This window comes from Macaca nemestrina, chromosome 15 (genome assembly GCF_043159975.1).
Source record: "Macaca nemestrina isolate mMacNem1 chromosome 15, mMacNem.hap1, whole genome shotgun sequence".
NCBI classification, from domain to species: domain Eukaryota; kingdom Metazoa; phylum Chordata; class Mammalia; order Primates; family Cercopithecidae; genus Macaca; species Macaca nemestrina.
The window spans coordinates 58526164-58597553 of NC_092139.1; the positions used below are offsets into that span (position 1 = coordinate 58526164).

At 50.5% G+C, this 71390-nt stretch overlaps 2 protein-coding genes across 4 annotated transcripts in view; both read right to left on the reverse strand.

Annotated features, from left to right (window-relative positions):
* Window positions 1–5128: 5128 nt before the first annotated feature.
* Window positions 5129–59323, reverse strand: LOC105486733 (acyl-CoA synthetase short chain family member 1). Of its 3 annotated transcripts, XM_011749778.2 has the most exons (14): window positions 58875–59273; window positions 49267–49363; window positions 29740–29939; window positions 22377–22552; window positions 21851–22003; window positions 20332–20479; window positions 18958–19095; window positions 14047–14139; window positions 12865–12977; window positions 12453–12579; window positions 11616–11743; window positions 11405–11468; window positions 8100–8218; window positions 5129–6834 (listed from the first exon to the last, which is right to left on the reverse strand). In XM_011749778.2, exons 1-14 carry the CDS (start codon window positions 59203–59205, stop codon window positions 6655–6657), a joined length of 2067 nt encoding a protein of 688 aa, XP_011748080.2. In that variant the 5' UTR covers window positions 59206–59273; the 3' UTR covers window positions 5129–6654. The 3 variants fall into 3 exon arrangements, with proteins under 3 accessions (XP_011748080.2, XP_011748082.2, XP_011748081.2); XM_011749779.2 differs by lacking the exon at window positions 21851–22003 and having other exon boundaries at window positions 6104–6834; window positions 58875–59293; XM_011749780.2 differs by lacking the exons at window positions 8100–8218; window positions 11405–11468 and having other exon boundaries at window positions 5129–5824; window positions 11657–11743; window positions 58875–59323.
* Window positions 59324–64048: 4725 nt separating this feature from the next.
* The window catches only part of LOC105486732 (visual system homeobox 1), a 19631-nt gene continuing 12289 nt past the window's right edge, over window positions 64049–71390 (reverse strand). Inside the window, exon 4 of the mRNA XM_071079753.1 lies at window positions 64049–64431. Coding sequence (XP_070935854.1) covers window positions 64192–64431 — 240 coding nt within the window. The 3' untranslated portion in view covers window positions 64049–64191. The remainder of the gene's footprint in view (window positions 64432–71390) is intronic.

Below are 71390 nucleotides of genomic sequence, written 5' to 3' on the forward strand. Positions count from 1 at the left end.
AGATGCCAAGTAGTATTTCTTTCTTTCTTTCTTTGCATTTTTTTAAATTTAAGTTCTAGGGTACGTGTGCACAACGTGCAGGTTTGTTACATATGTATACATGTGCCATATTGGTGTGCTGTACCCATTAACTTGTCATTTACATTAGGTATATCTCCTAATGCTATCCCTCCCCTGACCCCATGACACGCCTTGGTGTATGATGTTCCCCTTCCTGTGTCCAAGTGTTCTCATTGTTCAGTTCCCACCTATGAGTGAGAACATGCAGTGTTTGGTTTTCTGTCTTTGCGATAGTTTGCTGAGAATGATGGTTTCCGGCTTCATCCAGGTCCCCACAAAAGACATGAACTCATCCTTTTTTATGGCTGCATAGTATTCCATGGTGTATATGTGCCAAATTTTCTTAATCCAGTCTATCATTGATGGGCATTTGGATTGGTTTGAAGTCTTTGTGAATAGTCCCGCAATAAACATACGTGTGCATGTGTCTTTATAGCAGCATGATTTATAATCTGTTGGATATATGCCCAGTAATAGGATGGCTGGGTCAAATGGTATTTCTAGTTCTAGATACTTGAGGAATCACCACACTGTCTTCCACAATGGTTGAACTAGTTTACAGTCCCACCAACAGTGTAAAAGTGTTCCTATTTCTCCACATCCTCTCCAGCGTCTGTTGTTTCCTGACTTTTTAATGCTTGCCATTCTAACTGATGTGAGATGGTATCTTATTGTGGTTTTGATTTGCATTTCTCTGATGGCGAGTGATGATGAGCATTTTTTCATGTGTCTGTTGGCTGCATAAATGTCTTCTTTTGAGAAGTGTCTGTTCATATCCTTCACCCACTTTTTGATGGGGTTCTTTGATTTTTTCTTGTAAATTTGTTTAAGTTATTTGTAGATTCTGGATATTAGCCCTTTGCCAGATGGGTAGTTTGTGAAAATTTTCTCCCTTTCTGTAGGTTGCCTGTTCACTTTGATGGTAGTTTCTTTTGCTGTGCAGAAGCTCTTTAGTTTAATTAGATCCCATTTGTCACTTTTGGCTCTTGTTGCCATTGCTTTTGGTGTTTTAGTCATGAAGTACTTGCCCATGCCTATGGCCTGAATGGTATTGCCTAGGTTTTCTTCTAGGGTTTTTATGGTTTTAGGTCTAACATTTAAGTCTTTAATCCCTCTTGAATTAATTTTTGTATAAGGTGTAAGGAAGGGATCCAGTTTCAGCTTTCTACGTATGGCTAGCCAGTTTTTCCAGCACCATTTATTAAATAGGGACTCCTTTCCCCATTGCTTGTTTTTGTCAGGTTTGTCAAAGATAAGATGGTTGTAGATGTGTGGTATTATTTCTGAGGGCTCTGTTCTGCTCCATTGGTCTATATCTCTGTTTTGGTACCAGTACCATGCTGTTTTGGTTACTGTAGCCCTGTAGTGTACCTTGAAGTCAGGTAGTGTGATGCCTCCAGTTTTGTGCCAAGCTGTATTTCTAACAGCTCATTGTGAGTGAGTGAGTTCAGGGACACATTTTGTAAGATTCCTCCTGAGTCCTGAGATGTAGTCCAAGTTGTCTGTCACACCAGCTGACTCAGTCAAATACTTGTATTGGTTCTTGCTCCTTCCCTGTTCTACACCGCTCATTCCTCACATTTGTTCCTAGAATCACATCCCTAAGTAACGTACCTGCATGTAAGCCTTTATATCAGGCTCTGCTTTCCAGGCAACCCAGGCTAAGGCAAGAGATACAGAAAATAGAATGCAAGAAATTTCATTGTATGGGAAGTTGGGGTCCTCAACAAAAGAAGAGAGAATAACAAAAATGATATTTAAAGAGATAATGGTTGAGATATTTCCAAAATGATGCAGACATCAATACAGATCTAAGAAGTCCAAAACTGATACAAACATCAATACAGATCTAATAAGTCCTGCAGAACCCAAGCAAGATTTAAAAAAAAGTCAAAAAATAAAACTGCAAAAACCAAAGACAAGGAGAAATATTAACAGCAGCCAAAGGAAAAGTGGTAGATTACCTTTAAATGACCATTCGTTAGTTTGACAGCCAACTTCTCAACAGAAGCATGGGAAAACAGATACCAATGGAAATGAGATCATTGTAGTGCTGAAAAAAATAATTACCAGGCTAGAGTTATATACCCAGTCAAAATATCCTTTAAGAGTGGTCATGAAATAAAATACTTCCAAGTAGACAAAAATTGAATGAATTTCTTATCAGCAGACCTTTATTAAAAGAAATGACAAAAGTCCTTTCAGGCAGAAGGTTAATTATTCCAAATGGAAGTTTGGAGGTATAGAAGAGATACCAAAAAATGATAAATATATGGGTAAATCTAAGTTAATATTGTCTATATAGAACAATAATAAGATGCATACAACTATAATAATACTGCCTTGTAGAATTAAAAGAGAGAGAAAACTAAAATGCATGATTTATAAGTTGGAAGAGAGGTTTATATGTTGTTAAAGTGAGTTCTTAAAGTCTTTGTATTCACTGGAAATAGGGTAAGGTACCAATTAATATTAAAGGCTGCAACTTGTAATCTAGGGTAACAATTAAAATAGTAAGAGTTTGTAACTTCAAGCTAATGGGGAGAAGGCAAAAATTAGAATAATAAAAAATAGTCACTCTAAAGGAAAGCAAAAAAACAGAACATAGAACAAACAGGGCAAATAAAAAGTACTGAGTTAGATGCTGGATTTAAACCCAAATATATAAATAGTTACATTAAATGTAAGTAGACTAAATGTATAATTTAAATGGCAAAGATTGCCAGAGTGGTTTAAAAAACCAAGGTGAAGCTATACGCTGTTTAAAAGAGACACATCAAAAACATAAGGCTACAATAAGATTAACATTAAAGGAATAATCCACTGGACACAGTGGTTTCCCCCTGTGTGCCAGCTACTTGGGAGGCTGGGGTGGGAGGATTGCTTGAGCCCAGGAGTTCGAGACCAGCTGGGCAACACAACAAGACCCTGTCTCAAAAAAAAAAAAAAAAAGAAAAGAAAAGAAAAAGAAAGAAAAGAAAAAGAAAGGGATGGAAAAAATATTCCATGCAAATATCAACAAAAAGAAAGCTGATGTGACTATACTAATATCAGACGAAATATAATTTACAGCCAAAAGAAAACATATTTAGAGATAAAGGGGGACGCCTCTTTTAGAGTCAATTCATCAGGAAGTTACAACAATTTTCAGCAGCACCTAATATACAACAAATAGATAAATACATAAATAATTGTGCTAGATAAATATATAAATAGATAAAGTTTCAAAATGTCCAAAGCAAAAACTGACAGAACTAGAGAAAAAGAGAAATTCACAGTGGAAGTGGAGACTTTTAACAAGTCTGTCTCAGTAAGGGATGAAACACGTGAGTAAAAGTGAGATGGGACATGGATTTGAACAACATGATCAGCAAACTTGACCCAGTGGATACGTAAACAGTCTTCTACCCAGTAATTACGGAATACTTCTTTTCCATCTCGAATGGGACCTTTCTGAAAATAGGCTGAGGCATGCAGCAGGCCTCAACAAACTTCAGAGCACTGAAGTCATAGGAGAGCATACTCTCTGAGCACAGTGCAAATAAGCTAAACACCAATAACAAAAACCATAAAATAACAAAAACCATAAAATAACAAAAACTAAATGTTTAGAAATTTTAGAAATAGGCTGGGCATGGTGGATCACACCTGTAATCCCAGCACTTTGGGAGGCCGAGGCGGGTGGATCACCTGAGATCAGGAGTTTGAGACCAGCCTGGCCAACATGGTAAAACCTCATCTCTACTAAAAATACTAAAATTAGCCAGGCATGATGGTGTGCACCTGTAGTCCCAGCTACTTGAGAGGCTGAGGCAGGAGAATAGCTTGACCCAGGGAGGTGGAGGTTGCAGTGAGCCGAGATCGTGCCACTACACTCCAAACTGGGTAACAGAGCAAGACTCCATCTTAAAAAAAAAAAAAAAAAATTAGAAATATTTTTCCAAACAATCCATGATGCAAAGAAGTCATAATGTCAAGTAGAAAAGCCAGAACTATACCCCCAAAGGGCAGGTACCTCTGCAGACCTGGCCCTGGCACAGGATATCTGGGAGCATGTTGGACAGCCAGTCTGTTTGCTCTGCAGCAATTTCTTTGTGGAATAGCAAAGGGGTATTGCAACGATGCTAAATAAACACAGAACAGGATCCTAGAAGCTGAAGGAGGAACCCTTGCCCAGAAGCCCTGGAGCAGCTCTGTTTGTTAATTATTTCTGTAGTAACCAAGGGAACATTGGTGAGCTCCCCACAGAGTAACCACAGGTCAGCATCAAAGTAGGCAAGTAGCTGGCCAGCAGTATTTCACAGCATCTTTGCTTTTCTTCCCGAATCTGCAGTTTGAGAGAGGCGGCTTGCCCTGGGAACTCTGCTGATAGGGCATCATGCAGCACAGTCCAGAATCCCTTTCTTTTTTGTCACACCCTCTGTACAATATGAAGTAGGAAAGTTGTATTCGTTTGTATTCGTTTACTGCTGTAACTAAATATCATAGGATGAGTGGCTTAAACCACAGAGATCTGTTTCTATGGAGGCCGGGAAGTATAAGATGAAGGGGCTGCCAGATGGGTGTCAGGAGCAGAACCAGACCACTGAGATTCCACTTCTGTGGCACTGATTCAGTGTGTCCAGATGAAGGACCAGCCCACCCTAGCAGAGGGATGACCCAGGGACTGGACCATGCTCCTCATGCATGCTACTCAGAGCCAGGTTTGCTCCCTCGCTCTTGCCTGTGCTCTAGCCCAGTGCCGCCCGTGGCCTCCAAGTGATGGTGGCAGTGTGCCTATCTGACCTGCTATGCATGGCCTCTGGGCACTTGCAATGCAGCTACTGCAGACTGGGAACCAAATTTCTACTGTTTAAGTTACAGCTAAATGGCCACGTATGGCTGATGCCTCAGTGCAGTCAGCCATCCTTGGTAAGGCACGTGAGCTCACCAAGGAGCAGTCAGCGCTGTAAGTGTGAACCCTCCAGGAGAAAAGGCCCCTTCCAATTTTGTCCATAGGATTATATTCAGGGAAGAAAAAAAAAAAGAGTAGCATTATTGGACCAAAAAAATCACCACAAACAGAAAATGAACAAAATAAAGCTTTATTTGAACTCCCTCCCCTACAGATCATTCAGATGCCCGGGACCATGTCCAGATTCCTCTCAGCAACATGGAAAGCTAAGCCATTTCACAAATGCACAGCCATAGCTACACTACAGCCCCCCATGCCCAGGGCACAGACCTTTGTTGCTAAGTCTGTAACAAAAGAGCACCACTCAGTATTTGTGCGCGCTGCAGCCAACACCACCTCCTGGGCATCACAGGCTCACTCGCCCAAGAGGCCAGCACCGCCATGACCGAGTGGGTACTCAGTAGCCCAGACACCCCCCCAACACCGGCACTGCCACAAGGCCCTCAGGGGTAGACTGTGCGGCAAAGAGGACACACTCTCCCTGACCTAAGGGACCCGGCTCACTGGGCCTCCTTCCCCTGCCAACCACCAGCTCCTGCGTGCCTAGCTGGGAGGTAAGCACCCACTGGTGGCATGATTTCCATTATCTTGCTAATGTTGACAGCACCTAAGTCACATTAAAACAGAGAGAGACCGGATTCAGATCTCCAAGTCTCATCAGTGGACCTCAGTGGTTCTCACCGCCCCAACCACAGAGCGAAAGTCAGGCAGCGTTTACCAGGACTTGGCTCTGACCAAGTTAGTGCTCTAACAAGTCACCTGAGTTTCTAATAGCTTCCCTGAAGAGCCCACCTATTTGGAGAGTGTTGCCTCTCCTATCAAGAGGCATCTGGGGGCACAAAAATCTTTCTGGATCACAGCTTGAAGAAACAGAACATGATTGGAGCAGCTTCAGAACTAAGGTGGCCACATTCACCCCATCACTTAGGAGTTAGCTCCGCTATACACAACCAAGCACAGGAGAAACAGTCACCAGGAAAGGATGCTGGAGGCTTGGAAGTTCTCAAGGGAGCTGTTTAGACAGAGGTACAAACATCTCCAATTCAGACTTCCAAATACACTAACAATAATTTAAAATGTGGCCTCTGATCCTCATGTTTCCCACCAGTAGAGGCAAAAAAGGAGATTTTCATAACTATATGTTAAAAAGAACATGTTCAAGTAAATCCACACACTACATGTGAGTGTTATATGCTGTTCTTCCACAATACAAAAGTATAAAAATACGATTTCTGCCCTTTGTATCTAGACATATCTGGAGAAAACATGGTTGCTACTAGCTAACTAGCTCTGTGTTATCTGAGCAGGCGCACTATCCAAGGGCCTCACCTTCCTGTGCTGGCTCAAGAGGGTAGAGAAATGGAGATGGCAATGCCTTTTCATTCCAGGAGACCAAACTCAGGATGACAGAGCCAACCCTAGCATGTTGCATAGCCTCTCCACGGGTGATACTCCTGGGACCTCCAATGGATGGGAGAAAGGGCTCTCAGCCCAGCTTCACGTGAGGGCGGTGTGGGTCATGTGTGGGGTGGGGGCTGCTTCTGGGACTTAAGAAGATGCCAACCTCAGGGGTACCCTCTGGGAAGGACAAGGCAGGGCCTGGGTGCCCGCCCTTCCTAAGAGCCCCTCAAAGCGCCAGCTCACTTAGCAGCAGCCTGCTTGTCCTTGCACTTCTGGTAGGCACTCAGGATCTCTGTGATGATGCTGGGGTCCTCCAGGGTGGTAGTGTCCCCCAGCTCCTGGGCCTCACTAGTGATGATCTTCCTCAGGAGCCGCCGCATGACCTTCCCAGACCTGGTTTTTGGAAGACGTTTCACCACCTGGCAAGGAACAGGCACGGTATTAGAGCGTGGATGATGCCCAGCCTCCGTGCTAGTATGGACTGCATTGAGATGAGGGCTCTGCTCAGGGGGGATGCCCTCCCGGGGATCCACAGTGGATGTCTAAGCCTCCACCCCCAGAGAATGGTGAGGCCTGAGGTCTTGGCTTTATCCTCCCACTATCTGGACCTAAGCTGAAACCCACCCCGATGCCCTCTGCCAGGCAGGGTCCACCCAGGCTGGGTTCACCCCATACTGCCGCCTGTCTGTCCTGCCACTGTGCCACGTGCAGGCACCCAGGTGGCAGCAGGTCCAAGCACCCACTGGGTGCCTCATCTCCATTCCCTGGCCTGGGACTTAGCGGGTTTTGTCTTATGTAAGAGGTGAGAACTACTTAAGAGAAAAATTTTTTCTTAGTGTCTGAAAAGCTAACATGGAGCATGCTCAAACAACTACAGCCCATTCACTGCAAATGGCAATACATTAAGAGCTGTTGTTTGGGATCTTTGACAGTCACTCTGTCTTTTGAAATAGTTCAGTTCACCTAGGGCGAGTCCGGGTCTCCTGAAACTCTGGTCACTTGGCCAAATGTGTCAACTCTCGTAATACCAAGTGGAGCCTGGCCCTGCTGCCTCCGAGGGCCACCAAACCCAGAGTCACTGCGTGCAATGTTCATAAAGGAGGGAATGAAAAACCGAGGGCTGAAGAGGCAGCCCAATCCTCCCCCGATTCTGACCCCCTGGGGTGGGGATCTGCGATCTCCCTCACTGCCACCAGGAAAAGTGCTCAGGAACCACACAGGGGCTGGAGAACCCTGGTACTGTCCCCATGTCTCTAATGAAAATCCCTACGATTCTTCACCAGCAGCCCCATTTCTGTGACTAGCCTGCACATGCCAACATACGAGAGCAGAAGCCTGCCTAGGTGACCTCCTGAACAGGTGAGCTGGCTGGGCATGGAACCCTAGGTGAACTCCTGAACAGGTGAGCTGGCTGGGCATGGAACCCTAGGTGAACTCCTGGACAGGTGAGCTGGCTGAGCTTTTGGAGCTGCTAAGCTCTTGGAGCTACATCTCCTGCCCTCTCCTCTCTCTCTATGACAACACAGCGACCCACCAGCCTCACCACCAGCCAGGAAAACCAAACAGCTAGTGTCAGTTTTGATGGTAATTGGAAAAGAGTAATATGCTCCTAAAAGATCATTGTCACTTAACAATTGTGGGAAGCACAGCAGCACAGCCCCACCTTTGTGGGAGGCCCACTCACCAGGATCTCATCAGGCACAGCATATTTGGCAATCTTGGTGGCCACCATGGACTTGAGCTCCTGCACCACCACATCTGAGTCACCTGCACTATCTTTCACCACAATGAAGGCAAAGGCAGCTGCAAATAAAGTCAAGTTTGGGGATGTATTAAATACTAGACAATGAGCCAACTCCCGAAGCAAGGTGCTATGCACAGACTGCCAGAAATCCAAAGGGCTTTTGAATTCTATGTTAGGGACATTGTAGCAGCTGGTTTCTTTAGTTGCAAACCCAAAGACGCACTTCAGTTTCACGAAAAGTGGCAGCAATTCTAACAGCTCCACAGATGTTCCAGGTGAGTGCACATGTGTGGCTAAGAGCTTGGCATCTCAACTCTAATGCTGACTAACTGTGTGTGACCTGGGACATGGGACCTCCCCTCTCTGTGTCCTCATCTGTGAAATAACCCATAATGTGGTTTGATAGAATGAAACTTCCAAGAGAAGGTGCACAGATGCACAGCAAGTGGGCACCAACAGCCTTTGGGGGCGTGTGTGCAACATGGTACCATGGGCCAGGGTGGCTATTTCAGTTCAATTAAATCAGCAGCTCCCCGCCTGCATGAGCCACACTTCAAATGCCATTCAGCACCATGCACAGCCAGAGGCTGCCACCCTGGACAACACAGACGTGGGGCAGCTGCGAGTTCTGCCGGGCAGCACTGGCCAGCCCACATTTTAGCATAAATACTAGGTTTCGTTTTTCAGTACCTGGCATGTTCCAGGAAGGATGTTCCAGGATGTGAAGAGGGATCTAATTTGATTGCTTTCCATATAAAGAGTCGCTTGTCCCAGCGCCATCCCTGACAGCCTGCCCGTCCCCACTGGCCTGTAAGGTGCTCTGTCTCTCCCACGAAGTTTCTATGTATGTGTGGCTCTCCTACTGCTCATCTGCCCCAGCGCCATGCCACCTTCACCCATTCTTCCCCTGGCATGTAGCACCTAATTAACTGTGTCGTTTCCTCAGTGATCATCTTTCTTGCTCTTTGTCTGTCTCTCTCCTCTACTCTCGACCCCTCCAGCATGCTAGCTCTATGGGGGCAGAGACCTTCTCACTCACTGCTGTGTCTGCAGCATCTAGAACCATGCCTGGAACACAGGAGGTGCTCAACACATGGTTGTTTAGTGCATGAATGGATGATTGGTTTTCTGAACAAGCTATGATCTGTAAAGACCTACAGCCTTTGCCTGAAAGCCCTTCCCATATTCATGTGGCAAACTCCTATTCATCCCTCAAGACGCAATTCGGCCACCTCCTGCTCTGTGAAGCCTTTACCCATGAATCTAGTTTATGGCACATGCTGTGCGGGAACAGCTCTCAGTCCCCCTGCTGCCACCCCACTAGGTTATTAGGTCTTTGAGGGAAAGAACACTGTTTTTCTCATCTTGGTCGTTGATATGGGATCAGAAGTGGGCCTGGGCTGTTGAGTTCTGAGGATGGTGCTGGAGGGAGGAAACCTTCCACATGGGTGGAGGAGCCAGTTAAGAGCCAGGAGGAGGCAGGCAAGGCTCAGGACACTGGAGACAAGAGAGACAAGAGCTTGGCCAGCAGCACCAGAGGCTTGCTGGGTCTACCAGGGGCTGCCCTTTTTCAGAGCTGGTTCAAAACCGAGAGAGTGGGGACAAATACACGATACTCACAGGCGGCTTTACAGCCAACCAAGAGCTGTTCGTCAGCTCTTCATAATTATAGAATCGATACTCAAATTCATTAGAAATCAGGAAAATCATCATACCCATGATACACAAATTCTCCCCACACATCTGGCAGACATTAAGAAGCCTGGCAACACCAGACTTGCAAACTCCACACATGCAGAACGTGCCCTGGGCAGCAGCGTCCACAGCAGACCATGCCCCAACACCACCCCAACAGACCTAAGGCTAAGCTGCCCTATGAAAGACGGTGATTGCGATGCCCAAACGTTTGTCTAAAGGTCACTTCCACTGTCCTTTCCTTGATCTTGCACTTACTTTATGGAGTTCAATACAGGGGCTTCTGAGCCCCCAGACACAGTGGACCATGCACGGACCCCTCTCAGTGTCCCCAGGGAGTACTGGCTCAGCCACTGGACTCAGACATAGATGGGGCTTTCCAATCCCAGGACACCCCAGTGCCCTGTGGATCCCCAGCCCAGAGACGTGAAATGCAGGAGTCCCCAGAGGAGGGGCCCAGGCTCCTGTCAGAGCGAGGTTTGAGGACTAAGTTATCCTAGACACACCTGAGAAACTGTCCTCATCTCCGTCCTCTCTGACCCTCCTGATCACATGTGGACATCACCGGGCAGGGGTCCCCACCAGCTCTCTCCCACATCCCAGCCTTACCAGCACAGTCTTTTCATGGCAACTGAAAATGCTGTTTGTAAAGCACTGAAACAAATTCTCAATCTTGCAATGGGTCAATTTAAAGAAAGCATTTAAGTAAATAATGGAACAATGGCACATAGAAGTACAGGGAGGCAGGTGACATCTGGGACACACTCTGACACAGGGTGGCCTCCCAGCGGGAGGGCAAGCCGGACCCCAGGCCACTGGGCAGGGCGGGAGAAGCCAGTCTGCCCAGCAGTGCACTGGCATTGGATCTGTGTGTGTCCAGGTCACGCCAGGCCAGACAGTGTGCCTGGATGGACCTGGCATTGCAACACCTGGTTGCTCCTGCCCCTTCCCAGACCCAGACACCGAGAAGCTGGCAGACTCGAAACAAAGCGTGGCCTTGGTAAAGAAGACCATTCTAGTCCCTCATTCTGCATTCCCCTGGCATGGCGCTGTGCAGTGGGAACCACAGGTCAGATTTGTCCAAAGAGTCCCAGGGCAGCACACAGCCTGCACGCTCCAGAGCACACTCCAGCACACACGCGTGGTGGCTGCAGAGCTGGCTTGAGTGCGATGACCAAGCCCGTGAGGACACATGAGGCTGGACATTTTCTCATAAACTCCCTGTAACAGGGCTGGGCGATGTCTCCACCAGATAAACCATGGACAGAGGGGGAAACCCCCGAAGCTTAGCCAAGCCCAAGTGGGTCACGGCCACTGTGGATGCGTGTCCTGGAAGGACAGCAGAACCAGGGCATTTCAGAAACCTGACCGAACACGAGTGCTGTTCAGGCCCCTCCCCTGCAGTTTCCACTTGAGAGAGAAGAACACCGGGAGCTTGGCCCACAGTATCCCCTATCACCCCACTCTCCAGAGTCTGCTCCTCGTACAGAGGTGGCCATAATGGGCATGGGGTCAGGAATCAGGGAGGAGCTCTTCTCCAGGACACTCACCTTCTCCTTTGATGTCGTGGGGGTAGCCAATGACAGCACTTTCCGGCACTGCAGGGTGGTCGGCCTGTGTACAACAGAGAACAAAATGACAAAATGTGGCAGCCCCTGGTGCTAGAAGTGACTCAGACCAGGGACTCCCACCCGGACTTGCAGGCCCATAGGGGCATCATGGAGGTGCAGGAGTGAAGGGGGAGGCCCAGCCTGTGCTCACGATGGCGTCCTCAATCTCTGCGGTCCCCAGCCGGTGGCCACTGATGTTGATGACATCATCCATCCGCCCTGTGATCTGGTAATAGCCGCCCTCAGTTCGGTGAGCCCCGTCTCCAGTGAAGTAATAGCCTACAACAGCAGAGAAATTCAGCACCAGGAACCCTGAGCCAGGACCCACGTCCCCACCTCACTAAGCATGAAGCTCTGTAGCCCAGCACACGGCTGCAGTCTCGCCCATCGGCCCTCCTTGCAACTCCGATGCTTCCCTATGTTCTAGAGCATGGGCAGGCGGCTCCAAGACATTGAGACTTCAGGGAGCAGAAGGTATACAAGCAGCACTTCCATGACGCTTCTCCAAAACACTGAGTCTTGTTTACAAGCTTGAGACTGAAAATGACTGGTTCCAACAAGACAGAGGAGATAGCACTCATATAAATTTCCAACCCAAGGACAAAAAGGGAAACTAGGAAAAAAGAAAAGTAAACTGGAAGAAAACTCCCAGCCTTGGTGACAGTCTTCCAAGGTACTTCTCCACCCTCCCTCCCCAGTAGCTAACAGGATCCTACCACGGGCCTGGCTGCAGGGCAGGACTTCACACCCACACCTAAGTAGCCCCAAGAAAGTCCCCGAGCAGGGAATCAAGCCCACTGTCAAGATAAGGAAAGCCAGGGAGGTACAGCAAAGGGAGAGGGGGTCGGAGTCAAACTCTGGCCTCGGGAGCGCCTGTTCCTGGCCACTGTGCTACGCTGCACTCAAATCCCATTAAAAATGTTTTCTGAGAATAAGATTCCAGCAGTCAGCTGAAAAGGAATGAGAGGGTCCCTGACAGCCTGCTCACCTGGGTAGGCCTTGAAGTAGGCGTCCACAAATCGCTGGTGGTCGCCATAGATAGTCCTGGCCATGCCTGGCCAGGCCTGAGAGATGCACAGGGCCCCGGAGACGTTGCTGCCCTCCACGACGCTGCCCTGTAGACCCCGGACATGCACGTGAGAGAGGGCAGGCTCTGGGTGACAAGTGTGCCCAAAAAATGACAAGCCCTGCCCTCAAGGGAGCTGTCCATAGCTCTCCCCTCTGCCCCGAGGAGGGTCCCAAGCCGCCTGTGTGGCCGCTAGCCAGTGCATGATACCAGTGCAGTGAATGCTGTGAGGTCAGCAGCCTCCTGCCAGGTACACAGGAGGGAGCTGGGCTGGGCAGGCAGGGATGAGGGAGGGCAAGCACATGGCCCCCATGCGGGGAAGGCCCATACACACCTTCTCATCCATGAGGACGGGGACGATGCCAAAGAAGGGCCTCATCGCCATGCCAGGGAGGATTTCCGCCCCTTCTTCCGAGGGCCGTGGTGCGATGCAGATGCCACCCGTTTCTGCAGGTATGACAAGGAAGAAATGCAAGATCGGCCCGGACCCAGGGATATGCGTATCCAGAGTGGGGGGTGGGTGGGACTGTCCCTATTGTGGGCAAGGAAATGCCTCAGGGGCACAACGATCTTTGAGGCAAACCAGATGTGAGTCTGGTGCCCTCCACGGCGGATATGAGAAGGAGCCCCAAGCTGGCCTCAGCCCCCGGAGCTCTGGCGTCCCACAGCCAGGTACAGGCCTCCTCGCCATGTCAGGGCCTTGCTTGAAGTAGGAAAGGGCAGAGCCCACGCACTTGCACATGAAGACGGGGAAAGAGAATTGCTTCTGGGCCCGCGCCTGTTCGACACGAACCCAGCAACGAAAAAAGATGCCCTCAAATCCTGCCGTCACATTATTTCTCTGGCACTCGCCTCTACCAGGGAAATGCCCCAGGGACTCAGCTAGAGAATCTCTGCCCCAGGTTTTCCCAAATGGATGGGACTGTCCCATGGGAACATCTCATTTTCTGGCTTGAGGATGAGCCCTCAGATAGTTACATTCATTACATCTGTGGTGGTCTCTCTCCCCAAGCATCCTAATAAATCAGATACCCAAGAGAAGGGGGACAAATCCAAACAAAATGTCACAGGAAAATTCCTTTTCTCACTAAAATTTAAATTTAGACTCACGCTTCCTTAGAAGATAGGGCCTGTCTCATTAGATGTTCCCCTGTTCAGAAAGGGGCACTTGGAAGGGACACGGCCCTTGAGCTCCTGCTGCACACCAGGCCTTGGGCAGCAAGCTGGGCTGTGTCGCCTCAGTTCACCCTCACCCGGGCCTGTGGGGGGCACCCCCACCTCACAAAGGAGGAAACCGAGGCTCAGAGAAGTTGTGACATGAGGTCCCATAGCTGGGAAACAGCAGCCAGGCGACCTCTGAGTTCCCTCACTCTAGGCCCCAGGGTTTCCGCAGTCTCGGGTGTTGACGTGTCTTCTATTGCACCTGCTGTTGAGAGCTCGGACCCCAGTCCCAGCCTCACACCCGACCCTGCAGACCCAGCACTTAGACTGGAACCTGTTCCCCAGGCCTCCTCACCTGTCTGCCACCAGGTGTCCACCAGCGTGCACCTGCTGTCCCCCACCACCCTGTGAAGCCACTCCCAGGCCTCACAGTTGATGGGCTCTCCCACTGAAACCACACAGGAAAGAAAAAGATGTTAACAGGCTGCAAATAAACCTGAAACCAAAAGTAAGTTTTGTGTTTTTTTTGTTTTTCTTTTTTTGTTTCATTTTGTTTTGTTTGGTTTGGTTTGGTTTTTGTTTTGTTTTGTTTTTTGAGACTGAGTCTCGCTCTGTCGCCCAGGATGGAGTAGAGTGGCATGATCTTGGCTCACTGCAACCTCCACCTCCCAGGTTCAAGCAATTCTCCTGCCTCAGCTTCCTGAGTAGCTGGGATTACAGGTGCCTGCCACCACACCCAGCTAATTTTTTGTATTTTTAGCAGAGATCGGGTTTCACCATGTTGGCCAGGCTGTTCTCGAACTCCTGACCTCAGGTAATCTGCCAGCCTTGGCCTCCCCAAAGTGCTGGGGTTACAGGTGTGAGCCGCCGTGCCCAGCCAAATAAAGAGATTTTTAAGGAGAAAACAGCTCTGTAATTTTTTTTTTTTTGAAGAACATACAAGGAGACCTGAAAATGCAGTGAGACATATCATATTTATGGTCATCAAAGAAATGCACATGACTGTGACGTATTTTTATCATTAGATGGTTGAAAATCAAAAAGCCAGCAAGAATGTGGGGAAAACAGAATTTCACAGACACCAATAGGAAGGTAGTGTGGTTCAGCAATTTTGGGGAGCAATCTGGATGTTTCTCTTAACATTTAAAACTCCATACATCCAATACAACTACTTTGAGCAACTGCTTGGGGCAGAATCTACTACGGCAGAACACCTCAAAACATGACCCCTGACGTACACCCCACAGAAATGACTGCAGATGCCACCAGAAGTGGCCATGTAAAGGGTGTCCTCAGCAGCTCTGCTCATGCCAGAAACCACACACATCCCTCAGGAGTAGGTGGCTAAATACAACATGGCATGCTCCTGCAGAGGAACGCCACACTGCAAAGAAGATGGCGAACCTCCACGACCCACGGCGGCATGGGTGAGTCTGAGGCACGATGCTGAGAAAGGGAGGGGTGTGCTGTGTGATCCCACCCAACTGAGGTTCAAGTGCAGCCACATCTGTCAGTGGTGATGCAGGCTACACTGTGATCACGGCTCAGGTAACTCCTGTGACTGGCAGGAGCCATAAGGGGGCCTCTGGGGACTGGGAATTTCTGTAGCACTTATACATGTAAACATCTCTCAAGTTGAACACTTAACATCTGTACCCTTTAGTATACATTATATCTCAATAGAAAGGAAAAAGATACACATACACCCTAGCATTCTCAGTGTCTATCTTATGACATTTCCACACCAGGCCAGCACTCAGCCAGAACTCTCCAGGCTAGACGCACTGTCACTAAAACACTGACATATTCTCGTGCTGGTGTTTGCCCCTTGCTCAGGACCACTCACAACCCACAGCCTATCCCAGCAGCGGCCCCCGCATCAGTGCTGCATGATCAGTGCTGGCCACATGGGCGGCTCGGTGTCTTATGTGTCACACCTGCACTCAGAACATCCACAAGGGGCAGGGAGATGCCCTGCAGCACTAGTGGAGACTGCGACAGCCTGCACCCAGCCACGGGGATGTGACCACACGAGCCAGGGCAATCCCCACAGCAGGGCAGATCCATGTGGAAAAAATGCAGATTCTACGATCTTAAAACAAACATTACAGCATAATAGCACAGTGTGGTGACTTTGGTGTTAAAGAAAACATCATTTAACAGAGCCGCAATCCACTACAGGAACTGAATTGCGGAGACGGGACCGAAGGCGCAGGAGCAACAACACCTGGAGCAGAGGTCAGGGAAAATCTTAGCTTTTTTTTTTTTTTTTTAGAGAGACAAGGATCTCGCTCTGTTGCCTGGACTGGAGTGCAGTGGCACAATCATGGCTCACTGCAATCTTGACCTCCGGGGCTCAAGGCTCCTCCCATCTCAGTCTCCCAAGTAGCCAGGACTACAGGCATGTACCCCCACACCCAGCTCCTAAGGACATCAGCTTTAAGTTCAATGCTCCAATTTCTTCTTTTCACAAGAGCTTATCCATGTATTACTTATGAAATTGAAAGTTTAAAAAAGCTTTGAGAAATATACTTCTAGGGGGAGGATCTTGAGTAAGTGGGATTCTGACGACTCAATGGATTAAATGTCATGAGGGCTGATCCTAGCTGCCTGGAATGGGTCTGGGCTCTGGAATTGCACTGACAAGTGTGCCAGCACAGTGCTGGCCCTGGCCAAGGTGTGGAACATACACTGACCCCCAGCACTGCTCCAAGGTGCTGGGAGCCTCAGGTGCAAGACATCACAGGACGCCGCGCTGCCTGCCAGCATTGTATACCAAGAACAGCACAACGAGGTGTGTGATTGGCACCTGGCCTCCCGCAGGGTTCTGCGGCTAGAACCGGTTATGCAACAGGAACAGGAATGTGCCTATTGACCAGCTAAATACACAAAACCCAGCTGAGCCTATGCTGGGGGCTGGCCCCCTGGCTCAGAGGTGTTCCAGGTCTGTGGGGACAGAGGCTGCTGGGATACACATCACACTCTAATGCAGCTGCCAGAGCACACCCCTTCCTGAAATGCACTTAGTGTGGTACCCCTTGTCACTGGACCCCGTGAATCTTCCTTCAGCAGACAAATCCCATGAGTGTATCTGGAAAACCAAATCTTGGCCTTCAGCCCTGTCCCCACCTAATGCCTAGGGCCCACTCATGTGGCCCTGCTGACAACACCTAGAGAATCTGGGAGAGTGTCTATGGCCCTGACCACCCCACTGTTTGTTCCCAGTTCCCAAGTACTGTATGGCCCAGAATCACACCGGCCTCTCAAGCCCAGCTCCAGCATGCCAAGAGAGACCACCCAAACTCACCACTTGCTGTGGTTTCAATGTTTGTCCCTTCCAAATCTCATGTTGAAATGTAATTGCCATTGTAACAGTATTAAGAGGTGGAACCTTTATGAGGTGATTATGCCAAGAGGCTTCTACCCTCATGAGTGGGATTGGTGCCATTATAAAAGGGTGAGTTCAACTTCCTCTTGCTCTCTCTCACCCTCTTTTTGCCCTTCCACCGTGGGACAATGCAGCAAGAAGGCCCTCACCAGATGCCAGCACCTTGATGTGGACTTCCCAGCCTCCAGAAACGTGAACCAATAAATCTCTGTTCATTATAAATCATCCAGTTTCAGGGTATTCTATTACAGCAGCACAAAGCAAACCAAGACACACCATCTGGAAAGGAGCTCCATGCTCTTTCTGAGAGGTGGAGGGACAGTATGGCAAGGGAAGCAGAGTGAGCCAGGACCCTAGGACCTGCTGAGGGTACAGGGTGGGTGCCTAGAGCCCATCAATCAGGTGGGGGGCAGAGTGAGTTTTACTGACTCTAGAACCAGGTACTGGGTTCAGCACAGGGTGCCCCACTTGCTGAGTGACCTTGGGCAGGTTCGCTGACCTCTCTGTGCCTCCTCTTCCTCCTCTGTAATGTGAAGCAATATCTGCTCTTTGCTCAAAGGATGTGAAGATAAAGGCATTTAATACATATTTGCTCTTATTAATAGTATTCAAACCCCTCCTGCTTTTTAATCTAGAAAGCTCTTTGAGAAAAGAAGGTTTTTACTGTTAAGGGGAAAATAAGGGAAAAGAGGAGGAGGAGTCATTGGATGCCTGCTATTCCTCAGGAGCTCTCCCCGTTAATCATCTCCATGCTAAACATTACACTAAGGCTCACATCTGACCCTCTGTGGCATCCTCACCACCCTGCAGGTAGGTCTCATCCCCATCTCACATTTGAGAACAAGTGGTGAACTCTGCAGGGCACAGCCCCAGCTGCAGTGCCTCTCAACCTGTGGCCCGGATGCCCGCATGGCCTCGTGGTCACCCAGCGGTAGCAGAATCACATGTTCACCGCACTCCCTTCCCACAGATGCATGTGGTAGAATGGGACACTCTTCCGTGGTCACTGCCCTGCATGCTTCCCCAGTGAAAAGCCACCAAGCAGGTGGCTGACCACATGTGACCACACATGTAAAGGCAGACATGAAATGTGGCAGGGACAGGAGAGGGAACAGCAGTCACCAGCACCCAGTCCCTCCCAGCACCAGCCCGAAAGACAGACACCGCCGATACTGTCGAAACCATGACACCGTCACCTTTCCAAAATATTTCCACGTGACTTGGCAATATCCATCAACATTACCAATAGGCCTAAGCTTTGAACTGTCTGCCTGGAAACATCTACAGTAGCAGCAGGGCAAAAGCGCAGGATGGTATCCACTCCACGGACTTGGAGACAATCAAAAGGTCTAACAACGGGGCAGTGTTTAGCAAACTGTAGTTATACTATTATTATTATTATTACTATTTAGAAGACTGAATCTCACTCTGTCACCAGGCTGGAGCGCAGTGGTGCAATCCTAGTTCACTGCAGCCTGAAACTCCTGGGCTCAAGCAATCCTCCCACCGCAGCCTTTGCCACCACACCCAGCTAAGTTACACAATTAAATCCCATGCAGCCACTAAAGAAATGACTTGGCCCTTAACTTATTGAGTGGCTAAGTATTCCTAATGAAGATTAAGCTACAGAAATTGGGCACAGAAACAATGGCACAGAAAATGTCTGGAATGTTTTTCCCCAGACTGGTAACTGCTGCCAGCTCTGGGGAGGGGCTTATAGGTGGGAAGAGGTGCTTTCTACCAGATCCAGTCTGGCGTTGCATGAATTCACACATACAAAGCCGGGCAGCTTCATGACTGAAGTCCTGCTGAAGCACGTATTGGCTCTGAGGGTCTAAGGCAAGTGCACCCTCTCCTGCTGCAGGGCAGGCCACTCACCTGACCCCAGGGTCCGCAGGGAGGAGCGATCGTACTTCTTCACCCAAGCATCGCCGTATTTCAGCAACAGCCGGACAGCCGTTGGAGCGCCATAGAACTGATTGATCTTCAACCTCTCTACTGTCTCCCAGTACCGACCTACAGAAAGGCCGAAATGCACTGTCAGCAGGAGAGCTGACATGATCTACTTTAAACTTAGAGATCAGCCAAGACTTCCTGAGTGCTGGGCATGTGCAGACGTGCATATGTCCATATAAAAAGGATCCCTCCCAACCCCCCCACCAGTGAAAGACAGAAAGAAGCCCCATAGGACAAGTCTCCAATGGCGGCTCTCCTCCCAGCACTCCCCAGATCCATGGGTGGCACATTCAGCAACAGTCTTCACCTGGCTTAGGGTGATGGCCTAGTTCAAGGCGATACTATGTGGATTTAATAACCCGTGGAGCATTAACACAGAGCTTTCACTCGGTCACACTTACATGGGCTCTAAAGTGGTGACTGGGGCTTCCCCTCGTGACAGCAGAGCTGCCACTGTGTGTGTCCCAGGGAGCAGGGCCATATGCCCAGCATGCACACCCCTGATTCCTGTAAACCCACCATCCACACCATCCCCTCCACATGGGACACTGAGCTTCCAGGGGCTGAAGTGGTGGCCTGAGACCAGCACCTGGGCCATGGCCCTGAATCCCTGGTCTTGCCCCTACAACTTCTTCCTTGAGCACACCCAGACCCCAAAGGCAGGGATGGAGCACTGGGAGGTGATAACACAGTTCGTGCACAGTTGTCAGCGCCATGGAACGCTGTGGCAGCAGCCTTTGGCCAGAGCCACCATGGCCTTCTTACATTAAAGCAAATATTTGAAGACACTGCTGTGTGGGAGGACGATGCCCAAGGGAGCCAGACTTCACCTTGTTTTCAAAGTGATCTCAATGTAATGGAGATGGTTCTAGGCCATGCATAACATGGTCTGAGGGATGGCCCTGAAGGTTCAAGGGGCAGGGCTTGGGAAACAGAAGAGGCAGGCTGCTGGTCCTAGCCTCGAGAAAGGGCTGGATCTGGGAGGCGGCCTAGAGGTGAGAAGGATACCAAAGTGATGGCCCGAGGCCGGCAGTTTAAGTCAGACGGCAGGACTACAGGAGCAGGAGCCTTGAGATGTCCTCCAGCGCCAAGTCAGACTCCCTGCTGCTGCCCATCAGATCTTTCTGAAGACCCAGTGCCTGGCCCCACCGGGCATCTCGACAGCAGGACCTGGAGAGCCACACCCTCACCAGAGCCCAGGTGTCCCCCTTCCATGAGCCTCTCCACAAGCCTCGAGCCTCAGGCTCTCTCCCCTGACACCAGCATGGGGTCCCAAACAGGGTTCACCATCCTTACCAGCATTGGGGTAAACTGGGGTGCTCTCAAAAAGGACACTGGTGGCTCCATTGCAAAGAGGCCCATACACCACGTAGCTGTGTCCTGTAATCCAGCCAATGTCAGCCACACAGCCGAAGATGTCACCTGGCCGGTGGTCAAACACAAGCTGCAGAGACAGGAAGGGAGCATCAGGAGCTTGTCCCCCCACTCCACCATGTTCACCAGGTCACTAGGAAATCGGCATGCATATGCTGCAGGCCACAGCTGTGAGAGGCAGCTGGCTCATCAAACGGCCTCCAGCAGCAGGACAGGTGGGAACACTGCAGAGTCCGTCTAGTTGTATGTTTAACACGTGGACACCTTTTTGCATTGCCTTACACCACGATTTTTTAAACCTCTTAAGAACTACAAAAAATAAAAGTCAAAAAGGCCAAGAACGGCATCAAGCATCATCAGCTTCGAGAAGCATGAGAGGACAGACATCTGAATCCCCTTTATTCTTCCACAGCAGCTCACTGGAGCCTGATCCCATCTCAGGATCCAACTGCCCATATGCAGGAAACACAGAGGGCAGAGGGACAACAGGCACAACCCAGACCAAAGGACACCAGAGAAAAATGGCTGGACACGACAATGGCCAAGTGTAAGGAAATGGGGGAGCATAGGCTTAAAAGGACTTAAAAGACATATCAACAATATTTTAGGCCGGGCTCAGTGGCTCACACCTATAATTCCAACACTTGGAGAGGCCAAGGCGGGTGGATCACTTGAGGTCAGGAGTTCGAGACCAGCCTGGCCAACATGGCAAAACACTGTCTCTACTAAAAATACAAAAAAAATTTAGCAGGGTGTGGTGGCAGGTGCCTGTAATTTCAGCTACTCAGAAAGCTGAGACAGGAGAGTCACTTGAACCCAGGAAATGAAGGTTGCAGTAAGCTGAGATCACAACACTGCACTCCAACCTGCACAACAGAGTGAGACTCCATGAAGAAAAAATACATATTTTAATGGGCAACAGTAAGCTACAGTGCCCATGGACACACATACGAGCCACAAAACTAGCAAAAGAAAAACACAGGGCAGGGGCGCAAGACGCATCAGGACCTGTTGGACGGGGCTGCAGCCACATGGGCCTGGAAGGGGCTTCTGAGAAACGGGTGGCCTTTCACCTCTTGACCAAAGTGGCATTTGCCTTATAGTAATTCATTAAGCCACACATTTAATTTGGGTGGTTTTCTGTATCTGTTCTAAAAAGAGTTTTAAAAAATCTTTGGGTGAGTGGCCCTTAGTGTCCTGCTGCCATGTTACATGGTCAGATTCTCTGGGAGTTTCTAGACAGTGCAGTGGGGGCTTGAGGCAGCCAGGGCCCTGAGGAGCTGTGGGGTGGGGAGACTCGAGGGGCCCTGCCCCAAATAGGCCAGGAAGAAACACTGACCTCTCACACCTACAGGCCTCGCTCTGCAGCAGGAGGACTTCTGGCCCTGCCCCTGCCTGGAGCCCTGCCGAGGGCCCAGCACCGCCCCGCACAGGCCTGTACCTTGTGGGTCAGGGCGGCATACAGCAGGTAGCCTGCCTGGGTATGGACAATGCCCTTGGGCATTCCAGTGCTCCCTGAGGTGTACAGCATGAAGAGCACGTCCTCGCTGCCCATGCTCTCTGGGGCGCATACAGGGTCCTCCTTGGCCATTTCCTGGAAGGGACAAGAAACAAAGAGCCCACCGAGGGCACTCAGCCTCTCTGAGAGCACCACTCCCCCTCCACAGCAGGACTCCGCACACGGGATTCAGAACTCACCTGCTCTGATCTGTCCAAGTTCAATTCCAAATGTGGAAAGGACACAAAACAAAAGGGTGGGTGCAATCATTTGTGTTACAGTAAGTGTTCCAATCTCCTTGTCGTATTGGAGTTTTATCTTCCCAGACAGTACTCAAGCTCACCAAATACCACAGAGGAATCCTGGGCACCTCTAGGGAACCCAAATTGAGAACTACAACCCAAGAAGTCTCAGAGCCAGCTAACTTGATAGGACCTCTCCTCAAACTGTGCAAAGTGAGGTAACCCACCTGCTCCAGCGGGATGTCCAGATCCCCCATGTGGACCTTGTTGTCTGTCCTGTGAGCCACCAGGACATGCTGCACGGTGGGGCAGTGCTTCACAGCCTCGTCCACTATTTTCTTCAGCTCCATCACGCGCCCACCCCGGAGTCCTTGGTTGAAGGTGATAACCACCTTGCACTTGGCTAACAGAGACAACACAGACATTTCTGATCAGTCTCCTCCCGACTTTGGCCCTCATACCTCTGACTCACATAGGACATCCAGGCCTAGGACTGTGAGAAACTCAGTCCAATCTTGAGTAAAAGACTCAATGGAAAAAGTGAGGGGCTGTCTGCTCTCCAGCCTTTGTGTGCCATGAAGAAGCACCAGGCCTTTGTGCAGTTCTGAGGCTAAGGGGAAGGAACCAGAGATAAATTACTTTGAAGCTCAACTCTTCCTCCTTGAGTCAGCAGCATAAAGACAATTTGCCAACCAGACTTCCACCTTTCTCTCCTGTCTGCCCAGGAGCAAACCCCAGGAAAGGGGCCATCATGCCACCTGCAGCAATCAAGGTGACAGAGAAACACCGAGAGGCAGAGACCAAGAAAGCTGGACAAACAGAGGCCAAGCCCAAAGGTGTCCCATGTGGCCAGGCCCTGTCTAGAGTGACGTGTGTGGGCCAAGAGGCTTCACTGTCCAGAGATCAGAAACTACACCCCAGTGGATGATTGGGAGCTAACTGCCCTCCTCACCTGCAGGAGAAGGCCCTCCTGATCCCACACCTGCTCTTCAATGACCAATGGTGCTCAGCCAGGCCCAGGGGGAAGCCAGGAGGACCCTAGCTTCCATGGTTAACCTAGGGGGAGGCCCAGAGCAGGGAAGAGGGGTGCACGCACAATGGGCCTCAAGACCCCAGGAAAAGGAGGTGTCTGCCATGCAGACACCTTCCCCAGTGCGGGATGACCCAGAGGGATCACAGCTGCAGAGGGTTACTACACAGCCCCTCAGGAAGAGCCTGGGACAAATGTCCAGCTGTGACCCTGACTGGCAGGGCCTCACCCACATCCCTCAGGCCTTTCAGTCATTTTGCACCAAAGGTCTCTTGCAGAGCTATGGACAGAAGTGCTTGGGAACCCTCGACCAATGACTCTCAATAGTTGGGGTACAAATCCTCGACCACCCTTTGGTGGGTACAACTCCCCACCCTTTGCATCGAGCCATTTGAGGCATGTGTGCCACATTCCTGTCCAGAGCCTCTCTGCAGATGAATCTCCGGTCACCCCCTGTGGCCTCACTCACCACTGCCCTACCACACTTCCAAGACAGACTCTGGTCTCAATGTTCCCTTTGGGAGAGTCCTACCTAAATAAATCTGAAAGCACTTTTGCACAACATGCCCACCCTTTCTCCTCCTGAGAGCCCTGGAGATGTCATGGCCATGAAGGTTCCCTGAGAATTCTGCAGCACACACAGGACCATCCAGGGATCAGAGAGATACTCTAGGCTGCCACCCCTGCCTGGCACCAAGAGCCATGGCTACACACATTCTTTGCCCTTCAAGCTTCAGCGATAGCTCACCTGGGGAAACCAAGTCAGTTGGGTGGAGCCTATCAGAGACTTTCCAGACCTACATCCCCGAGAAGGGGTTGGTCCAGGCGAGCCCCCTATGGGCGAGGAAGGGAGATAGTGCAACAGGAAGGAATGAACCTTTCTCAAGGGGATGGGAGACAAAGAAAGCTCACGGGGATGAGGATCTTTCATGAAACAGTGACCCCAACCCGTGCAACATGCTGAAACCACACTACACAGCAGGCAGTTCCTTCTCTGCCTCCCAAGGCACACACCTCGCTCCTGACTCGCACCTGTCCAGGGCCTCCCTGCCCAACAGGCTCTCCATGAGAGGCCTCCAGGAGGTACCCAGGAGCTTCTGAGCACCATAAGCATGTCTGGCCCACTGGTGCCCTCCAAGGCTGGGCCACAGCATGGGTGCTGGCAGGAACCACGTGTCACTCTGGGAGGATTTGACTTTCCCTCCCTGGATTTGAGCAGGCACCAGCATCTGCGTTCATTTTCTGCTGCTTCCATAAAAACTCAGTGGCTCGGAACACTCATTTTTAGCTCACAGTTCTGTTGTCTGGACAGGCTTGGCAGGGTTCTCTGCTTAGAGTCTCACAAGGCCAAAGTCAAGGACGGGGCTGGCTCCTATGTGGTGGCTCTGGGGAAACATCCACCTCCAGGCTCATTCAGTGGTTGGCAGAACTCAGTTCCACGTGACTGTGGGATTAAGGTCGCCCTTCCCTTGCTTACGGTCAGGCAGGGGTCATTCTCAGCGACTACAGCCACCACCTGCCCTGGTTCATGGCCCTGTTTATCTTCAAAGCCAACAATGGCGGGTAAAGTTGCTTTGAATCTCTCTGACCTCCCCTTCTGCTTCACTTCCTCTGCCTCTACTGGGAGCAAGTTCTGTGCATTTAAGGGCTACGGGATTAGATGGAGCCCACCTGGATATCCCATTGCCTTACATCTGCAAAGTCCTTTCACCATGCAAGTGACATGGCACAGCTTCCAGGGGATTACAGTGTGGCCATCTGAGTGGGTCATTATTCTGCCCCCACAGCCTCTCTCAAAGCCATTCTCCTGACCTCTATCCTCCCCTCCAACACTCTCTACTCCTCAAGCAGCCTAAAGCAAGAAGGAAGACAAATGAAGAGGGATGGTCCAAGCCTGGAAGTCAGGCCAGGGGACGGAACTCTGGAACTGCACCTGCTGACTGAGGTGGCTGCCCAGACATGTGATACCCTGGTGGTCAGACTCACAATATGCACCCACCTCCCAGCGACCAACTGAAGATGGCTGCACATTCTTTCACCTGCTCTTATAGAGAAGCCGGATCCAGGTCTCCTCCCCTTGAATCTGGAATGGCCACAGACTGGTTTGGCCAATCTAGTAAGGCAAGAGTGATGCCAGGCCTGTGCCAGCCTGGCCTGTAGGACACTGGCAGTTGCTATTTCCTTCCTCTTGGAGCCATGTGCTGCCATGTGACAAGCCTGACTGCTGAGGCTGCAAGGCTATGAGGAAGCCCAAGTCAGCCACGTGTAGAGGCCACATGGAGAGAAAGAGAGGCCCGCCAGTCCCCAACCCTTCAAGTCAACCTGACTAATGTCCCAGATGTCATGGAGCAGAGAACAGCCATTCCCCGTCCCCATCTGATTCCTGTTCCACAGACCCATGAAATAGAATAATAAAATTTATAGTTTTCAGTTGTTTTAAGCACTAAGTTTTGGAGTAGTTTGTGACACAGCAATAGAAAATCAAAACAGCCCCTCATTGACTCAAGAGGACACAGATACCCATCTTAATAGAATCTTGTCCCCAGGAACCTGGCACCTGCAGAGCTGCACAAGGAGGCTGAAGGATATCAGGGCAGAGTCCTCTTCAGAACAGACTCCTGGCCCCTGCCCTCTCATGCTTGGTTGTTTAGCAATTCTGAGGTTCTGGGAGCACCCCAGCATCCAGCTACTAAATCCCCATATGCTGAAGTCACCAAGAGTCAACTGCTATTGCTTGTTTCAAACAATCTTAACAGAAGCACTGGGTGACCATGGCCACACCAGCAAGAGACGAAAGGGGCAGCTTAGCATAATGCTGAAAGCATGAACTATGGCGGCAGAATGTCTGTGTTCAACTCCTGGCTCTGTCACTTACTAGGTATGTGACCTTAAATAAGTCACTTAAACTCTCTGCGTCTCAGTTTACTCATCTTTAGAAAGGGAACAGTAACCTCCCAACAAAGAAAAGACCAGAACCAAATGACTTCACTGGTGAAGTCTATCAAATATTTAAAGAATTAGCAACCAATCCTTCTCAAACTCTTCCAAAAAACTGAAGAGAAGGAGATACTTTCAAATTCATTTTATGAGGCCAGTATTGCCCTGATACTAAAGCCAAAGATTACTACAAAAAAAAGAAAACTAGAGACAAATATCTCATATAAACAATGATGCAAAACTCTTCCACCAAATGCTAGCAAACTGTACCCAGCAGCATATTAACAGAATACACCATGACCAATCAGGACTTACCCTAGGAAAGGTGGTTCAACATGCAGCAATCAATCACCGTAATACATCACACTACTCCAATGAAGGAAAAAACACACCTCAATTGACGCAGAACAAGCTTTTGACAAAATCCAATACCCTTAGATGATCAAAAACTTAAAACCAGGAATAGAAGGGAACTTCATTGATAAAGGGCATCTGAAAACCCACAGTTAACACCGGTAAAAGGCTGAAGCCTTCCCCCTAAGATCAGGAACAAAACAAGGATGCCCACTTTTTACCACTGCAATTCAACATTATAAAAGAAGCTGTTGCCAGAGTGATTAGGCCAAAAAAAAAAAAAAGAAAAAAGAAATAAAAGACATCCAAATTGGAAAGGAAAAAGTAAAACTATCTCTATTCACAGATGACATGATCTAATATGTATAAATCCTAATGAATCCACAAAAAAACTATTTATTAGAGCTAATCAGTAAATTTGCAAGATACAAGATCACTATGCAAAAATTAGCTGTATCTCTATATATTAACAATGAACAATACATAAAGGAAATTAGGAAAACAATTCCATTTATAAAAATTCATAAAAGAAAAAAATACTTAGGAATAGGTTTAGCCTAGGATATGCAAGACTTGGACACTGAATACTACAAAACACTGCTGAAAGAAATTTTAAAATACCTAAGTAAATGGAAAGATATTCCATGTTTGTGGATTAATATTGTTGACAAGGCAATACCCTCCAATTTTTCTACAGATTGAATGCAATTAAAATCCCAATATCTTTTTTTGCAGAAATGGAAAAGCTAATCCTAAAATTCCTATGAAAATACAAGAAACCCAGAAGAGCCAAAACGATCCTGAAAAAAGAAGAACAAAGTTGGGAGACACACTTCCTGGTTTCAAAACTTACAAAGCTACAGTGCCAAAACAGTTTGGTACTGAGATAACAATAGATAGATAATCATATGGATAAATGGAATAGAATAGAGAGCCCAGAAATAATCCCTCCCATATATGGTCAAATTATTTTCAACAAGAGTACCAAGTCCACTTAACAGGGAAAAGAATAGCCTCTTCAACAAACGGCACTGGGACCAATGGATAGCCATAGGACAAAGAATGAAACTGGACCCTTACCTCACACCCTGTACAAAAATCAGCTCAAAAGTAAAGACCTAAATGTAAAAAGGTAAAACTTACACTCTTTGAAGAAAACATATGAACAGGGAGGCCGAGGCGGGTGGATCACGAGGTTAAGAGATCGAGACCATCCTGGCCAACATGATGAAACCCCGTCTCTACTAAAACTACAAAAATTAGCTGAGTGCAGTGGCACACACCTGTAATCCCAGCTACTCGGGAGGCTGAGGCAGGAGAATCACTTGAACCCAGGAGGTGAGGTTGCAGTGAGCTGAGATCATGCCACTGCACTCCAGCCTGGCGACAGAGCGAGACTCCATCCCAAAAAAAAAAAAAGAAAGAAAAAGAAAACATAGGAAAAAATCTTCACAACATTGGATTTGGCTATGTTTTCTCAAATAATACAGCAAAGACACAAGCAGCAAAATAAAAAATAGATAAATTAGACTTCATTAAAATTTAGAACTTTTATACACCAAAGTTTACTACTGAGAAAGTGAAAAGACAACCCACAGAATGGGAGAATATTTGCAAATTATATATCTGATAGAGGTCTAATATTCATAATATATAAGTAACTTACATACTCAACAACAAAAGACAAACAAGCAATTAAAATATGGGCAAACAGCTTAAGTAGACTTTTTCCAATGAAAACATACAAATGGACAACAAGTACATAAAAGATGTTCAATATTATTCGTCATTAGGGAAATGCAAATCAAAACCACAATGAGATACCACTTCATTCTCACCACGACAGCTATAATTTTTTTAAGTGAAAAACAAGATGCAGAGAAACTGGAGCCCACATATACTATTGGTGGAATATGTGGTGGTGGAAATGTAAAATGGTACATCTCCTTAGCACAACAGTTTTGCAGTTCTTTGATAAGTTAAACATGGAATTACCACATGAGTCAGCAAGCCCACTCATAGGTACATACCCCCAAAATTAAAAGCAGGTGTTCCTATACATGAACATCCATAACAGCTCTCTTCACAATAGCCAAAAAATAGAAACAACCCAAATGGCCATCAATTAATGAATGGATATTACTCGCTTATTAAAAAAATGAAATACACGTGCCACAACATGGATGAATGGAGAATGTCTGCTTAATGGGTGTAAAGTGTACATTTTGAGTGATGAAAAACTTCAGGTATTAGTGATGATGATGACTGCATAACACTGTGAATGTACTTAATGTGACTGACTTGTACGCTTTAAGATGGTTACAACAGTAATTTTAGGAGAGGGGAATGATAATAGTGTTATTGCATAAAATACCTATGAAGACTAAGGTAAATTAAAGGACATAACCTTTGTAGAGTGCTTAGAACAGTGCCTGGTACACAGTTGGTATTACAGAGTTCTAGAGAGAGGAAGAAAAAGAGAAACAGGTGGCAGCATCAACCTTGAACGTGGGGGAGGAAACCCTGAAAGGAAGTGGAAGGGCTTCCTAGACTTTTACACAGAGGGAGGTCAACAGGGGTCTGAGAACTCTACCCACTAGTTCTATTTTCTATGAGACACAAGAGTTCTCAATGGCCCCTAGAACCTGGCACCTGCCTTGCAAAACCAGCTCAAAGGACTCCCTCCAGGAGATAGCAGGGAGCAGAGATCAGACTGCATGGACATAGGGCCACCATCCCGACACTCAGTCCTTTGACAACAGCAAAACAAGGAAGTTATTGTTCTGCACAGTGTCCAAAACACACTGACCCACATGCAGACAGAAAGACCCCCTTCACCTGACTCCAGATCCCCAAAGATGGTCCACCCCTTCGCTCCTCAGGATAGAAGGCTTCCAGTTGTTGACCTGCAGGACCTTCCCTGTGTGTCTCCAGCGTCATCCCACCTCCACACTTCCTTCCTGCTGCACTACACCCGCCTCCGCTAGGCGCTCATGCTGCGCTCCTCCTCCACTCAGCCTGTGCCTCTGCTGTTCCCTCCACCTGGAACTCTCCCTTTTTCACCTGGCTAAATTCAATGCACTCAGATCTCAGCCCACAGAACAAATTCTCATTTGGCCATGTGCCTGTCCCTAGTAGGATCTGTCATTTGTCTGTGTGACATTTTATTAATGTCTGCACTCTGATGGTCTCTACACTGATGGCCAGGCCCCCAGGAACAAGGATCAGGGAACTCCAGGATTCCTCCCTCCCCACGCCCACCTCCTCACCATCATTGATCCTCCCAGCCAAGGACGCCGCACTGAAGCCAGCAAAGATGACTGTGTGGACAGCTCCGATCCTGGCACAGGCCAGCATTGCTGCCACAGCCAGTGGGGACACGGGCATGTAGATGGCAACACAGTCCCCACGGCAGACTCCATGCCTCTTCAGCGTGTTGGCCAGGCGGCACGTGGTCTCCAGCAGTTCCCTGCAGCACAAGGAAGAGAAAGCCATCAGAGATTGAGGAGCGCCAAAACGCAGAGCAGTTTGGGGTGGAGCAATACTGCAAATGTTATGTCATATACACCCAGCCCAGTGCCAGGATAACAGGCACTTGAATACTTAATGCATGGAAAGTACTTTTCCAGAAAAAGAAAAGTTTTTAACATTTGTAGATTGCTATTGGCAGAGATTCACTGCCACATTGCTAGGGTGACAAGGCTATCCTTAAGTCCACTTATGGCAGGGTTTTGTTAAGGGAACAGGAGTGTAGGGGAGCATTTTAGAATCAATTCCATCTTAAAACTAGCAAGGCACATTCTTTGCCAGTCACGACCCACAGTCCTAAGATGTTTACAGCTGAGGAAGCAGCTTAATACCTGCAAAGGCAAACTCTTGCAACAACAGAATGTCCAGATGCCCCAATATTGCATAACATATGCTTTTAAGATGATTATAGGCATGCTTTGATGTACTTATGCACTAAAATGCCAAGGATAGCTTTCTTTCAATCAACAAAGTAATAAATGTCACTTTGTCAGCCTACCCGGAGGGAGACATAGCTTTGCTTTTACATAGATAAGACCCCTATATAAGAAATAAACAAAACAGAGGCATTCCTCCTCTTGCTGAGGAGGCCCTACTATGTAACTGAGAAGCTTTCAATAAACTATTTCTTTTCACTGAGCTCAGCCACTCGCCTTGTATTTCCTTCCTGGCAAAATCCAAGAACCTTCTCCTGGGATCTGGATGGGGACCCCTTTTTCCAGCAGCAGCTTCTCAGGGACCATAAGTGTCTGAGGCATAGATCATCATGGTTCCAAAACTTCTGAAAATGTTTGCCTCCAAAAGAAAGACTGATCTCATAAGACATTTAGTCGAGAAACGACAGGTCCCAGATTTCTGAATCAACACAGTCGAGGGGCACCAAACAATGCCCTCAGCGGACAGGCCCCCAGGCCCAGAGAGGGTGGACCCCAGCTCTGCAAAGCCACAGTGAGTCAGGAGTGAAGGCCGCACGCAGGGCAGCCACATCTCCCTGCTGCCCCGAGACAGCACGGGCAGGTAGAGCAAGCACCCTGCTTTCTCCTCAAGCTAGGGGACCATGGATGAGGGGAAGGGAAAGCACTGGGCACCCGCCCGGCCCCCATGTTGTCCCCCACATCGCCTACCTCCACGGGGTGTGCGTGCCCTTCCTCTGGCCACTCTGGGGCCTAGCACCAGGTTTACCCGCCAATCAGGGTGCAGCATCTCTCTGGGCAAGCTGATTGGTTCAGGGCTGACACGTGACCCAACCTGGTCCAGTCAGAGTCAACCATACTCAACTCTGGGAAAACCTGGAGCACGTGAGAGCTGCCCACTTGCCCGCCATGCAGCGGGAAGTGGAGGAAGTGGAAGCGATCCCAAGGTTGTCTTTCCTTTCCGGGCCTCCTCATCCCTCTGAATCTGGACCTGGCAATTGCATTAACCACTTTCCCACTCTTGCTGTACTGACTTTAATTAATTATTTGCAACAAAAAGAGCTAACACATAAGGAAGAATGAGAGGAAGCTAAGGCCCCTTCTCTCTAGGCGGGGCAGGCCACCAGCCCGCAACCTCTGCCCTCTGCAGAGGCCCAGAAAGCAGACCCTCCTCGGGCTTGCAAGGCCCCTCGCAGCGTGTTTGCATAGCTCTCCTCTGTTCAAAGGGTAGTCAAGGAAAGGGCTCCCGAGAACAGTGAAGCTCAGCGAGGCCAGCAGAATGAAATGAGCTCTCCGCATCACAGGCAGGGGCCTCAAGGAGGCCTTTGTTTCTTCCCAAGGCCATCTGCAGAGGGGACCACATGAGAACCAGCCCGCAGTTCTCCCCGCAGCCAGCACGCCTGCCCAGCCTGGCTCCAGCGGCCTCTTCTGTGGGATTTCATCGTTTTTCCTTCAGGCTTTCAGAAGGAGGACAAAGGCGCCATTCAGTGGCGCCCCACCCACCCCTTGCCAAGGTTTGTGATAAAAGACAGAACACTCCCCAGGAAAACCCCCAGCACCAAGCTCTACAGAATCTAGGGCTCAGCAACACTCCTGCTACTCCGGGGAGGAGGCTGGGGTGGCCTGTGACCGGCTGAAGAGGGAGCCGTGGTCAACAGCAGGGAAGAGTCACTCAACATCCTCGGCCAGATTCCGTTTTCATAGCTCTGAGAGCTTAAGCCTCACTGCTACGAGAGATGAAGGCTTGAATGCATGCTCAACAGTAAATGGCGATGAGATTCAGTCCCTGTTCTGCAGACGGAGGGCAGCAATCTGAAGCCAAGAAAGGACACCAGACTGTCCCAACAGAAAGGCCTGGGGTAGCTTTCTGTAGTCGCTGCCTAAGCATGGGAGCTTATCTTTCTGAGCTGCCATGTGACCATCTGAGAAACAGCAAGCACCCTCCACCTTGTACTGTCACAAGTATTAATAAGAAGCAAGACCGACTTGGAAGTCTGCCAGACATTCAGCAGGAATCGTCTTTCCCGTCAGATGGAAACTCTCAGAAATCTGTGTGTGAAATCATTTTCTAAAATGACAAAAATCAGCTAACTCACTTCAGTGAATTCCTAAGATGTTAAAAATCCCATTCTAGGCACCTTGGGAGTGAGTGGGGTGTTTGCATTGGAGAAAGAAATTGACAGGGAAAGTGTCCTCCAGGAGCACAGCTCCGATGGGGAAATGACGGCACATGTGAAGGTGTGCAGGGCACTGAGCAGCTCAGCTTGGTGGTATAGCCACTGGGGGTGGCAGGGAAGAGCAGCAGGGAGAGCTTTCTGGGTAGATAAGCTGTTGGGAGGAGGACTAGGGCAGAAAGAAGAGTGGATTTTCCCTATAGGGGCAGACGTCACCCAGTCATTGGAGCTGGACAGCTAAACGACAGCCTCCAGGGAGGGTCTAGAGACGAGGTTTCCCTGGAAGACTGAGGCCTCAACATGGGCCCAAGAGCTGAAGCAGGGTCTGGTGAGTCCCACACTCTTGCTGCTGAGTCCAGAGGAGAGGCTTCTGATAAAGGATTTGATCCAGGTAAATCTCAGATCTCTCTCCCTTCCTATTTTCTCTGGTAAGAGAAATACCTCGGCAGAGAAGTGGACAGGATCCTTGAAGTGGAAAGGATCCCTGGATGTCAGGCGGTGCAGCCTCCTTGGGGTTCTGAAATCTGGCAGCCACATTTTGGCCCACAGCAGCCCAGCCTCTGCTTAAACATCACACTGCCAGAGCTCACCTCATGGGACCACCTCTCTGTCACTTTGATAGGGAAACAGTCTACCAAAAATTGGACCAAGATTTGCAACTCTTCAAACTCTACCCCTTAGTCCTACCTCAGACCTTTAAAGCTTCCCAGAATAAATCTAATTTCTCAATGACAGCCTTTCAAATTCCTGAATACTCCCCACCCCTCATCCTCTTGGAAGCTTTTCCTCCCCCAGGTTCTCTGGTCCAGCCCTCCATGACGGCACTCAATCTCGGTAGACACCCCCAGACTTCCAAGTGAACCCCCACATTCTCATGGTGCCTGCCCAGAGCTGAATGTGGGTACCCAGACCCTTGACCTTGATTCTATATTTAACCATGTTTTTATTTTTTATTTTTTTTTTAAATTTTTCTGAGGTGGAGTTTCGCTCTTGTTGCCCAGGTTGGAGTGCAATGGCTTGATCTCAGCTCACCACAACCTCCACCTCCCAGGTTCAAACGATTCTCCCGCCTCAGCCTCTCGAGTAGTTGGGATTACAGGCACGCACCACCACACCCGGCTAATTTTGTATTTTTAATACAGATGTGGTTTCTCCATGTTGATCAGGCTGGTCTCAAACTCCCCACCTCGGCCTCCCAAAGTGCTGGGATTACAGGCATAAGCCACTATGCCAGGCTGACCATATGGATTTTTAAAATACCTGACAGGTGGCTCAAATTCAACATGAGATCACTAACCTGCACCCTCCCAACTCCTAATACATGTAGCAGATGCCCTTTAACTAGGGCTTTCTCATATTATGGCCATGGAAATGTTTTGTGTTTTTTTAAATTAGGTTTTCCATTTATCCCAATCTAATTCTATCTCAATTTCTCCCCATCTCTCCAGATGACTTTTTTTTTTTTTTTTTTTTTGAGATGGAGTCTCGCTCTGTCACCCAGGCTGGAGTGCGGTGGTGCCATCTCTGATCACTGCAACCTCCACCTCCCAGGTTCAAGGGATTCTCCTGCCTCAGCCTCCTGAGTAGCTGGGACTACAGGCGTGCACCACCACACCCAGCTAATTTTTGTATTTTTAGTAGAGACGGGTTTCACCATGTTGGCCAGGCTGGTCCAGAACTCCTGACCTCAAGTGATCCACCAGGCTTGGCCTCCCAAAATGCTGGAATTACAGGCATGAGCCACCATACCCAGCCAATTTTTGAAGCCTGGATTTTTAAGTTTAAACTCTCATTTTTCATTAGCAATATCCTCCAGACATATATTATTGGAAAACACAGTCAGCAAACCTAGGTCTTCAAATCATCGAAAACTATATGTTGTTCAAGTAAGTGATCCTGCCATTCCAAGTACTCAGCAACTATTTGAAAGCATGTTTTTGGATATTCATAATTTCTCAGACTTCCACAAACCGAAATGTTACTGTTTCTGTATCAGAAAGATAACGCAGCCACTCAGTGACTGATGCCTTGGGCTACAGTTGCAGGAAACAGTGGCTTCCTCACTACCTGCAGGATCCTCTTTTGTGGCGCCCTAGCAGGTCTCCAAAGCACGGGGATGTGCAGCTTTCTAAGTCACTAGAATGAGTTAGAGTTTTACTTTTAAGTCCAAGAAGAAATATAACACTTGTCGTTCAGGTACTGAGCAGGATATTTAAGTTTGTCTGCAATGTAGACTCTGCCGGGTCAAGCTTTTGGTGTGGATGTATGCAAATGATGTGCAGAAAAACACAAATTTGGTCTTGTGTTCCTGGTGCTCAACACTAGGAAAATGCTGACTGGCCTTGGGGAAGGAAGAAGACTTATTATCAACTCTTAACATCAACTGGGAATAACTTTTATCAATGCTAAAGATATAATCTGACTGCAAGTAATTGTGACCAACATGATAACTGCCTGAACTCAGACGATACAAATGCACCACTACCCCCCACCCCCCGCCTCGGAATTTAAAATTAGTCCAAAACAGGAAACAGCTGGAAACAGAGTTCAGAGAAAAGAGAAAAAGAAATGCACTGGTATTTATTTTTTCATCTATCTTTCAATCAGAGCTAGCTTCGTCATGGTTAATATTGAAAGTATCTTTTTCTCCTAGACATTTCCTGATGAGGGCCCAGGGTAAGTCAGTCCTGTGTGTGCTGTCGTGTTTAAGAAATAAACAAATTGAGGCTGGGCATAGTGGCTCATACCTGTAATCTCAGCACTTTGGGAGGCTGAGGCAGGCAGATCACTTGAGGTCAGGAGTTCAAGACCAGTCTGGCCAACCATAGCAAAACCCTGTATCTACTAAAAATACAGAAATTAGCTGGGCGTGGTACTGCATGTCTGAATCCCAGCTACTTGGGAGGCTGAGGCAGGAAAATCGCTTGAACCCGGGAGGTGGAGGTTGCAGTGAGCTGAGATCCCACCACTGCACTGCAGCCTGGGCGACAGAGCTAGACTCAAAAAAAAAAAAAGAAAGAAAAAAGAGAGAGACAGGGAGGGAGAGAGAGAGAGGGAAAGAGAAAGAGAAAGAGAAAGAAAAATTGAGAATGCATGATTGCTTACTGCTTACCATTATTCTGGCACTCAGTATTCATGAAATAAACACTAGCTAACAGACTTCTTTGTTGTCCATCAGGTACAAGGTCTGCTTGGGTAGAGATTTGGGTTTTGCTTATTGCCTTCTTCCCAGCATCCACCTAGCTCGTATAAGGTACTCAATAAATATTTGTTGAGCAAATGGGCACAGCAGGTGAACCTGAAGGGGAAGGACCTCAGCCAAGAGCGACACCCACCCTGTAGACACCCTGCGTCCTCCTTCCCCTGAGGTTAGGCTGTTGTCACCTTGCATCACGCTGGCATGAAAACGTGCTGCTGCTCTGAGAAGCAAATGGGAAGGACCCCCCTCTGAGAAACCAGCCTACGGATACTTTTCATTTTCTTCTGCCAATAAGGGAAGTAAACCCAGGTAATTGTCTTGATATGTGAAGGCCTCTGAAAGACACGAAGCATTTCCCCGGGCTCAGTCACTTCTCTCCAATCACTGGTGCTGACGGGGGCTGGGGGAGGTCAACTCCATGGTCTAGATCCAAAACTTGAAAGGACATTCCTATGCTGTCTCTAGAATTTGATATTTTCTTCTGCATGCTGTGTTAGGAAGATAGAGGTAGTAAGAGAAGAAAGGATCAGCCTTAGGGAAGGGAAGCCTGGCAAGGCAGACCCCTTCCCACACAGGAGGAGCGTGGAGGGCCACGCAAATCATGGATGGCCAGCTCGTGTCTCATGGACCCAGGCTTGGGGAACAGACTCCTTCCCACCTGGCAGACTCCTCTGGCCCTGACATTACTGTAGCCACTGACTGTCATTCAATGGTGGTAAGATTTGCTCACTCTGCTCTTTACTACCACTGAGAGAACAGAAGACCAGGAAGTCAGCTAGCAGGGCTCATAAACCAAGTATGAGATTTCTTACATCATTATTTGATGTCATGGCCATGACATTTAGCAAAGAGAAGTTGCCGTGAAAACATAAAGTGGCAGCCGCACTTGAACGTGAATGGTCCCCTGGGCCAAGGTGAGTCCAGGCACAGCGAGGGCCCCCAGGGGACATAAGCTGAGTTGCCAGTAGTGATGCCAGCTCAGCCAGTAACAAGATCACTAAAGCTATGTGTGTTCTAAATTCCTTATGGAAAATGAAAGTGTCTTCCCTGAGGATTTGCTATAGGCTCTGCGGAAAGTACTGAATCTGCAAGTTGATCACTCAGGAGTCTCATAGGAGGCCAAACAATGACTGATCAGAGAACAGGGTTCCCAACGCAGCACCCCACACCACTGGGGCCTCAATTGTCTAATCTGTGAAATGGCCTAATAATAGGACCCAGTACCAAGGTGGTCGTGGAGACCAAATATGAAGTTGCAGACACCTTTGAAGGTGACCTGTAAACAGTGGCCATAATGACTGCAGAAAATACAACAAGACATGGGAAAAAGAGAATTGTTGAACACTGATGGACCTTTAAGAAAGGTGGGCACCTCAGGTGCTGCCTTCTCAGGAGGGCAGGTGCAAAATGCTGGCTTGCCTTATGGAAGCTGTAGTCTCCGTGTCACCAACTCAGGGCACATGCGCCTCAGCTGTGTGAATGCCTTGCAGGAAGCCCTCACCTGCACAGCCCGCCTGCTCCATGCCCCCAAGGCAGGTGCTGAGGGCAGGAGTAGATCTGAGAAGGATGCAGAGCCTCCTACAGTTGGGGTTGCTGCCAGTCTGGGGGTTCTAGGCACTCAGTCCAAGGCCTGTGCTTCCAAAAGGCCAGAGGGAAGGCAGGTCCACCCCACATGCTCTGCACAGCCTACCACCATCTGCCATGTCATCCCGTCACTGCTCCCCTGCTGGCTACCCAAGCTTCTCCAGCATGTTTGCCTGCCACTATGAGCACAGGAAACCTCCTCTCCAGGCCCATGGCCTCCTACCTCTTCAACATCCGGGGGGTGTTCCCTCCCCTGCCTCTCCTCCCACCTGCCCTCACCCCACCCCCAGTTCACAGCCCCATCCTATGGAATGAGGACAGAACAGCTATCAAGCAAGTATCCTGTACCCGGGGCTGCTCCCATGGAGCAGGTTCCCATGGAGAACCCACTTAACTCTCACAAAAGCCCATGGGCTCCGAGCTCCCATTCCCTTCTTCACTTTCCTGATGAGGAAATTGAGGCACAGAGAAGTTGAGCCGCTTTCTCAAGGCTATTCAGCTGAAGGAGTCAGGGCTGGATTCAAACCCAGGCCCAGCTCCAGGGGCCTTGCTGTCAGCCAGCTCCTCAGTATCAGAACCACTCCTATTGCAAAGGCCCCCAGACTTCAAAAGATTTGCCCTCTGCCAATGCTATAATTATTCATCTAACATTTTTCTTGAGTTAGTTTACTTTTTTAATATAAATTGATTCTAAGAATGAACCAAAGGCTCTGAACCTGAGGCTGATTCTCTGTTCAAAAGGGAAAGTTAGCAAGAAAAGTGCCCAAAGCCCCCACACTCATGGGGGTTCAACCGAGCCTTTCTTCTTGTCACCAGAATGGAGGACAGGGCTGAGGGTGGGTGTGGAACGGTGTTTTCCTTCATCATTCAGTGTCTGGCTCCTCGCTCAGGGCCACCTGCCCAGGGCACACCTCCCCAGGCACAGTCAGGTCAAATCCCACATCCTTAGTTTTTCTTTTCTCCTCTGACCAGAGCCCAGGATGCAGTCAGCTTCTAAGAAAGCCTTGTAGGATGGAAGTACCAGGCCAGCCTCCAGAGAAGCTCTGTCCTCATTCCTGTTAACGCCTAGTTTTCCCTTCGACCTCAGCGCTTGGCTTTTGGCCCAAGTCTTTCTGGAAAGGAAGTTCTTTTTCCAGATACAAAGCCCAGCTCACATGACTGCAGGAATCAGGTGTCAATGCCTGAAGAACTTGGGAGGCTCCTGCAGGCTGGCAGCCCAGGACAAGAGCACACTGGGGGACTCGGGTCCTGGAAGCCAGCCCTGAGAATAGCTGGTTCCCTGGCAGAACATTCACCCCTGGCTGGACAGACTTGTTTACCTCCTGGGAGAAAGCCACAGAAGTGAGTCCTTTCCCTAGTGGAATTTGGAAAGGGATGTAGGTTTTAACATTCTGTAAACATTCACTTTTCCCTGTGGTTGAAAAAAAAAACCACAGGAGATTTTGCAGGTGCCACTCCAGGTTTGCACGCCCCACATGCCCTCTGTTCCGTCTCTCTGAATGGCTCTACCAGAGCCCATTCGGCTGCCACAGACACAGCACAACACAGGACAGCCAACTTCACACAGAACGCTGCAGAGCCTGGACGCAGGTTGGGGGTCCTTCTATTTATCAGGCCTTCCTAGAAGTCCACAGAACATTCCAGATTAACACCTAGAGGAGAATAAGCCCTGGAGGGGAAGTTCGCAGACATAGCCACACAGGTGGAAATCCAGAGAGCACAGTCGCTTGGCATACCTGCCTCGGGCCCAGCGACTTTCCCTGCTTCTTGGCAGCAGCCTAGAGAAGCATCAAACTCCTACAAAGAACAGGAGGCTCCTGCTCCCCAGTGCTGTGCTTGATAACAACCAGTTTCTCAGCAAAAGAAGCCCTGACTTACAACATTTGCCAGTGATCACTGTGCCAAATATTTCCACCACTGATTTTCAGCTCCTGATAGGACTGACTGGACAAGGCGTTGGGAAGATATGCACACACAACTACTCTGCGGAGCCCGTTCGACAGTAACCCCAGCCTGGGAGCCTGCAGCCCGAGTGCCCAAACCACCTAGCCCCAGGAGCAGCCTCCTCCTCTTTCTTTGCAGCCACACCCCAGAAGCTGCCCAGATGCCCCACCCCAGGCCACCCTTAAAGTTCACTGGAACTAATTTTCCCCTTTATAAAACAATAATTGTTAATAATTTATGATTTCATTCCTTTTATTTAAGGATTATTCATTTAATGATAAGTAATTTGGCCAGGCACGGTGGCTCATGCTTGTAATCCCAGCACTTTGGGAGGCCAAGGCGAGCGGATCACGAGGTCAGGAGATCGAGACCATCCTGGCTAACACGGTGAAACCCGGTCTCTGTTAAAAGTACAAAAAATTAGCTGGGCGTGGTGGCGGGTGCCTGTAGTCCCAGCTACTTGGGAGGCTGAGGCAGGAGAATGGCGTGAACCTGGGAGGTGGAGCTTTCAGTCAGCTGAGATCGCACCACTGTACTCCAGCCTGGGCAACAGAGCGAGACTCTGTCTCAAAAAAAATAAATAAAAATTTAAAAAACTTAATTTGGAAGGAAGGGGAGAAGCAAAAGCATGCAGCTTTTTTTAGTCCACCCCTTGTGACCTCAAGACCACAGTCCCTCTGATCCTGGGTTTAAGATGACATGGAGGGTCTGCATAAGCTCGGGGCTGGGCTTCCACAGAGGGCACCGTACTCCCGGGCATAAGGCCAAGGGCTGAGAGCACACTCACACTCTCTCCATGGCAGCCCTTGTCCCCAGGCCACTTCACATGGCCTTGCAGCTCATCCCTGTTCAAAGCCACTACCCCAGGGATGCTGGAATCTGCACCAGGCTGAATACCCTATTGGAAGGGGAGCCCTTCCACAAAAGTGGCCCCATTTGCACCGGGAAAACATGCTAGAAACCACACTAAATGTTAGCCTGGAAAACTGTCCCACAATGTAGTTGTGAAGTCCAAAAAACTAATGGGTTTCTAATGTGAAGATAGAAGACTATTCTTGTTGAAAACGGGCTGGCCTGCAGGGAATCCACATGAGATGGGCCACCATGGGTAGAATGAATACATCAGGGTGAAGACCAGAGCCTGTTAGTTAGAGCAGATTTTGAACAGCTGTGGTGGCCAAAGGCCTTTGCACACTGGAGTGACTTTGAGGGTTTGGTCACCTGCATGAGGAGGAAGGACTGCCAGGCTCCATTTGAGTGGCCTGGGATCTGAGAAGGTACAGGTGGGATCCTTCTGTCCTAACAGTGGGTTGTGGAGCCCAGGTATCAGCCCAGTCAGGTTCCACAACCCACCCGCTGGCCTAGAATTGCCTGTGGTCACCACAGCGTCTTCTCCCTCCACATCCACGCCAGCCTGGCATCCTCCACCAGAGTCGCCCTTGCTCCCGAGGTTCTGCCGGTGAATCAGCATCAGACAGCTGCGCATGGGAGTGCCTGCAAGGCGTGCTGCTGCTCTGCTGCTGCGCAGAGCGGCTAGAGGATGCTGGGTTTCCTGGGGCAGCCCCGCTCGCTGTGAGGGTGCCGAGACACAGGTGAACCAGAAGCAATGGTGGTTTCCCGAGTCCTGGACCCAAGCTGCAGGAGAATGTTTGGAAACTCAACAGTGCCAGTGAGGTCTCTGGAGGCCCTTCTGATTGTGCCAGAGGTCGAGGCTGAAGATCCCCCCCAGAGGCTGCTCTTCCTACCTCCCAGGGATTTGGAAGCACACTGCCTAAACTCCCTTTCCACTTAAAAGAACAGTGGTGACTTCTCTTTTCTACAACTGAATCCTGACAGATTTCTGACAAGCCATTGCTGCGGCATTCCCAGGGATGCATTTTCAAATACAGATTCCCATGACCTTCCCAGAAACTCAGAATGGCCCAAGCAAAGCCTGGGTACTATCTCACTAGAAACCCTCCCCAGGGGACTCTGAGGCATGGCCTGCAGCTGGAAATCACTGCTGTAAATTCCAGCCAGAGTGACACAGTTGTTAAAGCTGCCTGGCAATTTCCTTGGCATGTTTGGAGACCATGAGGAATTCCTGAAGACATTCATGGCTGAGAAGATCCCACGTGACCACTTCTGAAGTCCCTGTCCACATGGCCTGTCTCCCTTGGTCGAGGCCGTTCCCCTAAAGGCTTCATCCACGCAGAAGCAGCAGGGAGAGTGGGACTGTGCTGGCCCGAACAGGGGGTAGACACATTCACCATATCTGCAAGCGGCCCTGAAACCTCTCTCCAGGCTTCTCAGGGGAACTAGACTGGATTTGCTGATGGGAAATTGTCAAGTCCCCACCCATCCTGACCCCCTACTGTCAGATGACCCCCTAATGTTCAGATGAGGTCAAGACAGCCACAGGGAGGGTCAGGAGAAAGAATGACAGGGGAGGCCCCTGTTGCAAGAGGCCAGCAGCACCGTGCCACCACCTCCTGTCCTGGCACCAGTAACTCCACAGCCTTTGATCCTACCTCCTCTAGCAGCCGACCCTCACTCTCTGAACCCTGCACAAGGGGTCCTGGAGTCCTCTGGCATGAGCCCCCTAAACTCTAGCTGGTGTCAGTGCCTGATGAGTGTCCACTGGTCCTCTGAGGCCCCAGACACCTGGAAGACATGGCCCTGGCCAGCAATATGGCATCCTGTCTGCATGCAGCAGAGTTCAGCCTGGGCACACCAGGACGATGTTTATTTAGACGTGTGTGGAGGGCCAGAAGCCTCAGCTGCAGAGCCCAGGGGTCCCATTCAGACCTGAACTCCACTTCTGATGGGACTATAGACTCCTCAGTACATCCACCACAGTCAGAGCTGGGGAACCTTTTCAGCTGCATGAACTCCCAAGTTCCTAAAGCTCTGTGGATACCAGAGTCCCCAGCTTTAAAAATCAGGGTCCCAGACAAACATCAATATGAACTGAGATCCTTGGTGTCAGCTCCTGTCCAAGGCCAGACCCACAGAGGCAGTGTAAGGGTGGCAAGGCCAGACTGGACACCGAGGAGATACCAGGTGACTTGAGGAGGATGGAGGGCTCGTGCCGCATCCATCCAAGGCCTCGTGTGCAGGCCTGTTGCCAGGAGTTAGGGGTTCCTGGGCCAGCTGGGAGGTCTAGTCCATCCTCACCCCACTGTCGTACCCCACCCGGGGCTGCACTGGGCACCCTGCCACAGGGGCATACTCACTACTGAATGAGCTTTGGTTTCCATTCCGTGCACTGGACCCCACATCTAACCCACGGTGACACCTTCATTCTGTGTCTGCCTAGCAGGGGAGGAGGCAGTGTCAAGGGCAGGAACTTGGGAATGAAGATGTAGCCCCTCCATGGGGAAGGGATGGGGGTGAGCTGAGCTGAGCTGCAGTTCTGGACTGGTGAGAAAGTTTCATCCACTGGCCCCTGTGCTGCCCACACTGTGCTGGTGGGGACTGGACACGGGCAGGACTGAGGGACCCCACAGTGCAGCCCATAGCAAAGCTGCGAGTCACTTACCCCCTGCCTAGTGCCTGCAGAAACAGGAGGGAAAACGCAAAACAGGAGCCACAAAGCTGTGTCCTGGTCCTCACAGACTCATCTCCAGGCGTGACCCTCCCCCTAGGGAGGCTGTGCCCCCACCAGCCCACGCCCCTCCCCACCTCCTCACCATCACCCGCTAGCTCCCACCCCTCCGCTCTGCCAGCTGTTCCACCCCTTCCCAGAACTGGGCCAACTCCAACAGCCCCTGCATGGTAGCAGGGGGTCACAGAAGCCGGGATCCAGCCTGCGTGGTAGCAGGGGGGTCACAGAAGCCGGGATCCAGCCTGCGTGGTAGCAGGGGGGTCACAGAAGCCGGGATCCAGCCTGCGTGGTAGCAGGCGTGTCACAGAAGCCGGGATCCAGCCTGCGTGGTAGCAGGGGGTCACAAAAGCCGGGATCCAGCTCCACCGCAGGCGTTTGCTCGCGTGTGGACATAAAGATAAACTCCCTCAGTGTGGGTTACTGCACTGCAGTCTGAAGATGGGGCCTTTCTAAACTACGAAGTGCCAGGACCTCAGCACCCAGGAGAACGCAAGGGAGCACAGACAGCGTGCATAGGAAGACCCCAAATATTCCAGCGGCAGCAGCTGCAGCCCAGGGCTGGAGGAAAGGTGGATGCTGCTTTAAAAACAGCCCGTCCCAAGTAACATGGATTCCTATCAGATTCTGGCTCTAGCATGCAGATTCCAGACCAAGCGTCCCAGCCCGAGTCTCAGAGGCTGCCTGGGCACCCTCCTCTCAGGTGGGGCAGCTAGGCCGGGACTCCACGCCTCACCCGCCCTGGGAGCCCCACAGACCACACCGAGTTTGCCTTCCACGACAGCCGCTGTGTCACACATGGGTCAGCGAGGCTGTTTCCCCACAGCCTCCCGTGAGTTAGGATCCTCCCCAAGCTGCCCTGATGTTTTCATAAGGGAGTGTGCTCATTAGGGTAATTAACTTGGGGGGGGTGAGCAGAAGAGCAAAGGGCAAGGGTCACCCACTAGGGACATAGGGAAGGGGCACATTTTAGCTGATGCACGTGTCCTCCCAGGCAAAGTCCCACTGAGTACCGTCACCCCTGAAATCACCACCCACCCACTCTCAGCCCCAGCAGCCTCGGGGCCACCCATGTCTTGCCCTTCTTCAAATCTGAAACCCTCTGCTGGCCTTCCTTCACCTGGCCCCGACCTGCGGCTGCAACGGACCCTCATCTTCCAGGCACCCCTCTGGTTTTCATCCCACGTGTCCCTCTCCACCCCCAGCAGCCCGGTGGAGGAGAAGTGTGACTGCATTTTGCAAATGCGCAAACCAAGGGTGGGAGAGGTGGAGCGACAGGCTCTAGGTCCACAGCCAGGGTCAGGGTGGATAGAGCACAGCCTCCTGCCTCCACCAGGTCCAGGGCTCTGGCCCCTCCCCCTGCCAGGGTCAAGGCAGGCAGGACACAGCATCCCGCCTCCACCAGTTCCCAGACCTTGGCCCCTCCCCCTGCCGTGTCCTCACCAGTCCCCCACTCCTGCCCTCATCACACTTCCCCTTCCTCTGCCTCTCAAAACTCAACCCTCCACAAAGCCTTCTCCAACTAAGTGTCTGTGACAGGACTTCCTGCTTCCTGCTCCCCTCAAGGGACCAGCCACTTCTGTGACCCCCCTAAATGGCTGTGTTTGAAGATATCCAGGGTGGACGACAGAAACAAGCCTCTCAGAGAGGTGGCCCCAGGCTCAGTCCCCGCCCCACCTCAGCTGTAGTGTGTGGCAGCTCCCTCTCCCTAGGGTGAACAGACAGGCCCTGTCTTGCACAGCCCTGCGGGCCTCCATGTCAGGTGCCAGGCTGCACAGATTCGCAGTAAAGCCCCATGCCCAGCCCAGCACGCCCACGGAGAAAGCCTTCCCTCAATCCCCTGGGACTCTGAGGCAGCTGGGGTTGGGGGAGGCCTGACATCCCCTCTGCTCCTCTAGTCAGGGGCTTCTCACTGTGCAGGACCCTGCCCAATAAAAAGGCCGGGAAATAACAGTCACAGAAATTACCCCCACCAGCGGGAGTTTCCACAGGGCAACAGCTCCCGGAGTGGCACACAGTGACTGTGCTTCCTCGCAGACTCGGGGCCCAGTTCTGCCCCTCCGTGTTTCATGCACGCCTGCCAGGGCTGGAACACTGGGGCCATCGAATCCCTCCTTTTACAGATGAGGACACTAAAGCCCAGAGGGATGGGTCTGAGGCCACAGGACAAGCCAGAGCTAAAACCTGGTCCTCTGGCTTAAGACGCTCTCATTTAAGTTCAAGTTCAAGTTCACACCCCCTACAGAGACCCTCAGAGAAGAGGTTCACTGATTTGGAGCCTCTGCAGGCACCCCCAGCCTGGCACCCACAGTCCGGTCTCTCCTCTCTGTGGGGGCACACCCTGCTGGCTGAGAAGATCTGGACCTGCACAGGGCCCCAGGCTGCTTCCTGCACCTAGAATCCAGCCCTAGCCTGGAAATTCCTGGCCCAGACCCCAGACCCCAGACTCCAGGCTCCAGTCAGGGAGAAACACACCAGCTAGGCAGCAGCCATCTCAAAGCCTCATTCATCTACCTGGGCCACCGCTTTCCCGAAAGAGAGGAATTTGCATTTCTCCACATGGCCACCCCCCAGGGTCTCTAGAACCTGCCCATGCGAACTACAGTGTGAAGGACAGTCTTCTAAAACAGGCACCGGCCGGGTGCGTTGGCTCACCCCTGGAATCCCAGTACTACTTGGGAGGCCATGGTGGGCAGATCACTCCAACCCAGGAGTTCCAGACCCACCTGGGCAGCATAGCGAGATCCCATCTCTACAAAACATAAAAAGCTTAGCCAGGCTTGGTGGCACACACCTGTAGTCCCAGCTACTGGGAGGCTGAGGCAGGAGAATCACTTGAGCCCAGGAGATTGAGGCTACAGTGAGTTGTGACAGCACCACTACACTCCAGCCTGGGTGACATTTTTGAGCCCCTGTCTCAAAAATAAATAAATAAAAATAAAATAAAATGGGCATCTGCTGGAGAAGTGCAGGTAAACAGCCAAAAAGAACCACTGCCCTCCCAGAGTGCTGCCTGGACCCACAACCTCAGGGCCACCAGGCCCACAGCCTCTGGCAGGCACTGTTCTGCTCTGGGCATTCAGCCTGCTGCTTCACCAGGGGAGAAGGGCTGCCTCAGCTAGCTCTGGGCAGAGGAAGGCTGTAAATGGAGCTGGGACCTGGAATTGGGTGGCAGACTGCCCTGGGAGATGAGTGCAGATGTCCCAGGCTGAGCCCTTCACCTCCCAGTGGGAAGTGAGCGCTGCAATTATGAAGGAGGAAGCGGGGTAAAACCGCAGCAGGGAAGGGGCTCCTCCTTCCCGAGCCCTGCAGCCAGCCAGCACGAGGCCCAACGTCGCTGCCCAGTTACAATGCTGAAAACAGCTCTGGAATCCAGTGAGTACTCAATAAATAGCAGCTACATCATCATCACGGCTATTCTTACTTGCTAGTGCGTTCAAGCTGTCATCTCCCTGTGCCTACTTTACAGTCATCTCCATTGTGACAATTACCCTGGGTGTACAGATGGGAAAGTCACACCCGGGGAGATTAGGGAGCCACACAAGGGCACAGGCCAGCAGCAAGATGGTACTGAACTAGAGCTACAACGTGCCTCTTTCTGCAGACCCTGTACCCCCGAGGACCTGGGGAAGCAGGGACTGCAAATCCTGCACTTGCAGGGTAAAGGCCATGGGCATCCGTCCCAGCGCTGCATCTGCCTGTGTTGACCCAGCGTCACCTGTGCCTAAGGTCACGGTGGGGGTCAGAGTGGGGAAGTTTCCTTTGCCAGGTCACCTGGGATTGTAACACACAGACTTCCTCACTGCCTGCAAGCTTCCTGCATCGCCACCGGCATCCCAATCTCTACCAGCCCCAAGGGGTTTCTTTAACAGGCCCAGGCTGCTAGTCTGTACATTGATCTTCCAGCCGAGGAGGCCTGCAACCCTCCTAGGCACCTTAAGTGCTGTGGCACGAGGCCCATGGGCAGGAAAGCACTGTGTTCAGTGGCAGTGATATGTCTGCTGGGAGGACAACCAGCACCAATGTCTGGGGGCTTCCCTCAGAGAAAGGAAGAAGAAAACCTCACATCAGAAACTTAGCATGACCAGGACAGTAAGGAACTCACATCCCTCAAATACTAGCTGCAATTACAGGTAACACTTTTCACTCAAACAGTAAACAGAAATGGTCACCTCGTATTAAGCCTGGCTAAAGTCTGCAAAACCATTTTGGAAGAAGTCTGTTTATTTTTATTTTTTTATTTATTTTTTGAGATGGAGTCTGGCTCTGTCACCCAGGATGGAGTGCAGTGGCACAATCTTGGCTCACTGCAACATCCACCTCCCGGATTCAAACGTTTCTCCTGCTTCAGCCTCCCAAGTAGCTGGGACTACAGGCACACATCACCACACCCAACTAATTTTGGTATTTTTAGTACAGACAGGGTTTCACCATGTTGGCCAAGTTGGTCTCAAACTCCTGACCTCAAGTGATCCGCCCACCTCACCGTCCCAAAATTCTGGGTTTACAGGCGTGAGCCACTGCGACCGGCCCCTGTTTATTTTTGGAGACAGAGTAATAAGTACTTTGCCAGGGCCATTTCAGTGCCATGGACCTGAAGCTGTCCTTAGTTTTCACAGGCTGGCTGCAGTCCTGAGAATTCTCACATGGTTTATGTTTAACCACACATCTCCACAGGGCTCCAGCCCCACTCACAGACCGAACCGCTGCTTAGCATGCACTCAGTGCACCCACGGGCAGCGTCCAGCCGAGAGGGCATTGCATACGGCCCACCGGCCCCAGGGTTCAGGCACACCTGAGAGACTGATGGAGGGAAACTGGCCTTTCGGGGAGTGCCATGGCTGGGCCCGCCCTGCCGGACCTCCAGGTGCAGCTCCTTTAGCTCCCGACCCCCAACAGAAGGATTTCATCTTTTACTGAAGAACAACTCCCGGGGCAGCAGCCTCAAGTTCCTTCTCAGAAGGGGGTTTGTTCGCAGGCAAATGGAGCTGGGCCCACCATGGTGAGGGGCGGTTGCAGCAGCTTGGGTCTTCAGAGCCCCTGCACTCCAGTGTGCAGGGGCCACCTGGGGGGCCGCTCAGTTGTCCACTGGGGCCCGAGGCTCCCGGGCAGCAGAATGCTGCTGGCCTGTGGGCCACATGGCATCTGCAACCAGGGACTAGAGATAAGAAATGCATGCTATATAGGCTGTAAGTCTGACCGGTGGGGAGACGGGTCAGCAAAGGAGCCCTGGCCGAGGCTGGTGGAGGCTGTGATGGGCCTGAGGGCTCCTGGGGGCCGAGGGGAGGAACAAGCAGGACAGGGCCCACTGGGAGCCGCAGCAGATCCACTAGCATCACTTGTCTGCATCCAATAGTCGGCGTGAGTGCAGTTTTAGCAGGTTTGGTGAATTTGGTCTGTGATAAAATTGGAGTTCAAGAAACAAACAGGAAACTACAAGTGCCCCTTCGCCCCCAGGTCACCCGAGTGGCAGGGCAGTGACTACTGCTCTCAGGCTGCCCAGTGTGGACCTGCCTGTCAGAATGCTCCTCCTCTACGTTCCCTCGCTCCCGTGTTCCAGCCACGTGTACCTTCCTTCTACTTCTGGGACCCCTGGACCAGGTCTGCCCCTGTCTCCTCAGGACTGCTCCTCTTGGCCCATAGGACCTCAGCTGAAGCATTGTCTCCTCCAAGAGGCCTTCCAGACTATTCAGCTCACAGTGGCCACCCAGCCATGCTCTGCCATGTGCTTGGGGATTGTTTGTTACTGCAACATACCCCAGCCCATATCGACACGAAGGCACCCAGTGAAGACCTGGTAAGTAATTGGACAAGAAGACCGTGGAGCTGCCCCCAGGAGAGTAATCACGCTGGATGATTGTGTGTGATGGGGACTTAGGAACTCACAGTTTAGAGGCACAGTGGGCCTGAGGCATCTCTGTAAGGGTAAGGTAAGCCTCAGGCAAAAGGGGTTTGCATGGAGAACAAAGGTGCTGCACCGACACAGCAGCTCCTACAGGAAGCAGCTTGGGGAAGACCAGTGCAAACCCCCCAACGCACACAGCATCTGAAACATGCTGGGCACATAGAATATGCTTAAGGAATCAGACACTAAAAAGATCAGCTTAAAAACAAAATAACTCTTCTAAAGATGATTTTATTTATCGTCCCACCCTCACAAGGCACTGAGAGTGTGGCCAGGCAGGCTAGACCGGCTTTTACTGTGTTTCATTCTGCTTGCGTTCACGTTTACTTTTCCTGGATAAGAGAGCATTTGCGAAGCCAAAATGCACTCCTTGAGACTCACACAGCCCCTCCCTGACAGCCACTCAGTACACAGGACCGGGCTGGGTGCCTCCCTTGCACCTTGAACATTTGAGGGCACACAGTACCTGTAGGTGATCCTCACTTCCGTTCCAGGCTCATCGCGCTCCCAGATCAACGCAACGCTCTCCGGGGACTTCCGAACATGCTGGTCCAAGCAGTTGACTGTACAAAAAGAGGGTTTGCAGATGTTACACTTGGTGCTTTTGGAGTGAGAATTCAGCCAGGGTGAGGGATTGGAGCGGGGGTCTATTTTGCTGTGGCTCTCTCTTCTCCCACTGACAGGGACCTTGTCCTCATCAGTGATGATGTTTCTACCCCCTTGCAAGGAGAACAGTGAACAAACATGATCTCAGAGGTATAAGGTGATGTCCTGCAAATATTCTGAAGTGGTTGCTTCACACTAGTGGACCCAACCCTGGCTGCATATTGGCATCTCCTGGGCCACCCCTAGAGACCCTACCCAATGGGCCCTGGGCCTTCAAAGCCTCAAAGACACCATGGTTGGTTCTGATGTGCAGCCAGGGCTGGGCAGTGCAGCCTGAGCTGTTGGAAAGAACACTCAGCGCAAACAGGTCATTCCTGTTTCAGGGCTTGGCTCCTGCAGTTCCCATCTGCCCAGTGCTTTCTTGCCCCCAAGGTTAAAGGCGCAAGAAGGGATGAGGACCCAACTCCCCCACGTGTTCCACCAGTACCCAGTAAACCAGCCTTGTTCCAAGAAGTGGCTCGTGATGGGGACATGTCCTCCTGGTTTTGCAGAAGGCTCAGCTCCCTCCCTCTCCATTACCCAAGCTCCCACACATGACCCTCCAGCAGAAACAGTCAGCTCTGCGGCACACCGGCACACTGTGAGACTGAGGATTAGCAGCACGGGCTCCTCCGCCAGCAGGCTGGTCACTACTCATTAGATTCCAAAGCTGAGCCCCTTCTGACAACCCTCAAGCCAGCTCTCTTCACTCACTGGCCCATCGGTGGGTCCCCGGGTATGCAGGGACACAAGCCCCATGATTGGCTTTGGGGGCAGCAGCACCTGCCCACCTGGTCTCTCAGGTCACCCCTGTATCCTGTTTGTAAATTACACCTCAAAAAATGTAATAAATGAAGACAGATGCCAGGAAAAAATTATTAATACTAGCAACAGACACAGGAAACTTCTTTGAACTACTATTAACAGAAAAATAAAAGAGAAGAAATGCCCCCAAACTAAGAAGGGGCTCAGTGGCAGACCTGAATTTACATAAGGAACCCGACATCTCTGTGTGTGTTGGGGGAGTGGGCACGTTAACCTCTGTTCACTGTGGTCATGCCAAGTGCAGCATTAACCCCACAATGTTTTGCTGGGTGTTGGGTAGTCTCTTAGGAGCAAAGAGAAGCAGCATACAACCCTGAGATGGTTTAACCCAACCAGTCCTGGGTGCCAATCCTGATCAAGGCACCATGCTGAGCACTGAGGGAAATGCCAGGGCAGATTCGAAACCCCTGTCGTGGGTGCAAGAGACAGATGCAAACGTAAGAAACATGCAAAGTGACCAAACACATAAGGTCGGTGGTGGCAGGCTCATAACACTTGTCCAAACAGGGAAATGGAGCTGAATTTACCCTGGGGAGGCAAACCCTAGGAAGTTAAGAGCAGCCTGGGGCTGAAACAATAATTACTGCAAGAGCCTCCACAGAGCGAGCGCCCACACCACCAGCATCTCCCATTACGGATGGGAAAACAGAGGTCCTGAGAAGTTAACCTGCCCGCCCAAGGTCACACAGAGGCGGAGCTGGATTCAACACAGGCAGATTGGCTCCACAGTCTGTCCCACCATCCTACCCTCCAAAGTCACCTGATAACAGTCCAATTCTTCACCAGGCAGTGGAGAACTGCTCTATGCAACAAGTGGGAGGGAAGCAAGCTTTGCCAGTAGTGGGGGAAGAGGGGAGGAGGGAAGAATCAGGCTTGGTCTTACAGACAGGGGAAAGAATAGTGAGGCCAATTCAGGCAGGCGAGAGGAACATGTAAACCCTGAAGGAGATGGAAAAACAACACAACTGCCAGGGAGAAAATTAAAACACAGGTACAGCCGATATTTGCCAACGTGGTCCCTAGGCTGAGTCCAGTATACAGATGTGCTAAGCACCCTGACCAGGGTGTGTGGGCGTGTGTGTGTGAATCCAGCCCAATAGTTACAAATCAAGAGATTTCACATGAAAGCGATGGACTTCTGGCTTCTGAACAATCAGCAGGAGATCATCCCTCCATAGAGGGTCCTATCCACCGCTGCCTGCCTGTCACCTCCAGTGACTCTGGGCAGCTATGACAAGCCTGGGAATGCCCAGCTGAGGTTAGACATTGTCTGTACCCGCCAGCCCCCCCAGGAGCTGGTCACAAATGCAAACTGTCAGTCCCACCCAGACCTGCTGAGTCCCAACCAGCCTCATAAGAAGCCCCAGGAGATGTGAACCCACTCTCACATCTGAAAAGCTCTGCCTGACACACTTGCTCCACTCCAAATTTGATCCTGGAGCCCCCCAGAAGAGTGGCCTGCCCAGGCGTAGATGAGAAAATGCCTCTGAATGGCACAGTGACCTACCCAAGGCCCCAGCCAGGACGAAGCAGGAAGGGCTGGAACCACGCTGGACACTTCGCCTTGGCATTCATCTCATTGCTTCACCTGCTCCCACAGCAGCTAGGGCACCAGGACACTTCTCTCAGAGAGAGTGACTGCCCGACTTCAAACAGGCCCTCACAACCTCCCAGCCCAGCATGACATCCTGCACCATTTTATACCAAGCAGGAAGGCAGAGCTGAGGAAGGTGGAGAGGGGCAGGCCAGCCCCAGGATGGACAGCACCCAGGTGCAGCTAGGTGGCCCGTGAGATAAGCCACGTGTCCCTATCTTTCCAGGACTGACAGGTGGCCTGAGTCCAGCAGATCAGAACGGAGCCCCAAACACAGTGTCCTCCAGGTGCCTCACCACATGCAGAAGGTGCTCAAAAAGTGGCCACCAAGGCCCCAATGACCTGCCTCTCCCTGCTGGCCAAGCCACGTCTGGTGAGCTCCCCTGCCCTGGGGCCTTTGCTGTGGCTTCTCCCTGCGCCGTGCCCTCCTCACACCCACACTGCAGGTCTCAGCCCGACGCGCTCACTCTCCCAAGCACCTCACTGTCCGGGACCCTGTGCACCCCCCAACTCTTCCAGATGCTCACTGCCTGCTGCGCTCCCTAGGGCGCTGGCTGAGTGTCCTGCTGGGGTCTGGGTTCAGGTAGCCTAGTCCAGAGCACAGAGCCGAGAAACAGACCACTTGCGTCCTCGAGCCAAAGGGTCCTATTGGGGTGTAACTGGCGACAGGTGGTCCCCTCACACCCAAGGGAGGGAGCAGACCTCTTCTTGTCTTTGTGGCTTCATCCCTCAAGTAGAAGACGCTCTCTTTTTTGGCCCAAATCCGCGCTTCTCAATCTTGAGTGGCATCAGAAATCCCCAGAGGGTGTGTTAGCTGGAGCTGGTGTGCCCCGCCCCCACTCTGGGCATCTGCATTTCTAACAAGATCCTAGTGATGCAACTGCTGCTGGTCCTGGGACCCGACTGACGATGCATGCACATGGACTTGCATGCATGTCCACTTTCTACACAGATGCCAGATTTCCAGTGGTTTTCCTTTTCCTCTGGGACAGGGGTGATTACACACACTTGCCAGCCTCGTGAGCCACTGGCTGGCAGCCTGGAGTCATCACTAAAAACTCAGGGTCCAAAGTCCAGCCCCTGTCCAGCCACTCACTAACCACAGACAATGCATGTATCATTTAATCCAAGCCCATTTCCTAATCCTTGGAGTGGGTATAATGATCCTTGGTCTGGGTGGGACTGGAAGGATTAGGTGCCATTGGATTATTGTTGACTGTGGGTCTGATGGAGTCAAGGTGTCCCAGGAAGACAAACAGAACAACCCTCCCCCCGTCTTTGTTCTAGCCACCACGGCTGATGCTCAGACCACACAAGCACCTGGAGAAAGCTCCATGTGGGGTTTGGGGGGACAGTGGCCCTAACACTCATGTGCACATGGCTCTTCGCACATAGTTATGGTTCCTGCTGGTGCTTCAATTTCAGGATGAAAAGGCGGAAGGGAGGGGGAGGAAGGAGGTAAGAAGGTGAGGAAGGACGGAAAGGAGGAGAGAAGAGGGGAGGAGAGGAAGGAGGAAAAGAAAATTTTTTAAAAATCTGCCCAAAGAACTGGGCAGTGGGACAAGAAAATTCCATTTCTCAGCATTTCCAAAAAGAGATGGGCAAGGACTTATGGCAATTTAAGGTGTAGCTGAAACTCCACTTCCTATTTCCAGCCTTTCCCAAGTTTCCCAACACATGATGACCTGTACTTCCCCTGTCAGTGGCCCACACCATTTCACACTGCCCCATGCTGCCCAGTGGTCCCCACTATGGGACACAATGCCATTCCCCAAGGGCAGGGACCATGTCCCTAAGATTCCTTTATCATGGGGACCAGGGTTGGGAATTACATCACAATCCCCCGCCCAGCCCAGTGTGGACTTACTCATTTACTGACTTATGGTTCATCTCCTCATTAGAATGTGGGCTTTATGGTATTGAGCATTTTCTGGATTATTCATTGCTGTACATGAACTGGAGCCTTTATTTCCACATCTGTGCAATGGGACCACCAACCGCTTCACATTGGTGTCATGAGGATGCGACAAGCCATGCAGAGCAGATGGCCGTCCCGCCAGGGCGCTCCATCGCGCTCACAGATGCCCAGGGCCCCGCCCAGGGCCTCACACAGCTGGAGGCAGTCAGCCAATGCCCGTGGCTGGAGCAGGGGCTTGGTATTTTGTTTAAAAAGCATTATAAGAGTATTGGCATTTCCATTATAAACCTGACACACATGTAGGAATCTTCAAGTACTCTTGTTGGTTATTGAAATACATCCCTCACACTCACACACCCTAACTGAAAGTGGAACCCAACATATGGAAATTCAATTTGAATAGGGAGTTACTATTCACAATGGGCTTTTTTTTTTTTTTTTTGGAGACAGGGTCTCACTCTGTTGCCCAGGCTGGAGTGCAGTGGCGTGATCTCAGCTCACTGCAACCTCCACCTCCTGGGCTCAAGGGATCCTCTCACCTCAGCCTTCCAAGTAACTGGGACTACAGGTGTGCACCACCATGCTTGGCTAATTTTTTTTTAAGAGGTGGGGGTCTCACTGTTTTGCAAGGCTGGTCACAAACTCCTGAGCTCAAGCGATCTGCCCACCTCAGCCTCCCAAAGTACTGGGATTCCAGGCATGAGCCCCGGCCCCGGCCCACAATGGACTTTCTTTTAATAGCAATCTTCCCTGGCACGCTTTGAGATATTACGTCAGTCACAAAAATTGTTTTGGAAAATTTTCCCAGAGCATCTGTTATTTAAAATAAGTTGTGCCCCTGACAGCTGGAGAGGACTTGGATTCCTCGGGAGGACCCTCCTCCTAAGATTAGGGTTCCTTTTTCATGTAGAGTTACCTGAAAAACCTTTAAAAAGTTACTTGAATCACTGGAGTGACTAGGAGGAAAATGAAACACAGGCACACAGCGTCTTGCCGCCGTCAGTGTCCTGCCTTCTGAACTATTGGAGGCATGCCACAGAGAGGAAACTACAGCCAACAGAGAGGAACTACAGCAAAAGGGCCTCTATTCCTGCAATTAATCTCCAAAAAGCATCCGAGAAATTTCCCAGTGCTCAATGCTTGGTTACAAAGAGGATTTTTACACTCTTGCTTAAGAGTATACACACTGAAAAACATCACTTAAAATAGGGGGTTTAAAAAATAGAGCTTAGCTGTGTGTTTTGAAAGTAACACATGTCATTACCCTCTGGTTCTGCATTTACAACTTCCTGATATCTTGAGTTGATATGCCACAGGGCAAAAACAGCTGCAGAGCCCTACAAAGGACAGAGCCAAATTTCACAGGTGGGAAAGAATCCCTTTTAGAACCTGGCTTTCCAAAGAACCTTCTGCAAGGCAGTTTTACACAACAGAAGCAAGTCACAGAAGGGCACAGACACTCTGTCTACCCTGCCCAGTGGGCCTCAGACACCATAACCTCGTCTGGCTATTGGAGTTGCGGGATGAGCAGGATACTGTGGTGTTTTGAAAGCCACCTCAGCCACCTGCATGCTCTCCGAAGCCTATTCCCCACCTATCCCAGGCTGATCAGATGCAAGCTCATGTGGTCCAGTTCAAATGAAGCTCAGCTCTCTCAGCAGCACTGCTGAAGGCCAAGCACAAGGTCACAGCCTCCCCACATGCTTCATTAATAAATAACAAATGGCCAGTGATTGGGGATGTATAATGTGTTAAGAAAGTGCTGAGTGCCTTACAAGCGTTTTCTTATTTCATTCTAACAGCCCTGGGGTATGTGTGCTGATAGATACTCCGATGGATAACAAAACAGGTGCAAACAGTCAGGTCCCCTTCCCCAGGTCAGAAGATGCCTAATAGTGTCTGTGCTGGTCTCTTGGACCTCTGGTTGCCGGACATTGCCTGGGCCCAGCCACCACGCTGTGACAAGCCCCAGGAGGTGCTTTGGGTCACAGGTCTGGCTGAAGTCAGCCTGCAAGTTGTCCCAAACCAGGCCCCAGACTTGGGAGTGAGAAACAGGCAGATGACTCCAACCTCAGACATTGAGGAGCAGAAGCAAGTGTTAAATAAAATGTATAGGAGGCCACTGGTCTGGACTGAGCCGCATCAGGCCCAATAGATCACACAAAAATGGAGTCACTCTTGCTAAAGTGCCGTGTCACCAAATGGAAACTAAGTTGTTTATCTAGCCTTCTAAGAAACAAGGAGAGTGAGAGATAGCTCGATCTCCAAACAAGCTGGCATAGTAAGGGAGCTCCTTCCACTTTCACCTTTACAGCAAAAGTAGCTTTGAAATAACCAGTCCACTTTTTGTTCTCCGTGTCCGCATTCTTCAGACCCTTCTGTCTATAAAACCATCCTCCTCTGCTCAACTCATCAAACATTCATTCTGTTTTATGGAATTAGGTGTTTCCCAATTCTATAATCACGAAAAAAGTGAATTAAGATCTTTAAACTAAATTTGTCGGAATTTTGCCCTTTGACACAAGTCATCCCCATCTGGCCCTGTCCAAAGTTCTGACCCACAGACTCTGCGAGGAATGTAAAATTGTTGTTATCTTGTACCACTAAGCTTAGGGGTGGTTTGATGTGCATCGATAGTAACTAGGACATAATTCAGTTACATACTGCCCTTGTTTTACAGATGAGGAAACATGCAAAGTGCAGTACAGGGAAAGCAAGAAATCAACCCGAGTCCTGATTCTAAAGACACCTGGAGCCACAAAACGGTGTTGCACCATCCACAGCCCATTGTTTGTTTGCTCTTTGTTTAACAGGGCCATGGCCGGGCACTAATCCCAATTCTGTTTCAGAAGTGCCTTCATCTGCCCTGTTTTGAGGCGTACAGACCAGTGGTTCTCAAGCCCGAGTGTCCTCTAGAGCACCTGAAGGGCTCGTTATAAACACAGGTGTCAGGTCCCACCCAGGGTTTCTGATTCCAGATATCCAGGATGGGCTCCAGAATTTCTGTTTCTCAAAAGTTCTCAGGTAATGCTGATGCTGCTGGTCTGAGGACCATGCGTTGAGAACCACTGGTATTCTTGAAGGAGTGAGGTGAAGTTTTCTTCAAGAGTGATATTCCTTTGGAACAAGCCATCTGACTTTATCACACACAGCTGACAGATCAGGCCAAAGTGTTCTCACCTATCCCATGACTTTCTAGGGGCTCCCAGAGGAGTCATGGCCTGGCCTGGCCCTTTTTCATACTGTCCCCACTATGGTTTGCAGACACCGACAAAGGAAAGAGATATTGCTGACCCATGAACAGGTGGGCACGCACATCCCGGGGAGAAAGTTGCTGAAAAGCTGTTTTTCAAGTTAGTTTTCTGAAGCTCAATTTCTGGCTAAGGTAGCCGTAAAGGCCATATTATCAGGAGAAATAAGTGAAGGAAAAGGAGACAGAAGAATGCTTGCTGACCACACCCTGATCCTGACCCAGCGAGGTTCAGAAGGTCCTTGCTGTTGGCCCCAGGAGGTCCGCCCCGCTGTCTTATCTGAGTGGGGCTGCAACTGTGCACAGGCCAACTGTGAATGTTCCCCATGACCTTGGCCTCACAAGTCCAGAGCAGGTCACTTTCCATTTCTGTCCTTGGGCAAGCTGCTCTAGTCCCCTTCAAGGGCACATTGCACCAACTCTGCAAACCAAAGGGTTTGGTTTTTTTCCCAGTAGTTAGAGGGCACTTGCTGCTGACTCAAGGTTAAAGAAAACACTTATCTAGTAAGTGACTCATTTTAATTAAACCAGCAAAGTAATATACAATATCGGGGGGAGGTCCAAAGTTCCTTTCAATTTCTTTGAAAACTAACTACAAGACACTACCTACAACTGTATGGCTATATCTGAAGTTAAACTAAAATCGCTACTGCCTGTGGGTCACCAGTAAGAGCTGGGTCTGCTGCATACCTTGCAGCACTCAGCCTAACCTCTGAGCATGACTGCCCCCCTCCTCACAATGTGGACACTGAGGGCTAGCGGGGCAGAACAACAGGGATAACTGAGGGAGGAGCTGGAGAAAATGGGGCCCTGGTGACCCTGCCATAAAGACCCTCAAGTCCTTTCTCAAACACTCCCAAATCCAGCAAGCTGGTTATGGCCACTCTTCTGGCCTGCATCCCTCTGATCAACACCGTGTCTGCCAGGCCCTCCCTGCAGGCCCCACACCCAGGCCCACCCTGCATCCAGGGCCCACCCTGCACTTGGCACCCACCCTGCGTGGCCAGCCCTGCCTGCAGTTCAGGGCTTCCCCCTCGCTGCCCAGTCAGCGCCTTAGGTGGGGGCGAGGGTGCAGTGTACGACCCCCAGCCCCAAATCTTAGCAGAGCAGCAGAGGCCTCTGCTCAGCAAGTTTCAGACCACTGACCACCGGGAACCTCAGACCCCGCGGGTCCAAAGCAGGCCTTGGGTCGCTGGGGTGCAGTTCTCTGAGGCCGAGAACGAGAACCCGGAGGCCGCTGTTACTTCCTTCCCGCCCACAGGCCCCAGGCCCGCAGCGAGGAAATAACTGGTTCCAGCTGCCACGCCGGGTTTCCTCCTCCCCAGGTCGCCCGCCACAGCTCTGTTTGTTTATGTGGGCAGGGCTTGTCCTCAGGCTGATCCCCGGGCACCGCAGCCCCCAGTGACAACCGCCACCGCTTTGTTTTTCCGTCCACCCCGGTATAGCAACGGGAAAGTCCCGACTCCAGGGCGCTCGGGTGTAGCCCGCGGCTCCCCGCCGGCTCTGGCTCCGCGGCGCTATGCACCCGGTAACGCAACTCTGGAGTCAGCAGAGCGAGGAGCCGCGCCGAGCAAGGCCAGCAGCGGGGCGTCCCAAGCGGCCACCGGGTCCCCGCGGGCACCGGCCCGAGCTGGGCACGTGGATCTGGGGCCGGATGGGATGAGGGACGGGGTGACGTGGAGCCACTGCTTAGAGCTGGCGGGGCGGACGGAATACCGGAGGAGGGGCCCCTGCAGGGGTGCGATCCGCGCAGCCGGGGGACGGCTGCCGCAGGCGAGAGGCTCCGAGTTCCCTCTGGACGCAAGAGTTGGGGGCGACCTGGGTCTCCCGAAGCCCACTCACCAGAGACGTTTAACTGGCCTCCCAGGAACCAGCCGATCTTGCCAGTGCTGAAGTCGCAGTCCCAGACGGTGTGGTAGGGGGTGTCCCACAGTAGAGTGTCCCGCGCCAGAGGACCCCAGAAGGCGGCCGGCTCCCGGGCTGCCTGTGCACTCAGCGCGGGGTACGAGCCGGGCTGTGAGGCTGCGGCAACTGCGGGGGCGCTGCCCGAGGGTCCCGAGGCCGCCCTGCGCGGCGCGCTCACCCGACACAGCGGCCGCGCGGGCTGCCCCGAGAGCCCTCGCAGGCTGCCCAGCAGCCTCCCGACGCCGCGGCCCAGGCTGCGCGCCGCCATCTAGCCGGACTACCTGAGTTCTCTGTGCTTCCAGAGTGGGTGCCTCACGCCCGGGGCGCCCCTTGGAGTCTCCGCGGGCCCCGCCCCTGCTCCGCCCTTCGGCCACCATCCATTCCTCCAGGGCCCCTTCCCAGAGCCCGCCCGAGTCCCACCCCTTCTTCTGCTGCCCGGGAGAGGGGGGGACGCTTAGGAAGAGGGGAGCAGCGTGGGGAAGGGGTGCAGAGGAGCGCGGGGCCGAGCCCAGGCTCCCAGGCCCTGGCCCAGGAGCTGTGCTCCCGCGGGTCTGCAGTCCCCCCCGGACGTTCCTCGCGTCGGCCTGTTTTGGTTTCAGTTTGCGCGCTCTCCTGCAAGCCCCGACAGCTTCTTCGAGCTGCCAGAGGCACGTGCGGCCCAGGACTAGGGGGCCCTCTGGGATGGGAAGGAGGCGGGAGGGAGCCGGTACCAACGTTAAGAGGGCTGGTGCACCCAAGCGCACTGTTGGGTCCCAAGACGATAGGTCGGTCAGTTCCGCATCTCAGAGGCTGAAGTAAGGTTTTCATGCCTTTGTGCGCCCCTGAGAGTGAACCCCTCCCCTGGCTTCTCAGCGGAATGCGAAGGAGGTTGGCAGGGAGCCCAGAAGCCGGGAGGCTGCGCAGGCCTGAGTCCGTGGTCTGGGGTCCCATGCTCCAGCCCCCCAGCTGCCGGCCTCCGTCCTGGCGGGGGTCACGTTCTGCTGGGGGTCGGTGGTGGGTGATATGGGGCGATGAGGACTTTATCCAGTTGCTCCAGCATCTGTGGCCTGAGTTCAAATTCTGTGACCTTGAGCAAGTTCCGTAACTTGTTGGTGCCTCGTTTTCCTTTTGGGGAAAACGGAAGTAATGCCTCCCTGGGGGACGGGGACGGCGGGGGTGGGGAGCTGCAGTAAGGAATACATCAGACAATGTCTGTCAAGCGTCTACCCTTGCGTGGCCCCATAGTAAGCTCAGTAGTGGGGGTGATGTTTTTGCAGCTGTGGAGCCAGGAAGGACAGAAGGAAATGTATAAAACTGGTCTCCACCGAGTTCTTAAATATTTCGACACCCAAGAAGTAAATTCATAACAAAGGGGTAAACATAGCGGAAGAGAGGTTTTGGAAAACTGGTTTCTTGAGTTCTTTCTGATGTTAAAGTTTCTTTCCCTTGAGCTGTAGGGCTTGCAGAGGGGAGGAGCCTGCCATTAGAGGAGCCTCTGCGTGGGCCAGCCACCAGCCCCTGCTGGGGAATGCTGCTGTCTGCCAGAGAAGACAGGAATGTACCTAAGGGCTGGAGAATCAGTGACATCTACTAGCATAACACATGCCCTGCACAGTGCTCGCACTTGACCTGCATTTTCTCCTTTGTTTATTTATTTATGATACTTTTTTAGAGATAGGGTCTGTAGCCCAGGCTGGAGTGCAGTGGTTCCCATCATAGCTCACTACAGCCTGGAACTCCTGAGCTCAAGCGATCCTCCTGACTCAGCCTCCTGAGTATGTGGAACTACAAGCGTGTGCCACGACACCCGGCTAGTCTACTTAATTTAAAACTTATCTAGTGCTGTCCACCCCCCACCGACTGTCAAACTCCAGGTGGAACAAATGAGGAAACTGAACCCAAACAAATAAAAGGGCTTACTAAAGAGCATTCGACTGGCTAAGGGAAGAGCAAGACTAATACCCAGTGCCCCCAGTGGGGAGCTCTTTGGCCTAAGTTCCCATTTGAATATAATATTAAAGACACCCAGTATAGGGCACTGAGAGGCAGAGGTCAGTGAGTAGTAAAATTGTAAATTGAGAAAGCTCTTAACTGTAGCAGGTGGTCACATAGATGGCTACCAACTCTTCCTTCCCATACCTGCATGTGATGGCGCGCTGCTCTGTCCAGAGGAGGACCCTGGCTGGCTGTATTGCTTTGGCCAGTACAACCTGGTGGGAGGGATGCTCTGACAGTTCCACCTGGAGGCCCTGAGAGACCCTGCAGCCCCAGCTTGTCCTCCCATGGAACCCAGCTGCGAGCTGTGAGGAAGCAGGGCTGGCCTTCCAGAGGAAGGGGCCAAGGGAGAGAATAAAGCTGCCCCATGCACAGCCAGGACCAAATCCCAGACAGGAACGAGGCCAGTGTGGAGGCTCCCTCCCCAGCCAAGGCAGCCTCATGAGTCACCCCAGATAACGCCCGGGATGCAAAGGAACCTCCCAGTCCACTTACAGAATTGTAGAAGGAATACATTGTTGTTTTAAGCCACTAAACTTTGGGGTGGTTTGTAACTCAGTAGTAGGTAACTGATACAACAATTGAAGCTGAAAAATGCATGGTTCTTTCACTCACTGACTTCTGCCTCTCAGTGCCCTGTACTGGGTGCCTTTCCTCTCTCTGCCCTCCAAGTGTTGAAGTGCCCAGGCGCTCAGCCCTCAAATCCCCCTTTCTCCCCTGCTCCCTAGGAAACAGCAACCAGCTCTCTAATCTCTGACTTTCATATTGACACCTCCCGCCTGGACCTTTCCTCCACATCTCAGTCCTGTATTCAAATGTCTCATTCACATCTGAAACATACCAAGTCCTGGGATTCTTCCCCCCAACACGGATCTTCTGTGTCAGTGAATGGAAACGGCATTTTCCTGCTGTTTGGGCTCATACCCTTTTCATCCTAGATTCCTCCCCCTCACACTCCACGTGCAGCCTGTCAGCAAATCCTGTGGCTCACCTTCAGAACACCTGCAGCACTAACCTCTTCCCCCATCACCATCCTCTCCTGCCACCATCCCAACCACACCCATCTCTTCTTAGGATTATTCAGTAGGCTTCAAATTGCTTTCACCCTTGCCCCTGACAGCCTAACCAGCAGCAGTGCAATTCCTTTTAAACAAAAGTCAGAGGAACTTGCTCTGGAGCTTAGAGCAATCCAAGGGCTCCCCAGTCTCCTTAAAACAAAGGCCACATCATTCCCTGGCCCACAGGCTATAGCCTTACTACTCAATGTGTGGTCCATGGGCCAGCAGCATCACTTGGACACTGCAGAAATGCAGAATGCCAGGCTCCATCTCAGACCTGCTGCTTCAGAATCTGCATCTTAAGCCCCCAGGGGAGCTGCATGTGCATTCAAGTTAGAGAAGCGCTGCCCTCCCTGAGCCAGCGTCCCCTCTTCCTCTGCTCTCCCTCACTCATTGGGGCTCCAGCACATTGGCCTCCTCCTGTCCTTCCCATCACCAGGCAGGCTTCCACCTCATGACCGCCACAAGCTGTCCCTTCTGCCTGGAATGCTCCACCCAGATGTCCACAGAGACTCCCCCTCACCTCCTTCAGGTGTCTTCAAACATCCATTCCATCCAAGAGCCCTTCCTTCCCTGTCACCTACATAAAGTTGTATCTCTGCCCTCATTCCCTAGTCCTAACCCCTGACTTGATTTTTCTCCATGGCTCTTACTTATTAGCTCTGTGTTTATCTTCCCAGTCCTCCTACCAGGAGGGAGCTCTGTGAGAGAAGGGACACCAGCTACGCTGCTTGTGACTGGGCCCAGCACCGACAGCCACCCCGTGGCGAGTGCACGGTGATGGCTCCTTCTTCCCACTACCTTCATTTCTAAGGTCTTCTACAACTGCAATGAAAAAAAGTACATACAACTAACTCTGTTTTAAAATAAATACTACCTCATTCTTTCTGGTTGGATAAGAAGAAGTGATCATTTCAGAACCAAACATGTCAGAACCAACCAGGTGGTGCAGAACTGCACTTCTTGCTGCCCGAGTTACCTAGAGGTGGCCTTGAGACCTTCCTTCTGAGTGTCACAGCCCAGGCCAAGGTCGTCCCCATTGCTTCCCTCCTGGCAGCCAGTCATCAACTCTCGCAGAACAAGCACAAGGTTGAACTCCACCCCACTGCACCCGCTCCTGGCCCTGCATCCCGGAGGGCCCTCAGAGGTGTTGAGAGGGCAGCAGGCTATAAGGGCAGCGCTGGTCACATATTCTCCCCAAGAAGCCCGTGGCCTCAACTTCAGGAGAGCTCACCTTGGAACACCAGATGCTGTCAGGCAGGGGCTGCAGACACACGAAGGGCTTGGGAGGTAGGGTCTTGGGAATCTGGGCTTCGCTTCTGTCTCGGGACTGATGTTTAGGCCAGAAATGCCAGCACAGCTGTGACTACTGACCCTACGACCCGCAGCAGTGAATGCTCTTGCCCTCACTGTACATGTGTGAAAATGAGCAGGAGGACAGAAGCTCACTCGAGACCACCAGCTAGTAGGTAGCAGAGCCATAGCCTCCAGAGCATCTTAACAGTTTTAGGGGTAGAGCCCACCAACACCACCTTCGCCATTTGCCTTCATAGCTCCTGCCATGCCTATTACTCCAGAGTCGCAGTGCTCGGGTGCTCAAGAAACAGTCTTGGCTGATAACGGATCCCCACCCACTCCCTGTGCACTCTGTGGTCTCCAAAGAGCTGGTAAAGCCCTCCCTTCCTCTTCTTTCCTCCATCTCTCCCTCTTCCTGTTCTCTTCATTTGTCTCTGTGACCCCACACACACACCTCTTTCCAATGACACTCAGAAGAAACTGTGAACTTCTCCCACGTGCACCACCAAGAGCTGAGGGCTGTCAGCTGGACAAGGATGGTCCAGTTATGGTCCCTGCAAGCAAGCAGGTCACAATTCAAATTGGGGAGGAACAGACACTGTTCAAATAGCTGAAATGCAGAGTAAAACCAAAACACAGAATTTAGAAGAGCGTGACAGAGCTCAGAGCAAGTACAGGACCCACATGCTGGGAGTCTGGTATTGGCTTTGTCACCAGTACACTGAGTTCTTTCTCAACTCTGCATCGGCTACAAAGAACGATCACCAGATTGGGGAAAGGGCAAGCAGGTTTTATTCCCAGCCAGGCATGGAGAAGGAGAGAGCGCTTGCTCTAAAGACAGCTTCTTCCAGAGCAGTGCGAAGCTGGGGAATGTTACAGGGTTAGATGTGGGGCAGGGGCTATGTAAGCTTGTGTGGGGAAGAACTTCAGACACGCAGGTGCAGATCATGAACATGCTCTTCATACGACACGTGTGCAGAAAGTGGCAGCGATTCTCTTCTGTGAGTGGAGACTTTAGCATTATAATGACATGCCAATGATCTAAAGGTGGCAGGGGCCACTGGTTCTGGTTTGCTCTGGTTTTGTGCAGGCCTTATCTTCCTCTGGTAATTGGTGAAGCGTCCTGAAGTTCCCAGGTCACCCGAAGTTCTTTTAAGCAAGCTTACCTATAGATAAGGGGATTAGAAAAAAATTGCATAAGAAAAAATAAGGAGCTTTCTCCGCTATATCTCCAGGGCTGCCCTGGTAGCAGCTTCACAAGGTGACAGGGCTCCCTTCCCTTCGGGCTCATGTTTCTCAATGTGCCCATGAATTCCGGGTGATGATGAGGTATGTGGAGTCTACGCATACATCTGCTTCAGCAGGGGGCTAGAGGATCCCATATGGCTGCAACACACCACAACCTCACGCACTGTGGCACCATGCACCAAGCCCTGCAGATGTGCAGTGTGCCCCCGACCCTGCGGGGTCAACCCAACAACACACAGGGAAGCACGGAACAAGAGAGGGTGGCCACAAGCACAAAAAGGTCTGGGAAGTAGAAGCGCAATCCAGCAACTGCCCAGCATCCTTCCTGGGGCTGCGGGATGCCCGGCCAGGCAGCTATGCTCTGTGACGCTCTAAGGGCGGTGCGGGAGGCAGAACAGTTGGGCTCTGTGGTGGGGCCAGCTCCTGGTCAGCACAAGCGACATGGTAACTCAGTTCCAGCAGCACCAAATCATGGTAACTCTTAATCACTCACCCCAGCCATCCATGAGCATGCAAGGCTGGGGACATCATCCATCCACCCATAGAAAGGACTTCCCCACAAGACCCCTTGTAGCCCTCCGTGGTCAAGGAAGATACCATGAGAATCTTACACCTGGGAGAACCAGTCCCTTAACTGCCAGGCCTGCAGGGCCAAGAGGGGCACAGCAAGACCCCCTACATGCCAATGTCCCCTTCCCCGTTCCCAAGCTGCCTCTCCTGGGGGTCCCCCACTGCCATAGCTGCACTGCCTGCTCTCGCTCAAGACCAGGTGTCACTTTTAGTGCTACTTGAGAGCCGTAAGTCTCTGAGATCACAGGGACATCTCGGGGTCACTCCAAGGGCAAAGCCCTGAGAACTTTGAGCTGTGGCCACCATCCTGCCTCCCGTGTGGATCAAAAATGGCTTCCTCCTTCATGGACACCCTGAGTGTACAGATAGCACTAGACAGGGAGCCCAGAGAGAGGCTTAGATCCCCTCCTGGCTTCTACCCTCTGTTCTGCCTCCAACCTGCCACGTGGCAAGGCCCCTGACATCTCTAGGCCTCAGTTTTCTCATCTGCAAAATGAACCAATGATATCCAAATTCTGAATCCTTGAGCTCTAAAATTCCAAGAGGTGTATGAGTCCCATTAAGGACACGCCAGACTTCATAGCCAGAGTTTCTTCTCCTTTCCTAAAATCACAGCCTCTGTCAGTGTGGGGCCCTCCACAGATTTACCTAAGGACCACCAGACTCTGGCTCTGGAGAACTCCTGCCCTCCTTCCTTCCGTTCAATGTCTTCTTTGGCTCACAACTGTCCCACCCTCATCAAGGGGGAGCTGTCACTCTGGGCCAGGGACAACTGCTGTTTCTTACGCTACTTTAGGGCTGGAGCAGAGACATAGCCACCCAAGCCCATGTCTGAGCGATATAGACAGGAACACCCTTTGTGGTTTTCTTTTCATGTTGGTTCAACTAGAATTAACTTTATCCTGGACTTAAGTGTAAGCAGGCATTGACATTTTGGTAGATTTCCAGTAAGCTAGCTTCTGAGAATAGCAGCCAGCTCTGGCTGGGAAAGTTTAGATTTTGACTTGCATAAAACTAAAAATTGAGAGGTGAAGCTAGGAAATGTATCCTCAGCTAGAACTCGGCGTTTGCTTTAGTTTGAATTTGAGTGACAACTAGAGTGTGGAGCTTAGAGGAGGAGGCTTATAGTCCAGAGGACAAAAGGGATAGTCCCCCAAGTTCAACACTGTACTTGGAGAAACAGACTCCCACACCTAGGCAGAGGCACGGCAGCAGCAGAGTTTCCACTGCACCCAAAAGACCAGGGGCTCCCTGCCCTCATGGCTTTGTCCTGTGGTTTCATTGTCCAGCAGAAGCCTGAACCCCTCCCCCCCCACACACACGCAGGGCCAGGGGTCCTGCTGTCTGCTGGTGGCCCATCCTGTCCCCTGAGTGATCTTGGAGCCAGATGCACTGCTTGAGCAGTCGCGCAGATATTGCCCGGGTGCTTGTTTTGCAGCAATCACCTGGCTTCTTGACCCTTCCATGATAAGAGGCTACAAGGGGGAGAGGGAAACCAGGGAATAGCCTTTGGCTAGATCTGAGCTGTCGGCCCCTTTGCTCTGTCCTGAGAAGGCAAAGGCCACTAAAACTGCCATCGCATCTCTGCCTACGCCCTCAGGAACTTCTTGGACTTCCCAGCCTCTCAGCTCAAACTCAAGGGTGAAGGTTTATGATGCAGTCACAGCTTTGAGCAGAGATCACAGGCAGGGGAGGAATTTGTCTGCAAAGGTGCTGATCGCTAGGGCTGGACATGGCTTTCTCAGAGACCAGTTTCTGTGGATCCCAAAGAGAGATTAAACATGGCCCCAGCCCTGAAAACACCAGCGGGGACCCAAGAGGATGTGTATCTATTGATGAGGAACTAATAGCATTAGTCAAATTTCTCACCCGGCTGAATGTTGAGAAATTGTAAAGCTGGCCAACACTGCCCCCTGGCGCTGTAACTGATGCTGCTTTCCAGCCTGTCTAAGCAATCTGTCAAGTCTTCCACAGGACAAGCCAACCAGAAGAACTCACGCATTCCTTAAGATCATATCGCCATCAAAGGAAGCCCAGGAGCATTTCCCTAATAATAAGCCCTCTTAGAATAGACTTTGTCTCCTTAGTAAATTAATCAACACAGATTGACTATGGCCAGGGCAGTGTGATAGTCCTGAACTAGGGGAATTCCGGATGAGGACATGAGAAATCTCTTCGCCCGGGCAAAGATACCTACTCCATCAAGACGGAGGACGGGATACGGGAAGTGTATAGATAGATAGATAGATAGATAGATAGATAGATAGATAGATTCCTTTAAAGGTCTAATAAATTGGGAAAACGCAAATCCCTTGGTGGAAGAGAAATTCTGAGGAGGAACCCCTGGCAGGTAGCAGGCAAATAGGTTGGAATTCAAGGCAGAAACTATAACTGACGGATATAGTCAGGAACACCCTTTGTGGTTTTCTTTTCATATTAGTTTAACTAGAATTAACTTTATCCTGGACTTACTGTGCAAACAGGCATTGACGTTTTGGTAGATTTCCCCTCCAGTAGCTTCTGACAATGGCAGCCAGACCTGGGAAGTGGCTTGAGAGGGCAGCTGGGAACACTGCGAAGGTGCTCTGGGAAAACCGTCAGGATTTTTGGCTGGGGACCAGGGAGAAGTAGAAGTAAAGTAAAGCCATGCAAAAGTTTTTGTCTGGGTGGAGGAATGATATAAATGCAGGCTAACTCTACATAGTGGTAGAAACATAGGTTTATTTGGTATGTTTAAATTTTATGTATAATTCTTAGACAACTAAAAGGAGTATGTGATTTCCAAACCATTGGTGAAAGAAATGGAACAAAAATTGGTCAATTTTAAAGAAACAAAATAGGAAAGGGTGGAGTGGGGAAGGAACAAGCAAGGATGGCAAGTTGGGAAATATAAAATAAGATCAAGAGATATGTCCATACATCATATCAGTAATAACTGAATTAATTAAATTTTCCCATTAAATAGAAATTGTAGCATAGAGTAAAAAAGAAAGAAAATTTAGAAAAGAGGATGCAAGACATGGGGCATGGGATAGACACACATACACACACACCACACACACACGGACACACCACACACACACCACGCACACACCAAACACACACACCACACACACAGACACACCATACATACACCAGACACACGCACACACCACATATACACCAGACACACGCACACACCACACATACACCACACACAGACACACCACACACATGCACACCACACACACACGCACACACCACACACAGACACCCACCACACACCACACACACGCACACACCAAATACACCACACACACACACACACCACACACAACACACACACGTGCGCACATACAAAGACACTGCACACACCACACATGCACACACCACACAGACACACACACACATGCACGCACACACACCACACAGCCACACACATGCACACACCACACACACTACATGCATAGACACCACTCGCACACACCACATACCACACCATACACACCAGAAACACCCTCACACTCCCCCACACCACACACACACTACACACGTCATACACACGCACACATCACACACAGGCACCACACCACACACACATCACACACACGCACACACCACACACACACACACATCACACACGCACCACACACAACCACACAGCATGCACACACACCAGACACAAACCTACACAACCACACCGCACACACTCGCACACACATACCACACACGTGCACACACCACACATACGCACACATCACTAACACACACCACACACTTGCAGACACACACACCACATACATGCACACACAGACACACAACACACACACACCCCACATGCCACATACACACAGCACACACACACGTGGTCACAAATACCACACGCACCTGCACACACCACTAATACACACATGCACAAACACCACACACAGATTACACATACCACACACACACTTCACACACACCACACATGCACACACACATACCACACATGCGCCCGCACACACATACAACACACAAACATGCACACACCACACACTCCCACACAACTACACCATATGCACACAAACCACACACAGGCACACACCCACACACACGTGCACACACCACCACACATACGCACGTGCACACACAACACGCACGCACACACCAAACACACACCATACATGGGCATGCTCACACACACACGTGCTCACATACACCACACACACACTTGTGAGCAAACGTGCACATACACGCATGCAGTCACACACATTACACATGCCCACGTGCACACCACACACACGTGTGCACACACACCACACCACACACACACCAAACACATGCACACACCACACATGTACCACACGTGCACGCACACAGCACACGCACACACACCACACAGATGCACATATGCGCACACACAAAGATAAAAACATTTGGAGTTTTAGAAGGAGAGAATGGGGAGAGGAAATATTCAATGAATTAAAAGCTGCAACACTTCTAGAATTAATGAAAGACAATACTCGGACTCAGGAAGTACACAAATTCCAATTGACCTAAATAAAAATGAAAGCAGCACCTCAACACATGATTGCGAAACTGTCACAAACCAAAATACACAAATTCCAATTGACCTAAATAAAAATGAAAGCAGCACCTCAACACATGATTGCAAAACTGTCACAAACCAAAGATAAGCAGCAAGTCTTTAAAAAGTCAGAGAGTGAAGACAGATTACCTACACAGGAATGGTGTTTAGACTGACAGCTGACAGCTGAGTAAAATCTTTAAGGTATTTCAGGAAAATAATTGTCAACTTTGAATAGCGAAATCATCTTTCAAGAACAAGCACAAAATACATTTTCAGACAAACAAAAACTAATAGGCTTTTCACCCTATTACTTCAGGATTATTTCCAGAAGAAGAAAAATTATCCCCCAAATGAGGATAATAAGGGTGATGTGCCTGCAATGGAAGGACAGTGAGCAAGGAAATTGTTACACTTGTGGGTAAATCTAAAGAAACATTAGTGATATGAAATTATAGCAATAACGCCTGCATCATGGGGTTAAGAAAAAAACAAGGTAAAAGAAAAGTCCTGAACAAGAGTGTAGAAAGTAATTAAGAAATCAAAAGTAGCATCCTATAATTCCTCAAATGTTCAGGACAGTTTTACATTTACATCAATATGCATGTCAAATTTTCTAGATTAACCACAAATAGAAGCAGAATATATACCTTGTAATCTAGTAGAGGGAGACAAGGGGTAAGAAAACTGAGCAGTTTAAAAAATGAAAAAAGGAGAAATAGACTTAAAAGGGTAAAAAACATTTGCAAATACAAAAAATAAATTTGTTAAAATAAAATTTAAATGTCAACAATTATAATTGATATAAATGGAGTAAATTCTCTAGTTAAAGAAAAGATTTTTGGAACGGATTTTCAAAATCTCAACTACATACTCCTCAAGAGACAAACCTAAACCTAAAACATATTTAGAAATGTTGATAGTAAAAGTATAGAAAATATTTACCAAATAAATATGAATTAAATATCAGACAAAATGCACAGTAAGACAAAATGCAAAAAAAAGTTAAAAGGGGAAACTTTGTATGATAAATGTTCACCAGGAAGAACTAGAAGTTCTTAACTTACAGACACCTAATAATACAACTCCAAAAATATGAGCAAAAATTGATGGAAATACAAGGGGAAACTGAAAAATTGACCCTCATAGTATTTTCAGGCCATGTATAAGAAATCCCAAAATCATTTTTTTAATTGGGGCAGGGACTGTATATCATCTAAATCCACAAAAGTGGCCACTTCACTGGATTCAAACTTTGTTTACAAAACTGAACTCGGTAAAACCAGTTTGTGTGTACAGATGGAACTTTAGGTCATAATAGTTCTTTCAGATTCTGTGATGCATTCAGTCATGGCTGGGGTTGTTGGCCGTGGCAACCTGTCCCACTCCTGCTCCCAGTTTTGTGGGCCTGTGGGCAGGTGCCTTGATTTGGGAGAGGATGCAGGACTGAGGAGTGGGAGAGGGGATGGGCAGAATGTCCAGCAAGTGTTCCTTCTCCAGTCTGTCACGCCAAGGGCAACCAGGGCTGGGTGTCACCCAGATCTTCATGTTGCTGCATAGAATGATTTCAGAGGTCTCCATCACAGAGGCAAAAGAGGAGAATTTATCACAAGAACTCCCCTGACTGGTCACGGGCTGCCTTGTGTGTGCTATGGACTTCTTCTAGGAAGGCCTTCAGGGTCCACAGGTGGAAGTACCAAGCAGGGGTACCTAAGACGTCCACATCTCAAAGTCAGAGAAGCCCCAGGGCAGTGTTAA

Excerpts from the sequence above, each read along its gene's own strand:
- LOC105486733 (XM_011749778.2), bottom strand. The coding sequence starts at position 59,205 with ATGGCGGCGCGCAGCCTGGGCCGCGGCGTCGGGAGGCTGCTGGGCAGC. Across the intron at positions 11,744-12,452 it reads CTACTTCAAGGCCTACCCAG|GCTATTACTTCACTGGAGAC; the intron begins GTGAGCAGGCTG and ends CTGCTGTTGTAG. Across the intron at positions 8,219-11,404 it reads CCACGACATCAAAGGAGAAG|CTGCCTTTGCCTTCATTGTG; the intron begins GTGAGTGTCCTG and ends CTTTATTTGCAG.